This window comes from Mustela lutreola, chromosome 17 (assembly GCF_030435805.1).
Source record: "Mustela lutreola isolate mMusLut2 chromosome 17, mMusLut2.pri, whole genome shotgun sequence".
Taxonomy (NCBI): domain Eukaryota; kingdom Metazoa; phylum Chordata; class Mammalia; order Carnivora; family Mustelidae; genus Mustela; species Mustela lutreola.
Window position 1 is genome coordinate 26,254,527 of NC_081306.1, and position 72,089 is coordinate 26,326,615.

Consider the following 72,089-nt stretch of genomic DNA (forward strand, 5'->3'; position numbering starts at 1 on the left):
AGACATTTTTTAAAAACTTACAGAGATCTATTATGCTCTACTACCTTGGCCCGCATGGGCCACTGCAAAGGGATTCTGTGAACCGTGTACTCAGATGAATGGTCATTATCTTCAAAAAGGCAGGGGCAGTGATAGACACAGGAATCAAAAAAGCAAGAGTTAATGGACCATCAGAATAATGGAGTACCAACACTTTTTTGTCCTTGGCTTGAATCCTCAAGGTCCAGTGTCTCAACAGAATTTTCATTTTGGTCTCATCTGACTCACTTGTCCACCCCTGGGCCAGTTGGCAGTTATACTGAGAACTGGAAATTTTCCTTAGAAGAGAGAAAGAGTATTTGTCAGGTAAACCAAGGAAATGTCCATTATAGGAAGTTAGGCCTTTTGTCGTGGTACTCCATTAGCACCCTCCTGACTGTTAAAGAAAAAAAAAATTTGTGACACCCATTAAAGACAGTAAGGAAGATTTTATTCAAGGGATGCTACTACGATGGGATTTTATTTTATAGTATGGGAGAGAAATCTGGCTCAGCTCAGACAAATGGAGATTTACAGCTAAAGAGCATGGTGGGGGTCACTGAATGTAAAATTAAGATGGAACATCAAGGGTAAGGATGAAGGGATTCTGGCTAAACCATCTGGACAGTAATATTGTTGAAGAAAGGCTAGGGTCATAAACTATTGAGATCAGGGGATAAGGAATTTTTTAAAAGACTTATTAATATATTTTAGAGAGAGGGAGCAGGGGTAGGGGTAGAGGGAGAGGGAAAGAGAATTTTAATCAGACTCTTCACTGAGCATAGAGCCTGAGGTGAGGCTTAATCTCAGGACCGTGAGATCATGACCAGAGCAGAAACCAAGAGTCAAACGTTCAACCAGCTGCACCAACCAGGTGCCCTGGGAATAAGGGATTTGATCAGATATTAAGCATTATAGATACTGAAGCACCTGGGTGGCTTAGTTGGTTAAATCTCTGGCTTTGGCTTAGGTCATGATCTGATCCCAGAATCAAGCCTGGCATTGGGCTTGCTGCTCAGTGGGGAGTCTGGTTCTCTCTCTCCCTCTGCTATTCCCCCTGCTCAGGCTCTCTCTCTGTCAAAATAAATAAATCTTAAAAAAAAAAAAAAAAGAGTGGTAAGATACCAGGGGTGAGAGATAAGGAATTTGATCAGATATGAAGAGTAGGATAGGAGATTGCTGAAAAATTGACTAAGCAGATTTCTTGCTAAAACTGGGCTAAGTGGGCGGAGCCTGAGGTCAAGGCTGGACAGAAAGAGGACTCAGAGGAACTTGACTCCAGTCTGGTCAAGGAGAAAATCTTCATCATCCATGACCATTGTATTTTCTGCAGTCACACATTTTACTAATTCTTTTATCAGACATTCAGTGAACGAGAAACATGAACACAGCAGCAATAATATAACAAATGTAAGTGCTCTAGCAGAGACAAAGGCAGTATAGGAATCCACTTCATCAGATTTAGAATATGCATGACTCCATGACTGAATTACTATCACTGCTTGACTGTTGAGATTAAGATGTAGTACAGAGGATCAGAGGGAAGGAAGGGAAATCTGAATGGGAGTTATCAGAAAGGGAGACAAACCATGAGGCACCTTTAACTATAGGAAACAAACTGAGAGTTGCTGGGGCGGGAGGGGAGTGGGAGACATGGAGTAACTGGGTGATAGGCATTAAGGAGGACACGTGATGTGATGAGCACCAAGGGTTATCCACAACTGATGAGTTACTAAATTCTCTGAAACCAATGATGTACTATCTAATGGCTAATTGAATTTAAATATCTAAAAAAGACACTTAAAAAAAAGATGTAGCATAACTCACAATATCCTTTGAGTGGAAGAATGTGCGGAATTTCCACACCTCTGCTGTCCAAGTCCCATGGCTAGTAGCCACATGTGGCTAATGACCACTTAAAAGGTGGCCAGTTCAAATGGAGAAATGCTGTAAAAGCAGGATAAACACTGGCTTTCAAAGACATATTGTAACCAAAGGTCAGAGAGTATTGCCACCCTCACATCACAAACATCGCATGACTTCTACAGCTAATGAGAGTGGGACCCAAGATGGGAGAGGTCAACCTGAAAGTCCAGGATGTCAGAAAGAATATGGGGAAGAAAGAGTCACAATCCTGGAGTGGATGGGCTGAGGACTGTCAGATTGCCTTTCTTTTTTTTTTTTTTTTTTTTTTTTTTTGGTGATTCTGTCTGTATACGGACAAGGATAATTCACTGGAGATGACATCTGTATGCCTCACCTTTTCAAGGGAAAATTATGAAAACGCATATACACCCACAGCCATAGTTTAATTATATTTGAAATGTATTCAGAACTACTCCAGTCAGTAAATTGCATATTTTCACATTTAGCTTCTCAATTTTCTCTTCGGCACCTCCCATTCTTGAAATGCCAACACAAATCCCATCTCTTGACTAAGGACCATAAACTACCTCACTATCAGAGTCTACACAGTTCATTCATTCATTTGATTCATTCAAAGCAACCTAATCTTGAGTGATGTCTTAGGCGCTCTTCTAGGGACTGGTGACACGGTGAACAAAATAGGTAAAGATCTCACTTTCATGGAGCCTATCTGGTATTTAGGGGAAAATCTTTCCTTATGAACATAAAAAGACTTATTATGGATGTTGCTTAGAATTTCAGTTTTTTTTTTTTTCTTGACAGTATCTCAGGTGATCATCTTTGAGGGGGTTCTCCTGAAAAATACCTTTGGGGGGTGCTGACTCGACTTTCTGAGTCAGACACTTTCCTAAAGACAGGGGTCACAGAAAAAGTGACAACTGTCACTCTTGCAGTAAGAACAGGGATCACAGTACTTGAAACAGAGATATGCTGCTCAGCTGTCAGAAAGTCCACAAGGCTCCAAATGTGTGTGGCCAACTAATGGAACCTGTAACTCAGAGGTTGTCATCCTGAGAGCAATGGGAAATCCCTCTATTTAAGGAATCTCCTTGACGGAAGCTTGACAATGGCCTTGATTTACTTACTATGATGTTTAGGTGATTATACACATTAAGAAAAGTGCACAAGGCACTTACATTTCCATGATACCATCAAAGATATTGTTGTTTTATTAAAATGTTACATCTAGAGCTGTAACGTATAGAGTAGTTAAGTCAATCAGTATGTGGTACAGGTGAGACTATTGTAACAGCCATACTTCCATAAAAAAGAAAAATTTTTTGTGGTTTCTGATCTAGGAATCAGCCAGTGAATAATTCTATATCAGTGTCCAGTTACCGGGCTAAACATGTAATCTATTTATATTTCTGAGGGTAAGCTGAATTGTGATCACTGAGCCAGCTGTGTTCTAGTAACTACTCATTTACCCAACATAACAGATATAAGAAGGTAAAAGGCTTCTAAGGAGACTGGTTACTTATATTTTGAACCACATTTTGGCAGGTATAACTTGCAACTTGTGCTTAGTGCTAAGATTTCTGATATTTACTTTCTCCTTCCTTTGGCAAGTCAAGTTAGTTAAAAAGTAATTAGAGTTGAGTCCATTGTTTTTCTTAAATGTTTACAGAGATATAGAACTCTCAAGTTTCTTTACTAGACAGGATTAGATCACATTAGTGATAAAGATCAGAATGATTTACATTGCTAAAACGAGAACTTCCTGTCAGTTTGGAGAAAGCTCATTTTTATAACCAACATATTGGCTGGGCTAGAGATTAATGAGTGCTATGGGTGGGGTGATGAAAGTGATATATTCAATGACCTGTGGAATTTGTTCTGTAATTTCCCCACTCCTCTGGTCAGCAGAGCGTCTTCTTCAGTACCCAGCACTGCCCATAACTGCATTCAGAAAATCACTCTCCAAAAATGGTTATTTGTTTTGCCTTTTTGATAATTTTTTAAAACATTTGATTTATTTACTTGTCAGAGAGAGAGAATGAGAGCATAAGCAGGGGGAGCAGCAGAGGGACGGGGAGAAGCAAGCTTCCTGCTTGGTGGGATTGCACAAGGGCTGAAGAAGACAGAATGGGAAGGGGACAAGGAGAATAGTGGGTTTCAGATTCTTGGGAACAAAGCCCACATTTATTTCTATGTTTATCTCACTGCTCTAAACCCAGGTCACAGCACAGTGCCTGCAGCAGAGTCATGGAAGTGCTCCAGAACTGATAACTATTGCTATTTATGCTACTCAAATTCCTCCACAAAGGGCCAAGTGTCATAGCTTCTCCCAGTTCCCCACACTGAACGCAATGAAGAATCAAACTATCGGGTTAAGGATGGCGAGGGGCATTTAACAGGACCCAGATCACAGGAGCCATATTGTATTGCAGGACCAGGGGTCTTACCAGTGACTAGGTATTCACTCCTCTTGAGAGGCTAGCTCCTTGGATCTCCCTCTTCAATCCTCTGAACCCATGTCTGGCATCAGAAACAAAAGTAAACATAACGTATCGCCCTCGTTTATTTTTTACTATTATTTGTTACAGAGGAAGAGAGAGATCACAAGCAAGGGGAGCAGCAGGCAGAGGGAAGGCAGGCCCCCTACTAGAGCCTGGTATGGGATCCAATCCCAGGACCCTGGGATCATGACCTGAACCAAAGGTAGATGCTTAACTGAGTAAGCTACCCAGGCATCCCTTATTGTCCTTCTTTAAAATTTAATGTATTCTCTCTCCCTCTCTCTTTGTCCCCACTCTGTCACTCATACTCACACAATCACAGAGTCACAGACAATAGCAAGGTATTTCCCATTCTAATTCGCTAAGGCACTATGAACTTAAGCTCAACAGAATCACTTTGCCAGCTGCTGCTCTACCGTGCCCTGATCCCTGCTCTATCCCCAAGCTCGATCTGTAACTCAAGTGTCATGGTGGTGGCTCTTTCTGCCCTCCCTCCACAAGGCTGTCATCAGCACACTCTTCCCCGTGGCTCCACTCCCCGGCACTGGCTGCCTTTGGTCTACTGGTATGCCCTCTCCTAGAGCTTTTCCACTCTCCCTGAGGGGAAGACAACCCTTACTTCTCCCCTGTGGCTGTCACGTGTCCGCTATATATTGTGACGATCAGCCCAATTAAGAGATTGGGAACTAAAAGACCGGCTTCTGCTTATGGATAAAACTAACTCTGGGGTTTGGGACACATGACAGCAGCACATGGTGGTAGAACTGAGATGGTTAGGGAGTTAATCTGCATTTTCACATCTGGTCAGCAGCAGAACAAAGAGGACACCCCAGATCTCCTATCTCCCAGAACAGTACTCTTCAGGTAACTTACAGCACCATCCTTCTCCAGCTTTGGAAGTGGCACTTTTCCAACCCCAAAGTCTTGATTCTAGGCAGCACTCCGAGAGATACTCCCTCCAGAATCACCCCTGGCTGGAAGTAGTGGTTGGCCAAGGCCTCTCAAATATCTTCCCTTCAGAGTTGCGCTTGCATCAAACTCAAAACTGTGGCACGTACGGGACTTTCCTGTCGGCCTCTAGCTCTAATGACCTATTGGACTTCAGAGGTGCTCTTTTATACCCACTTACCTTATAACATCAACGTGTGACTCCTCTAGAATTCTCTCCATGGTTTTTCTCCTGTACTAATTGTTATGGACTGAATTGTGTCCCCACAAAAGTCATATGAAGAATTCCTAATCTCCAGTGTGACTGCATCTGGAGATAGGGCCTACCCAGAAGGGGGTACTGAAGGCTTGGTGAGGTCACAGGAGTCCTAATCTGCTAGGACTGGTGTCCTCATAAGGGCCCTCATAAGGGCCCCCTCTCTGGGGGCCCACAGAGAAGAGGTCATCTGAGGGCACAGTTGAAAAGATAGTGATCTATAGACCAACAAGAAAATGCTCACTGGAGACCAACCTTGCTGGCACCTTGATCTGGAACTTCTGGCCTCCAGATCTGTGAGAAAATACATTTCTGCCATTTAAGCCCTCCAGCCTGTGTTTGGTATAGCATCCTGAGTAGACAAAAATATACTGATAAAGCCTTCTGTCAAGCTTGGGAGAAACTTTCTATACACTGTGCTCCATGCTTTTGGGTCTAACCCTTCTCTCCATAGCCATTGCTAATATTTGAGCCAGAGAAGTCATAAGTACTAGCAATGTTGGAATTGGATAGGGGATCAATAACCATCTAACACAGTATCCCCAGCTATGAAGAATTAACACACAGACACACAGACACACACACACACACACACACACACTACAAACATGGTTATCTCACTTAATTACATTGGTGATTTCTTGATACCCAAGCCCACATGCCAGCTCCCCTTCGGAGTACTAACCTCACTATCTCCCTGTGACCTACCCACCTCCATGCAGACCTAGGACCTTATAACTCAACTCCTGCTGAGCTAATGACAAAAGTTTATGATTCAGTTCCTATCTCTCCTGCTTTATTCATGACCTCTTAAAGTCTAGTGACCCATCCTCCTCTTCTTTCTAAAAAACAAAACAAAACAAAACCCACTGCTTCCTGGGAACCTTTCAGATTTTTAAAAAATTTTTAAAATTTTTTATTTCTTTTCAGCATAACAGTATCCAGTGTTTTTGCACCACACCCAGTGCTCCATGCAATACGTGCCCTCCCCAGTTCCCACCACCTCATTCCCCCTACCCCCCCACCCCTTTTAAATCCTCAGATTGTTTTTCAGAGTCCATAGTCTCATGTTTCACCTCCCCTTCCAATTTCCCTCAACTCCCTTCTCCTCTCCATCTCCCCTTGTCCTCCATGCTATTTGTTATGCTCCACAAATAAGGGAAACCCTATGACCATTGACTCTCTCTGCTTGACTTATTTCACTCAGCATAATCTCTTCCAGTCCCGTCCATGTTGCTACAAAAGTTGGGTATTCATCCTTCTTTCAGATGTTTTTTACCTCTATAATCTACTGGAGGATAACAATGTACCAGAACCCTTGAGTGACCATTAATGCCTATTGGTCACATCGTGTATGCTACGTAGGACCCTATTCTGTGTTCTTAACAATCATGGCTTCGACTCGTTCTGAAGGTGGACTTTAACTGGAGTCTATTGTGCAAATACCTGAAGCAGGAAGTCCCCTGCCCAGTGAATGAGGCATGCAGACTTCCAGAGGTCTTGAGGTCCTCTCTTCAAATATACACATTCACTTTGAGAAATCAGGATTCCCACCCAAACGAGAGACAAATGAAAAGAAAAAAAGTAAAAAAAGAAAAGAGGAAAAAAGAGAGAGAGAGAGAGAGAGAGAGAGAGAGGGGAAAGAAAGGGAAGATGAAAAATAAGGTTCAGCCCAGATGGGCCCCAAAATAAGATTAATGAAGTAGACAAACAAAAAGAGATAAAAAGACTGATACAAGTATATGACAAGAGAAATATATATATATATATATATATATATACACACACACATATATGTATATATATACATGTGCAAATAAAGAAAGAACCTCGTCAAAAAGAACCACAAGTGTAAAATTTATATGCTATCAGGACAAACACAAAAAACACAGAAACACTGGTGGAAGAACATGGGAAAGTTCTTATAAATTCTCAGTGTGTGCGAGGAAGGTTGTTTTGATTCTTCCTGGATGTATCTTGATATCTTTGTTAAAGGACTCAACTTTCCTAAGATAATGGGGATTAAAAATTGGTTTACCTATAGGGGTAGTATTGATTGGGGAAAGGGGATTACTTTAGAGTTTAACTCTATATGAATATTAGAGGATAAAACTAAAAAGGAATAAACTAGACTAAACTAAAATTTTAAAAAGGGAATTCAAAAAATAAAAATGCAAAAGAAAAACATAGGTGTATGTATCGAAAAGTTAGGTTAGAAAGGTATTTGGAATTTGATGTACTGTACAACTCGCTGTGATGGTAAATAGGTTAAAAAAATTACCTATGTGTAAAAAAAAAAAAAAAAAATGAACCGGAATAGTGGGAACAAGTGAACAATACAAGTTTTCCTATGAAGTAGTGGTTGTTCTCTTGTAGTCGTTTTTTTTTCTTTCTTGGTTTGTTTTCTCGGGGAGGGGCCTGCCACGTGGGTTGTCAGTCAATTATGAGTGGCTGCCTTCGGCTCAGGTCATGATCCCAGGATCCTGGGATCGAGTCCATCTTCAGTCTCTCTGCTCAGCAGAGAGCCTGCTTGTAACTCTCCCTTTGCCTGAAGCTCTGCCTACTTGTGCTCTCTCTGTCAAATAAATAAATAAATAAAATCTTTTTAAAAAACTGGAAGGGCTTCTCAGTCACTCTTTCCTACTATCCCCATTTGTACATAAGGAAAGGCAGTGCAAACCTGGAGGGAGGATCCAAGAATAAAAATGAAAGAAAGAAAGAGAGAAAGAAAGAAAGAAAGAAAATGAAAAAGAAAGAAAATGAAAGGAGAACTGGATGAGAGACTAGAACCAGAGCTTCACCAAAGTATAGCCTTCCAGGAAGTAGAAAATGGGATGTTTGCTTCCAGCTTGGAGAGTATTGGAGCTTGGGTAAAAGAAACAAGCAAAATCCCAATGATTACGAGGCTCTGGAGGAATGGGGTGGGGTACCCAGGTGACCAGTAGGTTACAAACACTGATTCTACCCATTTTCATTAGAAAGAAAAAAAAATACCCTGCAGTTCATCCTCTTCATGCCCCTCCCTCCTGAAAAGAGAGTACAAAGCAGTGACTCTCGAGGTACATAAAAATGAGTGAGACATAAACCAACAATCACAAATGTTTCAGAAAAATCAAGCCACGGAATAAAAGAACAGCTTTAATATGTTTTATCCTTTCTTTCAAGAGAGAATATGCACCTAAGGGGGGGAAAAAGTGTTAGACATTAACATCAATGTAATTAAATTAATCATATGGATAAGCCAGAATATCTTATCATGAAATGAGAGCAGGCAGTTATAAAAATAATTAACCGATATCTTGGAAATACAAATAGCAACAGAAGTAAAAAGAAACCTTTCAAAGAGATGGGTTGAATAGCAGAATGAGCACTGCTTAAAACCAAACCAGAGAGATGGAATATCAAGCTAAGGAATTCTCTAAGAAGGCAACCCAAGGAAGTAAAAGAAAAAACCTCTGAGTGACAGGTAAGGAATTACAGAAGACAGACCTAAAAGTTCCAGTAGAAGTCTACAGACATCCCATCGGTTTGTTATCCTTCCTGCTTATCTTCTCAGCCAAAAGTAAAGCACCTTAGCGCCGTTGGACATTTTCCCAGTTATTGTTGGCTTCTGGCTCAGAGGCTCAAGTGCTGGTTTGGGCCCCAGTTTTCCCCCAGGATTCCCCTACCAGCACCTGTGACTTTTTCAGACAGCCTCCTCAGGAAGCCCAGGACAACCAGCAGCTTCAGCGCTACCCAGTCCCTAGCACTGTGCCTCCTAAGCTAACACTTCGTTACACTCTACCCGTCGAGAGCCGGTCCGAGGCGACGCCCCAGGACTCCAATGAGTCCAGCTGCCAGATGCCAATCCAGCGATGAGAAAGCTCCTGAGCTCCAGAAAGCCACATGGGGACGCTGAGCCCCAAGACCCCTGCATCATGGTCCCGCCCCTCCACGCAGACCCCGCCCCTTTATCAGCCAGGCTCTGTTGGAGTGCGGGGCCTTGTGGGAGTTGTGGTCCCCGCAGGGCCTCCAGCCTCCTGCGGGAAGGTGGGGCTGGCAGCTGGAAGAACCCGGGAACCACAGCTGCGAAGGACGAAGGACGCCTCTGCCTCCCTGGGAACTCAGGCTCTATGGCGGCCAATTAGGCAGGACCACGTGAGTCTCCAAAACAAAGAGCAGGAGCAGGCTGGGCGCCTTCCCCTAGGCCCGCCGCCCTCCTGTCCTCCCACCCTCTCGCACTCCCTCACTCCCATGAGCCCCCTCTCAGGTTTGGGACTTGATGAGGGAGCAGGAGGCTGACTGAGGAAAAAGCAAAAGCTGGCACCTTGCACCCCCTCTCCACCCGCTCCCCTCTGTAATATGTGTAACATTCCTCAGGCACCCCTGACCGCCATAAACGAGAAACAAAGAGTTAACTTGCAGAGCTCACAATCCTGCAAGACAGGCATCTCCCAACTATCTTGATGTTAATGGCTTGGTAAAAGACAACTCCTCTTTAGCATATGAAAACTCCCTTGAAACCTCCCTTACCCTCACCTTCCCCCAACCACAGATTTCTTAACCTGCAGCTCTTCCTGCCCACAGGTGCTGTCCCCATGCCTCAATAAACCACCCTTTTGCAGCAAATATGTCTCAAGAATTCTTTCTTGGTCATCAGCGCCGGACCTCAGCCCACTGAACCTCGACATTAAAGAAATACAAATTAAAATCATAATGAGACATGCTTACATATTTATTAGAATGGCTAAAATTATAAAGGCTAATTGTACTTGGTCTGAGCTAGATTGAGAAGCAACAAAAAATCTAAACTGTTGTTGGCATATATCATGATACAACCACTTTGGAAAATAGTTTGAAATTTTTTTTAAATGACTACTAATATCACCTACATTATTTTAAAGCCTGTTTAAGGCTTCTGAAATACATAGGTTTTGTAAACACTTATTAAGCATCTTGTATATATCAAACACTTTAAAAATCTCTGCTTTAAAAACAAAACAAAACAAAAAAACTCTACCTCAATGGAACTTTGAGTCTGAAAAAGACACAGGCAATATACAAGGCAACAGATAGAATAATTACATATTTGATTATATACTCCGAGGATGTCACATTAAATTGATATGAAAATGATGAGAAGGATCTGGATTTCTTGTCAAAATTTTTTGCCTTAAAAAGAAATTGATATTTAGGGAAAGTTGTTACTGAAAGAGGTCCTGTGTCAACCAAAAATGTTAAACCATGATCTGACTAAATTTTCCAGTTGTGATCATTGCTTTGTTTAGCTGTCTTATATTAAGACTGAATTTAGTAATTCAGTCTCAAATTTCAGTAAGTCTTTTTTTAATGATTTTATTTATTTATTAGAGAGCGAGAGGGAGGGGCAGAGGGAGAGGAAGAACCAGACTCCTTGCTGAGCAGGCAGCTGATGCAGGACTGGATCCTAGTACCCTGGCATCATGGCCTAAGCTGAAGGAAGACACTTAACCAACTGAGCCACCCAGGCACTCTAGACTGTAAACTTCTTAAAGGTAAAAACGTTTATTCTTCTAGTAGTTCCACAGACATTTCTAACATCCATAAGAAAGCATGTACTGATGTAAAATGCCAGCAAATCCAATTATTTAGAAAAGAAAGAAAGAAAGAAAAGATATATCTGGATAAAGAGAAAAACAGAAAATCTAATAATACATTGAATTATTAGAGCAAAGAGTGGAGGAAGAGAAAATAAATATGAAATAGAGATTTCCACTAAAAGAAAAAAATTGAATAAGGCAGGAGATTTAGAAAATTATTATGACAGACTTGAGAAAAAAATAAAATGGGAATTTTTAGAAAATAGCAATGAATGAAAAGGTAAATTGCTCCTACCTCTATAATATTAGCTGTTTGTTGTTGTTGTTGTTGCTAATTTACCTATTTAAGCTAATAAACAAAGAAAGGTTTCATTTAGGGATAAGGTTTCTATATATATATATATATATATATATATATATATATATATATATTGCATTTAGGGATAAGATATATATATATATATATATATATACATATATTAATTTTCATTGTTATAAAATGTGTCACAGGGCGCCTGGGTGGCTCAGTGGGTTAGGCCGCTGCCTTTGGCTCGGGTCATGATCTCAGGGTCCTGGGATCGAGTCCCGCGTCGGGCTCTCTGCTCGGCGGGGAGCCTGCTTCCTCCTCTCTCTCTCACTGCCTGCCTCTCTGCCTGCTTGTGATCTCTCTCTGTCAAATGAATAAATAAAATCTTTTAAAAAAAATATGTGTCACAGAAAGTGTTTAAACTTTAAGATACAGATGCAACATGTAACGAACTACGTTGTTTGAACGTCCAATTTGTAAATGCTATTAGAGGAAACTTGGTGGAAATGTCCTTATGTGGTTGTGTTTCTGGAACTAAGTATATTTATTAATAAGGAATAGTTTAAAATTATGAAATGACCAGGAGTGGACAATTTTCCTAATCCTATCAGCTCTTTGCAGCTCTTTTATTAGCCCCCTTCAGGAATATCAGTTTTATTTATCTAATTAAATTTTATATTAATGTGCTTTTGACTTTTGGCCTTTCTCTTCCTTCTGTTCTTTTTTTCCCCCTAAATTACATGTTTCTGTTTAACAGCTACTATCAATTTTTTGATATGAATTCTCAGCATCAATTTACTAACTCCAGAGATGAAGCAGCATCAATATTTAGAAGCGAAGAATACAAAGCCTTGGGCATCTGGATGGCTCAGTCAGTTAAGCATCTGCCTTTGACTCAGGTGGTGATCCCAGGGTCGTGGGATGGAACCCCAGGTTGAACTTTCTGCTCAGCTGGGAGCCTACTTCTCCCTCTCCCTCTGCCTGCAGCTCCCTTTGCTTGCGTTCTCCCTCTTTTTGTCAACTAAATAAAATAAAATAAAATAATGTAAATAATACAATTATTTATTTATTAAAATGCATTTATTACACAATACATAATGTACTGCATAATTATAATAATGATTAAATAATTTATTAAATATTTATATTAAATATATCGATTTAATTAAATAAATATTTTTTAGAATTTAAAATATTTCAAATTTAGATTGTTAAATATTAAATCATTAAATTAATAAATATCTAAACATAATTAAATAAAATAATTTATTTATTAAAATGAATAAAATAATGTTGTCATTATCTGAGCATGTATTTTTAAATAGTCTAAAAAAACCATCTAATACAGTCTAAATACATTGAGTTCAGATATTTATACAAGTTAACCCAGACACTCAACCCACAGACAGTTTCAAAACATTTGTTTTTATCTACTACTCAAAATACGATTGTAATGTATTTATTTATAACTTTGACATAGCAAGGAAACTTGGAGGAAAAGGAGACATTTGCTTTTAATATTTGAAAATTATTTTGTTGATTTAAAAACAATAAAAACCTTAACACATGAGCATTTCTTCTTAAAAAACACTGTGAAGTTTCTGAGTCACATTCTATTAAAAGTGCTGATAAAATGGCCTCAGTTACTCATTTAAATTATCAGCTGAATGGGTAACAAATGAAGTAGAGAGCTTTTTAATTATTTATGAATGTATTGCTTGTGGATGGAGTGCCACATAGAGTTACCTCTCTTTTTGGCTTTGTTTTGTGAGCAGCAGTGGAATCTATGAATGAGATTAAACATAAGGACATTCACAGAAATTCTTAATGAACTTCTGGGGAAGGGCAATAAGTGCAAGGAAAAACTGCAGCAAGACTAATTACAAATTTCAAGTGGTCATCGCTTAATTATAGAAGCTTTTAAGTTCAAGTAATATATCTTTTTTATGAGCCTATCATATTGTATTAATTACCACAAACTGCACTCTTGAACACTTATCTTTTCACATATTTCTTATTCTTAGTACTTAAAATTACCCTTATGATTGATCAGTAAATGGATTTTACTGACAATGCATTTATTTACATAAATAAATAATGCTGTTTATATATATAAAAACAATTGAATATGTGTATGTGTTCAATGAAATTTTTTTTCAAATTAACATCTTAATTCTACCACATAGGTTACAAATAGATATAGACTTTATAGATTCATCAAATATTTTATTCTCAAATTTATATCTCCTTTGTGAAGTAAATGAAACTGTATATTTTAAATATAATCCTATCACATGTAACAGTTACTAGTGCATCCCAGGACATACATAGGTCAGGTCCTACTCAAGGCATCACGGATAACTGGATTTAACTTTCTATCCTGGGAGTCTTCTGTATATTTCTGTGGCTTTTATACTACAATCAGGAGGAAGAATTCTTTTGCTAAAAGCTTCCAAATCACTATGTGAGTAGATTATTTGTAGACTAGTGATATAATATTATAGTTTAATATGTAAAGCATGATAAAATAAAATGCTATTGCCATATTTAATTTGTTCAGTAAAGCATTCATTTAGTTATCAAGCATTCATTTGCTTTTTTTAAGATTTTATTTATTTATTTGACAGACAGAGAGCACAAGTAGACAGAGAGGCAGGCAGAGAGAAAGGAAGGGAAGCAGGGTCCCTGCTGAGCAGAGAGCCTGATGTGGGGCTCTATCCCAGGACTCTGGGATCATGACCTGAGCAGAAGGCAGAGGCTTTAACGCACTGAGCCACCCAAGAGCCCCAAGCATTCATTTTCTTTATACAGAAGAGATAGAACAATATTATATAGTAGAAAATACAGTAAATAATCTAGAAACCTTGATCATTTTGTTTTGGCAATTTTAGAACATAAAATTAGCTAAAGCTCAAGTGCAAGTTATATTTGTATCATAGGAGGAAAAGTTAATTAAAAGTTTGTTTATTACCATAGTTTAACACTTCAACAAAATGATAACGAGTCAAAAATTAATGAATATATGAAGTATACAATAAAAACAATAATCTTGAGTGTACGTGACTCACTGTAGGTATTGATAGGCTAGAAATCAAAGGGAAAGTATCTATAGGGTTTGTTCAGTTCCATGCTCATCAGATTAATAGGCTTTCTCATATTGCTTCCTTCACCACATTAATTTGTCTAATGAAGTTTTCAAGAGTAAAAGACAGTGATAGGTTCATGGCTGGAGAGAAGGTACAGAATCTAAGATAGTTCAGCAGTGCTTATTATTTAAGAGAAAGACAGCATGGGAGGTGAGGGGTGGAAGTAAAGGGATAAGAAGAGAGAATCTTAAGCAACCTCCTTGCCCAGCACAGAGCCTATAGGGGCTTCGTCTCATCGCCCTGAGATAACAACCTGAGCTGAAATCAAGAGTCAGATGCTTATCTAATTGAGTCACCCAAGTGCACCATTTTTTTTTCCTGTATCTTTATTTTCATCTCTTTCTGTAACTGAGTTTCCCTTCAAAATCAGGACTTGCATACACAATCTAAATAATTATTTTGGGATTTGATCACGTGGAAGAGGAGAGAATGAGAAGAGCTAAGTGGTCCAGGAGAAACATATATGAGTTCAGACTGAGTGGATTATGATTGTGGACAACTGAGCATCAATCCTAATGCACAGAATACATCTCAGAATTATTTTCCTGAAACAAGAAAGAATCTGTTTAACCCACTGGCTTCTGCATCCTATCCACAGTGGTTAAAATTCATCCCAGAAGTAATTAATGTCCCTGACTTTTCTATTACTGGGCATGAGAGAGGAGCTGAGTGGGCTTGGTCAGTGTCCCACCTAATGAAAGGCAGAGCAGATTCAGGCAAAAAAAAAAAAATTATTAGTTCTTTCCAAATTAGATTTAATGGGATTCTATTTTTCATTCATGAATTCATTTTACATTTTATATTTTATCGATTTTTCTAAGCTTTGGCCAATATTCACTGCATTTTTGAATAGCTTTTATCTATTATTGTAAATCATTTTTCTGCTACATTTGTTTAGTCATGGTTATCCATTTCTTCTTCCAAGTTTTTCAGATATGTGATATCAATTTCCAAATAAATTATTTAAAATGTTTATTTTTTATACTAAACTTCTATGAAAAACATTGATATATGTATTATGGCATATTGTTCCCCTTTCAACTTATTTTTTAAAATGTGAATGTGCCTTGGCAAATATATATTGTTTCTTTTTATGTTTATGTAGATTCTTCATAATTTTCCCAAGTTCATTGGCTTATGGTTTCTATTTTTTAAATAATTTTCCTACTGCCAATTAATAGATTTTTTTCCATTACCTTGTCTAAGTTGCTATTGCCATTATAAGTAAAAATCATCTGGAAATCTATATCCCTGTCCAGTTTCCTCAAATCACTCATTATTTTCAGGATCTAGTTGGATTTTCTTACAGGTTCCAGGTGGACAAGCTTTTGAACTGGTGCTAATTATTATTTCTGTTTCTGGCTTCCTGCATTTACCAGCTTAGGGATCATTTTTAACAATTATGATGAAATGAGGCATCCTATTCTTATTCTCAACTTCATTAATAATGATATTAGTGTAACATGTCCTACAAGATAATAATAGATACATGTAAAATAATTTCATTGACCAAAAAAGTGGTGGAAAATGTAAATAAAACACAGTGGCAACCAACTAGTCATTTCAAGTTGAGCTATTTTTTTCCCCCTTTATCTCCCTGTCTCTTTAATTTCCTGTAGCACATTCCTACAAAGTATTTTAAGGTGTTTTATATGCACATACATAGAGATCATCATGGAGTCTAAATCTAATAATTCCTTGTCAGTTTTAAATATTTTAAGTATTGTTCATTCCTATGTCAGTTGTCTATTAACTTTTTCTCCACACTGCACTTAATTGCAAGGAAATATTTAATTTTAATATAAATTAATTAATCACTTTAATAAATATTTTTACCTTATGGATTAATCTTTGATGCTTATTTCTTAATTTTTTTTAACTTTTAAAATTTTATTTATTGAGAGAGAGAGAGAGTGAGAGAGAGAGAGAGAACAAGCGCAAGCAGGGGAAGCTGCAGAGGGAGAGGGAAAAGAAGAAGCAGGTTCCCCACCAAGCAGGGAGTCAAGCTCAGTCTCAGGGCCTTGGGATCATGATCTGAGGTGAAGGCAGAGGCTTAGCTGACTGAGCCACTGAGTCTAATTGTTATCTTTGATATTTAAGGAAATACTTTATCATCTCTAATTGATCCCCTATGTCACAAATACAGTTTTCTCTATGGTGCTATTAATTTTATTGTCTTCAGATTAGACTCTTTTTCTAGAAGCATTTTTAATCAGTCTCTTAGGTCTATAATTTAGTTTTTATACATTTCATTTAGTATTTTATTTTATCTTCATCATTTCTGAGTATTCCTGACCAGTACTCATTGGTCAAATCTTTCTTATTAATCTATTCCAAAAATTTGTTTGTTTCTATAAGATTTTGTTATTACTGCTGTCGTTCTTAGGTTTTGCCTTTATATTCTTTTTGTTTTGTTTTGTTGTTTTATGCTTTGGTGTTTTTGTTGTATTGTTTTCTCTTTCTTTTGAATTAATACAATCAAAGTTTTAGATTTCCTTCATACCTTTAATTATTGTCACTTATTTTCACAAATGATATTACCATAGTACAGTGATTCTAAATATTTCTGAATTAGCTGTATTATTTCTTTTTAGGTATAAAGTTAACTTCCAGTTACATGGACTTAATATTTTGGTCATTCTATTCTAGTTTTATTGCCTTATCATTGGAAAATATAGCCTGATACTGAACTCTAGGTAATGATGTGGGAGAGCTAGGTTCTTGTCTCTTGGAGTCAAAGAAGGAATCTCGTGGGCAATGGAGAGTGAGTAAGTGACAGAAGTTTATCAAGTGAATATTCTTTTTGCACCACACCCAGTGCTCCATGCAAGCAGTTCCCTCTATAATACCCACCACCTGGTACCCCAACCTCCCAACCCCCCGCCCCTTCAAAACCCTCAGATTGTTTTTCTGAGTCCATAGTCTCTCATGGTTCAGCTCCCCTTCTAATTTCCCCCACCTCCCTTCTCTTCTCTAACTCCCCATGTCCATGAAAAATTAACTTAAAAGCATTCATCCACCAGAGTACCCAAAGGGCTCCCATATAAACTATCTGTCGTTACATTATGTCCCAATGTGGAGCTCGATCCCAGGATCCTGAGATCCTGAAGGCAGAGGCTTTATCCCACTGAGCCACCAGCCCCAATGTATTCTCTTCAGTACCAGAATCTGTAACCAATTGACAGATGAAAAAGGAGGCAGTCAAGTGAAAAACAATAGGTCTTAGACCTGCAAGAAATTCGAATTAGATGAATTCAGCTACTCAGGCACTGTTTTACATTTTCAGATCTCTGCAGAATAGGGGTTAACCTTTTCACAGCATGTAAAAGAGAAGACTATAACACATAATATGTGTAAGCATGTAAATATCAAAATATATCCCATTAGCTGCTAAGACACACAGGGCCTATTTTTTCTCTCAAATTCATGAATATGTAGGAGCAATAAGTGAGAAGTGAATGTATACTCTTCTCTTCGAAGTCTTTTAGAAATCTAAAATATGACTTTCTATGGTTTGTGTCTCCATATTCCTTTATTGCCAGTTTGAACAAATCCACATGCTTTGATTCAAAGGTAATAAATTCCTCTTATTTGGAAAAATGATGTTTATTTTTGTTCTCTCACCCTTCGCAGGTGGTTTCATTTTAGCACACTTCAGAGTTATAATTTAATGCTTATTAAAACATTTATTATGATCTACATAGATGAATGAAACTTTTGTTTTATTAAATTATTTGACAAAAAATCTGTTATTTTTAAAAATGTATTTCCTTTGAAGGGTTATTTTAGAGCATTCAGAGAGGATCTAGGAGTGTGGTATTATGCAGTTTTTAAGTAGGTATGAAATGGTTATTTATATGATTGTTTCTTTAAGGCTTATGTATATTGTCCATTATATGCTATAAAATATTTTGAAAGTAAATTTAAGGTATGTTTTACATAGTTTATTTTTTGGAAAAAATTATTGAAATGACTTATGAAATTCAGTATACTCTCAACATTTATTTATTCTGAAATTTACCAATTGTCTATTGAACCTATTATATGGCAGATATTACTTCAGACTACCCTGATAAATGAAATGCTTGGCTTTGTAGAACTTTTATTTTAATGGGTGAGATGATTAAAAGCTATAAACCTTAATAAAAATTGCATAGTGCATTCAAAACTAATGAGTACAAGGGGGAAAAAGAAAAATTCGATCAGGGTGAGAAAAATCAAGGTTGCTAGGCAGGGGATGGGGAGTTAAAATTTTTAATAGGAAGATCAGGGTAGTTACAATGAAGCTGACAATTGAACAAAGGTATGGAAAGGTGATGAATTTGCCCAGAGCTATCAGCAATAAGGTCACTCCAGACAAAGAAATTGGCTATCTTGAAGGCCATAAGGTTGGATCGTGCCTGGCATCTGAGGAATAGCAAGGAGGCCACTGTGAGTAACTGAAGAGTAGCAGAGAAAGAGGTCACAGAGGTTAAATGAGTGGCTAGATCATGTAAAAGCTTAGAAGTCATTGTAAAACTCTGGCTTTTATATTTGGAAACTTACTGTGTGATAGAATTTCTGCTAATAACGGAGAGTTCAAATGTCCATAAAATTTCAAGGATTCTTATTCTAGTAATACAGAATAAAGAAAAAGAGTTCATATTTTCACATGGTGTAACAAATGCTCGGAGATCCAAGTGGAGGAAGCTATGGGAGCACAGAAGAAGGCACTAAAATCACACCAATATATTTGATGACTGTGACTATATATAAATTTGTATTTTCTAGATTTTTTATAGTCATGGAATCACGCAGCATATACTATTCATTGCCTGGCTTTTCTTTGAGAAAAGCATCATTACATTGAGAATCTCCAATTGTAAATAGTTCATTTTGATGTTGAATAGTAATCTCTTTAATGAGTAGATCATAATTTGTCTTTGCTCTATTGATGGACATTGATGAACATTTCCACTGTTTTCAATTCTTAAAAATAAAGCTGCTATGAAATTCATATACAAGTCCTTGTATGAACATAGGGTTTGTTTCTCTTGGTTAAATGCCTAGAAGTAAAATGGCTATTTGTGTAACTCCAACATATTTTGCATTTCAAAAAATTTTCAAACTATTTTCCAAAGTGGTGGTATCATGATATATGCCAACAACAGTTTAGATTTTTTGTTGCTTCTCAATCTAACTCAGACCAAGCACAATTAGCCTTTATAATTTTAGCCATTCTAATAGATATGTAAGCATGTCTCATTATGATTTTAATTTGTATTTCTTTAATGTCTAAATGTTGAGAAATTTGTCATGTGCTTATAAGCCATCTATATCCTTTTGGTGACATGTCTCTTCAATAATGTTCTTCACATGTAAAATTGGATACTCTGTTTGGTTATTAGTAAGGTTTTTTATTTTTATTCATTTTTTAATAATCATAGTAGATGTCCATTATCAGATATATAATTTGCAAATCCCTTCTCCATCTTTACGGTTTCTCAATGGAGCTTTGATAGCTGTGTCTTTCAAGAAATATGCTACTTCTTTCCTGGTACACAGAGGTATGACTAGAACATTATCAATGTTGACCTTTGCAAAGAAAATCATGGCTTAAGATATATGTAGTCTGCAGTTCTTGGGAGTGTTCACCATCCTTGCCTCTAACTCATCTCTCACTGCCCACACATTCAGATATAGGGGAATATTGATTGACAAAATATTAATTGCCAAATAACACTAGTTGGAGAATAAGAAAAATGCAGGCACCTAATTATATAATATTACTTAAATAAAATATGTTTTTATAAGTGCTATTGGAAGTAAATTCCTCAATACTTTAATCACACAGAATGATGGAATCCTAGATTTTTTTTTCTTGTATTTACTAAGAAAATGATCATGCCTCAAGTATATTAAAATGGAATAGGGAAAATTAAAATTTGTTTTAAGTTGATTTGCATGTGTTGTGCATATGTGAGAGAGAAAGTGAGAGAGAAAGAGAAAGAGAGAAAAAGAGAAAGGGAAAGACAGAGAGGTGGCTGCAGTGAATTGATGAGTTGCAGGATAGATTTTAAAGATTTGTCTTTTGCTTTCTACATTTCCTTTTCCTTAGGTTCAAGAGAACAATCAGTAATATCTCAGATGACTGCTGGTAACATCAGCAGAAAGAGTGAGAGGTTCCCAGAAAATTAAAGATGAGATATAGTTTTCCTGACATAAGAAAAGTCATTTTTTGTCCCCAGCTATTTTCAATGATCTATACCCCACCTGTGTACTTGCCCAAGCACACTTCTTCCAAAACTCCCTGGGAGGTTCTTACAAAGAAATGCAAAAACCTCACTAGTTAAGGATTTTGAGGGAACAAGGCAATGGGAAAACTCACAGTCACCACCAGACCAGGAAATAGCCTAAGCTATTGAGACAATAAATCAGTGGTAAAACTCCTAGTGCTATTTCAAAAGTAATCAAGGCCTTGCATTCCTTGTCCCAGAAAATGAGCCCAAGACCCCATCTAGTTTATAGCTGCTCTTGAAGCCTGCAGAGTCCCTTTCCCTTGTCCAACAGTTACCTCTGCTTTATTCTAACGTTGAAGTTTCTGCCCTCGGTGGAATACAAGCTTCATTCAGGTGAACATGCAATACATATTGCACAAATACATATGTGGATGTGCATGCATCCACAACCTTATGACCAACCATACATGGGATAATAAAACTCTCCCTTCTGAGTATTCATCTTAAATACTAAATAAAAATGTCTCTCCTGTTCAAACAGTCAAGGCTTTGGAACTTATTCCCTGTGATCTCCTTGTATGTTGTAAACAAAGATTCCTTTGTTTGACAACTCCACCTGTTTCTGTGATTCACCAAAGACTGACCTCAGTTAGTTCCGTTACTGTAATGGCTTTCACTACTCTGATTCTACCTCTGCAAGTCTCCAAATTTAACTATTTTTTTCTCCCAATTCCGCATGTTCTTGGCTTTAAACTGCAACTCTGAAGAGATGATTTGCTTGTTTAAAAAAAAAATCAAGAAAAGGGAGTAGTAGTCAACATTGTTACTTTGAACTTCCTGCCCTAAGGGGCTCTCCTGTTGTTTCTCTTTGACTTCCTGGACTGAAACGACAGAAATTTGGCAATGCATCACTCCCCAATCCAGATTACTGACAGAACAGTTTAGACTCTTAGAAAAATATTAGTTTAAAAGATCACATAGTTAAATACTTAAGCATGTAGTGTAATATAGTGGTTTACAAGAAATATATTTTGGTCATCTGAATATTTGGTTTTCAACCATGGCTACTGACTCACAGCTCCTAAAACTCTTGGGATTTCCTGTGATAAGGGTGAGACAGGTGTGTTTTGTTATGTTAATGAAGTGACCTTCAGACCTCACTCAAGGCAAGGGCTGTTTGCCTGAAGGACCAACCACTTGGTGAAAGCCTTCATAACTTTTTGCCCAACATGCCTCCCCTTCCTCCCAATTCAGGATTATCTGGGGAGGGAAGAGGAGCTGGAGATTAGATCAGCAAATGACAATGATTTAGTCAGTCATGACTATGTCATGAAGCCTCCACAGAAAACCTGAAAGGACTGGGTTCAGAAAGCTTTTAGTTTGTTAAATGTATGAAAAGGCAGGAAGAGTGGCAGTCTTACAGAAGGTAATAGAAACTCTGTGCCCATTCTCCATACCTTGCCCTGTGCACTTCTTTATCTATCTATTGATTTAAATCTTCTATTATATCTTTTAATAAGCTGGCAAACATAAAGTAAGTATTTTTCTGAGTTTTTTGAGTCCCTGTAGCAAATTAAAAGAACGTAAGAAGTAGGCCACTGGGACTTCCAACCTGTAGTTGCTCCGTCACAAGCACAGGTAATAACCTGGGGCCTACAGTGAGACTGGCATCTGAGATGGGGTTGGAGATAGTCTTGGAGGACTGATCCCTTAACTGATGAAATCTTAGGCTATGTTCAGGTAGATAGTGTCAGAATTTAGTCGAATTCTTGGAGATCCTGCTGTTGTCTGAAAATTATTTGGCATTGTTGGTATGATGTCCTAAAACCCAAAAAGATATAGCTACCTCAAAATAAGAATAAGGTTGACAGCTTATATATACTAAGTGAGTATATCAGGGATTTAAAATATACCCAATAAATAATGTAAGGAAATAAGGAAAGATTTTGAAATAAAAACAAGAATAAGAACCTAGTGGTACTACTAGATTAAATATATGTAATCTAGTTGAATTAAGAATACAATGGGTAGAATACGTAATGGATTCAATAGAGATAAGAAGTCACTTAAGGATATAGTCATCTGGATACCAGCAAAGCATTAAAATTATCAATATAAAAGAGGTGTAAGATGTAGGTGATGTGTGTGGAACAAAAGCTAGAGAAAAAATTAGATTTCCTTACTACTCATAGCCTGTTGACAAGTCCTTGAAGTTCCTCTGGGGACTCAGCTGCTTCCATGTGGACACATCCACTCAGGGCAAAAAGCATTCTTAGTCCACCCCCCCAGGATACTGAAAATCTACTTTCACATGTAAAAATTACTTTGGAAACTTCTTTATCTCTACTCCCCACCCCTGCCCTCAAGATATACATTGGCAATCATCTCCCAAGCATATACCCACTGATACACATCAGAAGAGTCTCTTCCCTGAGTTTTTACTAAATAGTAATAAATGACCTTTCCCTAACAATAGCTAGCCCCCTCAAGGTCCTGGAAACCTTGTTTATAAACTACCTTGGAGGCTTGTGCTATCCCTAACCTCCTCCCAAATTGAAAGTATATAATCAGCCACTCTTCATGACCCTCTCTCTCTACTCCAAATAAATAAATAAATATTTTTTAAATAAAATAAAATAAATGACTTTTTTTAAATGAAAGAAGAAAACGGAAAGAAATATTTGAATATTAATGAACATCTATTTCTCAATCATAAAATAGTCAAGACACTGGATTAAAACTTACATACAAGAAAAGAAAGAAAATATTCATAACTATAGTTGAATCTATGAATCCGAAACTAGGGCATACATACCAAAGACAAAAAAAAATAAAAATCATAAGTGTTAGAGAGAAAAAAAAAATAATTCATTAATAAAGAAACAAGAATCAGACTGACAGAAATTTTTTAAATAACATCAGATATAAAAAAGAATGAAGTAATAGCTTTATTATCTTGAAAAAAATAATCACAAATGTAAACATTTAGATCCTTATAAAATGTCATTGGATTAGGAAGGCATAATAAAAAAAAATATTTTCAGGAATACAGACCACAGATAATTTGCCTTAATTTGTGTAGGCAGCACTTAAATACTAATATTATTTTAACAGTTAAAATGTACTCTATGACCTATGGGGTGGGGGAAAAGAGGATGACCAAGTCATCTTGAAATAATTCAGTTTTATGAAAAAAGTAAAAAGATCGAAAAAAGACTTGAAGAAAAGAGAGATAAAACATATGCATAATAAAAATAAATAAATAAATAAACAACTGGAGTGCCTGGGTGACATAGTCGGTTCAAGTGTCTGTCTTCAGCTCAGGTGATGATCCCAGGGTCCTGGTATTGAGCCCTGCATCAGGCTCCCTGCTCAGTGGAGAGTCTGCTTCTCCCTCCCATTGAGAAAAAAATTTGACTTATTTATTTGAGAGAGATAATCTTTAAATTTTACTTATTTATTTGAGAGAGAGTGAGAAAAGGAAAACATGCACACAGCAGGGGGATTAAGAGAGGGAGAGGAAGAAGCACCCCACTGAGCAGGGAACCCCCTGCGGGGCTCTATCCCAGGACCCGGGTATTATGACCTGAGCTATAGTTAGACACTTAACTGACTGAGCCACTCAGGTACCCCAATAAATACAATCTTTAAAAATAATAATAATAATAATAATAAATAATATTTCAGATAGTATGATTTTTTTAAATGTAAACTTGGTATAAAAATAGGATGACATACTTGTCTAATTATAGCAAAAGACTTTGATAAGTTTAGATACAGTAGTACATAAAAAATTTAACTTCTTTCATTAACTGATAATTTAATTAGATTAAATTAAGAGACATTAAAATTTACAGAATCTAATAGTCCTGATTTATTAATAAATGTAGCAATCCTGACCCCAAAACTATAGTCTTCAGTAACTATATAAGCATAAGTTGAACATTTACACTAACAGGCCATTATTTAGGCCAGAAGTATATGCCAATAAATTCCTAGAGTTAAATATCAGGCTATATTTTCCAAGAATAAGGCAATATAATTAGAAAACAATGACCAAAATATTAAATTCATATAATTGGAAGTTAACTTCATACCTAAAAAGAAATAATACAGCTAATTCAGAAAATTTTAGAATTACAGTACTTGGTAATATCAACTCTCAAAATGAGTAATGGACATGTGGGGCTAAGGAAGAAGAGATCCACAGGGAACTTTGTGAACAGGCTCTCAGAAATCCCCAAAATGTGGTGTGGCAAAACCAGAGTAAAGAGATAAATTGGACCACCCTACCCCAGGGAAGAGCACCCTGATCTAGGCATGTGGGATGGAGGACCACCCTGCTCTAGGTGTATGGGGTGGGTCATGTGGGGTGGGTGTCTCTATGATAAACACCTGTAACCAAAAAAGAATAATCAGACCCTAAAAAGGAGGTAAGCCATTGCAGCAGTTATTGATAGAGATGTTAAAAGGATTAAAGTTGCCTGGTTACCTTTTTGTAAAAAATAAACCCTGAAGGCACTCATTGTTAACTGTGTGGGGATCCCTCTTAGTTGTGAGAGCTTTTTCTATATATTCACTTGGTAAACTTCTGTCACTTACTCACTCTCCATTGCCCACGAGATTCCTTCTTTGACTCCAAGAGACAAGAACCTAGCTCTCCCACATCATTACCTAGAGTTCAGTATCAGGCTATATTTTCCAATGATAAGGCAATAAAACTAGAATAGAATGACCAAAATATTAAGTCCATGTAACTGGAAGTTAACTTTATACCTAAAAAGAAATAATACAGCTAATTCAGAAATATTTAGAATCACTGTACTATGGTAATATCATTTGTGAAAATAAGTGACAATAATTAAAGGTATGAAGGAAATCTAAAGCTTTGATTGTATTAATTCAAAAGAAAGAGAAAACAATACAACAAAAACACCAAAGCATAAAACAACAAAACAAAACAAAAAGAATATAAAGGCAAAACCTAAGAACGACAGCAGTAATAACAAAATCTTATAGAAACAAACAAATTTTTGGAATAGATTAATAAGAAAGATTTGACCAATGAGTACTGGTCAGGAATACTCAGAAATGATGAAGATAAAATAAAATACTAAATGAAATGTATAAAAACTAAATTATAGACCTAAGAGACTGATTAAAAATGCTTCTAGAAAAAGAGTCTAATTTGAAGACAATAAAATTAATAGCACCATAGAGAAAACTGTATTTGTGACATAGGGGATCAATTAGAGATGATAAAGTATTTCCTTAAATATCAAAGATAACAATTAGACTCAGTGGCTCAGTCAGCTAAGCCTCTGCCTTCACCTCAGATCATGATCCCAAGGCCCTGAGACTGAGCTTGACTCCCTGCTTGGTGGGGAACCTGCTTCTTCTTTTCCCTCTCCCTCTGCAGCTTCCCCTGCTTGCGCTTGTTCTCTCTCTCTCTCTCACTCTCTCTCTCTCAATAAATAAAATTTTAAAAGTTAAAAAAAATTAAGAAATAAGCATCAAAGATTAATCCATAAGGTAAAAATATTTATTAAAGTGATTAATTAATTTATATTAAAATTAAATATTTCCTTGCAATTAAGTGCAGTGTGGAGAAAAAGTTAATAGACAACTGACATAGGAATGAACAATACTTAAAATATTTAAAACTGACAAGGAATTATTAGATTTAGACTCCATGATGATCTCTATGTATGTGCATATAAAACACCTTAAAATACTTTGTAGGAATGTGCTACAGGAAATTAAAGAGACAGGGAGATAAAGGGGGAAAAAAATAGCTCAACTTGAAATGACTAGTTGGTTGCCACTGTGTTTTATTTACATTTTCCACCACTTTTTTGGTCAATGAAATTATTTTACATGTATCTATTATTATCTTGTAGGACATGTTACACTAATATCATTATTAATGAAGTTGAGAATAAGAATAGGATGCCTCATTTCATCATAATTGTTAAAAATGATCCCTAAGCTGGTAAATGCAGGAAGCCAGAAACAGAAATAATAATTAGCACCAGTTCAAAAGCTTGTCCACCTGGAACCTGTAAGAAAATCCAACTAGATCCTGAAAATAATGAGTGATTTGAGGAAACTGGACAGGGATATAGATTTCCAGATGCTTTTTTACTTATAATGGCAATAGCAACTTAGACAAGGTAATGGAAAAAAATCTATTAATTGGCAGTAGGAAAATTATTTAAAAAATAGAAACCATAAGCCAATGAACTTGGGAAAATTATGAAGAATCTACATAAACATAAAAAGAAACAATATATATTTGCCAAGGCACATTCACATTTTAAAAAATAAGTTGAAAGGGGAACAATATGCCATAATACATATATCAATGTTTTTCATAGAAGTTTAGTATAAAAAATAAACATTTTAAATAATTTATTTGGAAATTGATATCACATATCTGAAAAACTTGGAAGAAGAAATGGATAACCATGACTAAACAAATGTAGCAGAAAAATGATTTACAATAATAGATAAAAGCTATTCAAAAATGCAGTGAATATTGGCCAAAGCTTAGAAAAATCGATAAAATATAAAATGTAAAATGAATTCATGAATGAAAAATAGAATCCCATTAAATCTAATTTGGAAAGAACTAATAATTTTTTTTTTTTTGCCTGAATCTGCTCTGCCTTTCATTAGGTGGGACACTGACCAAGCCCACTCAGCTCCTCTCTCATGCCCAGTAATAGAAAAGTCAGGGACATTAATTACTTCTGGGATGAATTTTAACCACTGTGGATAGGATGCAGAAGCCAGTGGGTTAAACAGATTCTTTCTTGTTTCAGGAAAATAATTCTGAGATGTATTCTGTGCATTAGGATTGATGCTCAGTTGTCCACAATCATAATCCACTCAGTCTGAACTCATATATGTTTCTCCTGGACCACTTAGCTCTTCTCATTCTCTCCTCTTCCACGTGATCAAATCCCAAAATAATTATTTAGATTGTGTATGCAAGTCCTGATTTTGAAGGGAAACTCAGTTACAGAAAGAGATGAAAATAAAGATACAGGAAAAAAAAATGGTGCACTTGGGTGACTCAATTCTTTCTTGTTTCAGGAAAATAATTCTGAGATGTATTCTGTGCATTAGGATTGATGCTCAGTTGTCCACAATCATAATCCACTCAGTCTGAACTCATATATGTTTCTCCTGGACCACTTAGCTCTTCTCATTCTCTCCTCTTCCACGTGATCAAATCCCAAAATAATTATTTAGATTGTGTATGCAAGTCCTGATTTTGAAGGGAAACTCAGTTACAGAAAGAGATGAAAATAAAGATACAGGAAAAAAAAATGGTGCACTGACTCTTGATTTCAGCTCAGGTTGTTATCTCAGGGCGATGAGACGAAGCCCCTATAGGCTCTGTGCTGGGCAAGGAGGTTGCTTAAGATTCTCTCTTCTTATCCCTTTACTTCCACCCCTCACCTCCCATGCTGTCTTTCTCTTAAATAATAAGCACTGCTGAACTATCTTAGATTCTGTACCTTCTCTCCAGCCATGAACCTATCACTGTCTTTTACTCTTGAAAACTTCATTAGACAAATTAATGTGGTGAAGGAAGCAATATGAGAAAGCCTATTAATCTGATGAGCATGGAACTGAACAAACCCTATAGATACTTTCCCTTTGATTTCTAGCCTATCAATACCTACAGTGAGTCACGTACACTCAAGATTATTGTTTTTATTGTATACTTCATATATTCATTAATTTTTGACTCGTTATCATTTTGTTGAAGTGTTAAACTATGGTAATAAACAAACTTTTAATTAACTTTTCCTCCTATGATACAAATATAACTTGCACTTGAGCTTTAGCTAATTTTATGTTCTAAAATTGCCAAAACAAAATGATCAAGGTTTCTAGATTATTTACTGTATTTTCTACTATATAATATTGTTCTATCTCTTCTGTATAAAGAAAATGAATGCTTGGGGCTCTTGGGTGGCTCAGTGCGTTAAAGCCTCTGCCTTCTGCTCAGGTCATGATCCCAGAGTCCTGGGATAGAGCCCCACATCAGGCGCTCTGCTCAGCAGGGACCCTGCTTCCCTTCCTTTCTCTCTGCCTGCCTCTCTGTCTACTTGTGCTCTCTGTCTGTCAAATAAATAAATAAAATCTTAAAAAAAAGCAAATGAATGCTTGATAACTAAATGAATGCTTTACTGAACAAATTAAATATGGCAATAGCATTTTATTTTATCATGCTTTACATATTAAACTATAATATTATATCACTAGTCTACAAATAATCTACTCACATAGTGATTTGGAAGCTTTTAGCAAAAGAATTCTTCCTCCTGATTGTAGTATAAAAGCCACAGAAATATACAGAAGACTCCCAGGATAGAAAGTTAAATCCAGTTATCCGTGATGCCTTGAGTAGGACCTGACCTATGTATGTCCTGGGATGCACTAGTAACTGTTACATGTGATAGGATTATATTTAAAATATACAGTTTCATTTACTTCACAAAGGAGATATAAATTTGAGAATAAAATATTTGATGAATCTATAAAGTCTATATCTATTTGTAACCTATGTGGTAGAATTAAGATGTTAATTTGAAAAAAAATTTCATTGAACACATACACATATTCAATTGTTTTTATATATATAAACAGCATTATTTATTTATGTAAATAAATGCATTGTCAGTAAAATCCATTTACTGATCAATCATAAGGGTAATTTTAAGTACTAAGAATAAGAAATATGTGAAAAGATAAGTGTTCAAGAGTGCAGTTTGTGGTAATTAATACAATATGATAGGCTCATAAAAAAGATATATTACTTGAACTTAAAAGCTTCTATAATTAAGCGATGACCACTTGAAATTTGTAATTAGTCTTGCTGCAGTTTTTCCTTGCACTTATTGCCCTTCCCCAGAAGTTCATTAAGAATTTCTGTGAATGTCCTTATGTTTAATCTCATTCATAGATTCCACTGCTGCTCACAAAACAAAGCCAAAAAGAGAGGTAACTCTATGTGGCACTCCATCCACAAGCAATACATTCATAAATAATTAAAAAGCTCTCTACTTCATTTGTTACCCATTCAGCTGATAATTTAAATGAGTAACTGAGGCCATTTTATCAGCACTTTTAATAGAATGTGACTCAGAAACTTCACAGTGTTTTCTAAGAAGAAATGCTCATGTGTTAAGGTTTTTATTGTTTTTAAATCAACAAAATAATTTTCAAATATTAAAAGCAAATGTCTCCTTTTCCTCCAAGTTTCCTTGCTATGTCAAAGTTATAAATAAATACATTACAATCGTATTTTGAGTAGTAGATAAAAACAAATGTTTTGAAACTGTCTGTGGGTTGAGTGTCTGGGTTAACTTGTATAAATATCTGAACTCAATGTATTTAGACTGTATTAGATGGTTTTTTTAGACTATTTAAAAATACATGCTCAGATAATGACAACATTATTTTATTCATTTTAATAAATAAATTATTTTATTTAATTATGTTTAGATATTTATTAATTTAATGATTTAATATTTAACAATCTAAATTTGAAATATTTTAAATTCTAAAAAATATTTATTTAATTAAATCGATATATTTAATATAAATATTTAATAAATTATTTAATCATTATTATAATTATGCAGTACATTATGTATTGTGTAATAAATGCATTTTAATAAATAAATAATTGTATTATTTACATTATTTTATTTTATTTTATTTAGTTGACAAAAAGAGGGAGAACGCAAGCAAAGGGAGCTGCAGGCAGAGGGAGAGGGAGAAGTAGGCTCCCAGCTGAGCAGAAAGTTCAACCTGGGGTTCCATCCCACGACCCTGGGATCACCACCTGAGTCAAAGGCAGATGCTTAACTGACTGAGCCATCCAGATGCCCAAGGCTTTGTATTCTTCGCTTCTAAATATTGATGCTGCTTCATCTCTGGAGTTAGTAAATTGATGCTGAGAATTCATATCAAAAAATTGATAGTAGCTGTTAAACAGAAACATGTAATTTAGGGGGAAAAAAAGAACAGAAGGAAGAGAAAGGCCAAAAGTCAAAAGCACATTAATATAAAATTTAATTAGATAAATAAAACTGATATTCCTGAAGGGGGCTAATAAAAGAGCTGCAAAGAGCTGATAGGATTAGGAAAATTGTCCACTCCTGGTCATTTCATAATTTTAAACTATTCCTTATTAATAAATATACTTAGTTCCAGAAACACAACCACATAAGGACATTTCCACCAAGTTTCCTCTAATAGCATTTACAAATTGGACGTTCAAACAACGTAGTTCGTTACATGTTGCATCTGTATCTTAAAGTTTAAACACTTTCTGTGACACATATTTTTTTTAAAAGATTTTATTTATTCATTTGACAGAGAGAGATCACAAGCAGGCAGAGAGGCAGGCAGAGAGAGAGAGAGGAGGAAGCAGGCTCCCCGCCGAGCAGAGAGCCCGACGCGGGACTCGATCCCAGGACCCTGAGATCATGACCCGAGCCAAAGGCAGCGGCCTAACCCACTGAGCCACCCAGGCGCCCTGTGACACATTTTATAACAATGAAAATTAATATATGTATATATATATATATATATATATATCTTATCCCTAAATGCAATATATATATATATATATATATATATATATATATAGAAACCTTATCCCTAAATGAAACCTTTCTTTGTTTATTAGCTTAAATAGGTAAATTAGCAACAACAACAACAACAAACAGCTAATATTATAGAGGTAGGAGCAATTTACCTTTTCATTCATTGCTATTTTCTAAAAATTCCCATTTTATTTTTTTCTCAAGTCTGTCATAATAATTTTCTAAATCTCCTGCCTTATTCAATTTTTTTCTTTTAGTGGAAATCTCTATTTCATATTTATTTTCTCTTCCTCCACTCTTTGCTCTAATAATTCAATGTATTATTAGATTTTCTGTTTTTCTCTTTATCCAGATATATCTTTTCTTTCTTTCTTTCTTTTCTAAATAATTGGATTTGCTGGCATTTTACATCAGTACATGCTTTCTTATGGATGTTAGAAATGTCTGTGGAACTACTAGAAGAATAAACGTTTTTACCTTTAAGAAGTTTACAGTCTAGAGTGCCTGGGTGGCTCAGTTGGTTAAGTGTCTTCCTTCAGCTTAGGCCATGATGCCAGGGTACTAGGATCCAGTCCTGCATCAGCTGCCTGCTCAGCAAGGAGTCTGGTTCTTCCTCTCCCTCTGCCCCTCCCTCTCGCTCTCTAATAAATAAATAAAATCATTAAAAAAAGACTTACTGAAATTTGAGACTGAATTACTAAATTCAGTCTTAATATAAGACAGCTAAACAAAGCAATGATCACAACTGGAAAATTTAGTCAGATCATGGTTTAACATTTTTGGTTGACACAGGACCTCTTTCAGTAACAACTTTCCCTAAATATCAATTTCTTTTTAAGGCAAAAAATTTTGACAAGAAATCCAGATCCTTCTCATCATTTTCATATCAATTTAATGTGACATCCTCGGAGTATATAATCAAATATGTAATTATTCTATCTGTTGCCTTGTATATTGCCTGTGTCTTTTTCAGACTCAAAGTTCCATTGAGGTAGAGTTTTTTTGTTTTGTTTTGTTTTTAAAGCAGAGATTTTTAAAGTGTTTGATATATACAAGATGCTTAATAAGTGTTTACAAAACCTATGTATTTCAGAAGCCTTAAACAGGCTTTAAAATAATGTAGGTGATATTAGTAGTCATTTAAAAAAAATTTCAAACTATTTTCCAAAGTGGTTGTATCATGATATATGCCAACAACAGTTTAGATTTTTTGTTGCTTCTCAATCTAGCTCAGACCAAGTACAATTAGCCTTTATAATTTTAGCCATTCTAATAAATATGTAAGCATGTCTCATTATGATTTTAATTTGTATTTCTTTAATGTCGAGGTTCAGTGGGCTGAGGTCCGGCGCTGATGACCAAGAAAGAATTCTTGAGACATATTTGCTGCAAAAGGGTGGTTTATTGAGGCATGGGGACAGCACCTGTGGGCAGGAAGAGCTGCAGGTTAAGAAATCTGTGGTTGGGGGAAGGTGAGGGTAAGGGAGGTTTCAAGGGAGTTTTCATATGCTAAAGAGGAGTTGTCTTTTACCAAGCCATTAACATCAAGATAGTTGGGAGATGCCTGTCTTGCAGGATTGTGAGCTCTGCAAGTTAACTCTTTGTTTCTCGTTTATGGCGGTCAGGGGTGCCTGAGGAATGTTACACATATTACAGAGGGGAGCGGGTGGAGAGGGGGTGCAAGGTGCCAGCTTTTGCTTTTTCCTCAGTCAGCCTCCTGCTCCCTCATCAAGTCCCAAACCTGAGAGGGGGCTCATGGGAGTGAGGGAGTGCGAGAGGGTGGGAGGACAGGAGGGCGGCGGGCCTAGGGGAAGGCGCCCAGCCTGCTCCTGCTCTTTGTTTTGGAGACTCACGTGGTCCTGCCTAATTGGCCGCCATAGAGCCTGAGTTCCCAGGGAGGCAGAGGCGTCCTTCGTCCTTCGCAGCTGTGGTTCCCGGGTTCTTCCAGCTGCCAGCCCCACCTTCCCGCAGGAGGCTGGAGGCCCTGCGGGGACCACAACTCCCACAAGGCCCCGCACTCCAACAGAGCCTGGCTGATAAAGGGGCGGGGTCTGCGTGGAGGGGCGGGACCATGATGCAGGGGTCTTGGGGCTCAGCGTCCCCATGTGGCTTTCTGGAGCTCAGGAGCTTTCTCATCGCTGGATTGGCATCTGGCAGCTGGACTCATTGGAGTCCTGGGGCGTCGCCTCGGACCGGCTCTCGACGGGTAGAGTGTAACGAAGTGTTAGCTTAGGAGGCACAGTGCTAGGGACTGGGTAGCGCTGAAGCTGCTGGTTGTCCTGGGCTTCCTGAGGAGGCTGTCTGAAAAAGTCACAGGTGCTGGTAGGGGAATCCTGGGGGAAAACTGGGGCCCAAACCAGCACTTGAGCCTCTGAGCCAGAAGCCAACAATAACTGGGAAAATGTCCAACGGCGCTAAGGTGCTTTACTTTTGGCTGAGAAGATAAGCAGGAAGGATAACAAACCGATGGGATGTCTGTAGACTTCTACTGGAACTTTTAGGTCTGTCTTCTGTAATTCCTTACCTGTCACTCAGAGGTTTTTTCTTTTACTTCCTTGGGTTGCCTTCTTAGAGAATTCCTTAGCTTGATATTCCATCTCTCTGGTTTGGTTTTAAGCAGTGCTCATTCTGCTATTCAACCCATCTCTTTGAAAGGTTTCTTTTTACTTCTGTTGCTATTTGTATTTCCAAGATATCGGTTAATTATTTTTATAACTGCCTGCTCTCATTTCATGATAAGATATTCTGGCTTATCCATATGATTAATTTAATTACATTGATGTTAATGTCTAACACTTTTTCCCCCCCTTAGGTGCATATTCTCTCTTGAAAGAAAGGATAAAACATATTAAAGCTGTTCTTTTATTCCGTGGCTTGATTTTTCTGAAACATTTGTGATTGTTGGTTTATGTCTCACTCATTTTTATGTACCTCGAGAGTCACTGCTTTGTACTCTCTTTTCAGGAGGGAGGGGCATGAAGAGGATGAACTGCAGGGTATTTTTTTTTCTTTCTAATGAAAATGGGTAGAATCAGTGTTTGTAACCTACTGGTCACCTGGGTACCCCACCCCATTCCTCCAGAGCCTCGTAATCATTGGGATTTTGCTTGTTTCTTTTACCCAAGCTCCAATACTCTCCAAGCTGGAAGCAAACATCCCATTTTCTACTTCCTGGAAGGCTATACTTTGGTGAAGCTCTGGTTCTAGTCTCTCATCCAGTTCTCCTTTCATTTTCTTTCTTTTTCATTTTCTTTCTTTCTTTCTTTCTCTCTTTCTTTCTTTCATTTTTATTCTTGGATCCTCCCTCCAGGTTTGCACTGCCTTTCCTTATGTACAAATGGGGATAGTAGGAAAGAGTGACTGAGAAGCCCTTCCAGTTTTTTAAAAAGATTTTATTTATTTATTTATTTGACAGAGAGAGCACAAGTAGGCAGAGCTTCAGGCAAAGGGAGAGTTACAAGCAGGCTCTCTGCTGAGCAGAGAGACTGAAGATGGACTCGATCCCAGGATCCTGGGATCATGACCTGAGCCGAAGGCAGCCACTCATAATTGACTGACAACCCACGTGGCAGGCCCCTCCCCGAGAAAACAAACCAAGAAAGAAAAAAAAACGACTACAAGAGAACAACCACTACTTCATAGGAAAACTTGTATTGTTCACTTGTTCCCACTATTCCGGTTCATTTTTTTTTTTTTTTTTTACACATAGGTAATTTTTTTAACCTATTTACCATCACAGCGAGTTGTACAGTACATCAAATTCCAAATACCTTTCTAACCTAACTTTTCGATACATACACCTATGTTTTTCTTTTGCATTTTTATTTTTTGAATTCCCTTTTTAAAATTTTAGTTTAGTCTAGTTTATTCCTTTTTAGTTTTATCCTCTAATATTCATATAGAGTTAAACTCTAAAGTAATCCCCTTTCCCCAATCAATACTACCCCTATAGGTAAACCAATTTTTAATCCCCATTATCTTAGGAAAGTTGAGTCCTTTAACAAAGATATCAAGATACATCCAGGAAGAATCAAAACAACCTTCCTCGCACACACTGAGAATTTATAAGAACTTTCCCATGTTCTTCCACCAGTGTTTCTGTGTTTTTTGTGTTTGTCCTGATAGCATATAAATTTTACACTTGTGGTTCTTTTTGACGAGGTTCTTTCTTTATTTGCACATGTATATATATACATATATGTGTGTGTGTATATATATATATATATATATATATATATTTCTCTTGTCATATACTTGTATCAGTCTTTTTATCTCTTTTTGTTTGTCTACTTCATTAATCTTATTTTGGGGCCCATCTGGGCTGAACCTTATTTTTCATCTTCCCTTTCTTTCCCCTCTCTCTCTCTCTCTCTCTCTCTCTCTCTTTTTTCCTCTTTTCTTTTTTTACTTTTTTTCTTTTCATTTGTCTCTCGTTTGGGTGGGAATCCTGATTTCTCAAAGTGAATGTGTATATTTGAAGAGAGGACCTCAAGACCTCTGGAAGTCTGCATGCCTCATTCACTGGGCAGGGGACTTCCTGCTTCAGGTATTTGCACAATAGACTCCAGTTAAAGTCCACCTTCAGAACGAGTCGAAGCCATGATTGTTAAGAACACAGAATAGGGTCCTACGTAGCATACACGATGTGACCAATAGGCATTAATGGTCACTCAAGGGTTCTGGTACATTGTTATCCTCCAGTAGATTATAGAGGTAAAAAACATCTGAAAGAAGGATGAATACCCAACTTTTGTAGCAACATGGACGGGACTGGAAGAGATTATGCTGAGTGAAATAAGTCAAGCAGAGAGAGTCAATGGTCATAGGGTTTCCCTTATTTGTGGAGCATAACAAATAGCATGGAGGACAAGGGGAGATGGAGAGGAGAAGGGAGTTGAGGGAAATTGGAAGGGGAGGTGAAACATGAGACTATGGACTCTGAAAAACAATCTGAGGATTTAAAAGGGGTGGGGGGGTAGGGGGAATGAGGTGGTGGGAACTGGGGAGGGCACGTATTGCATGGAGCACTGGGTGTGGTGCAAAAACACTGGATACTGTTATGCTGAAAAGAAATAAAAAATTTTAAAAATTTTTTAAAAATCTGAAAGGTTCCCAGGAAGCAGTGGGTTTTGTTTTGTTTTGTTTTTTAGAAAGAAGAGGAGGATGGGTCACTAGACTTTAAGAGGTCATGAATAAAGCAGGAGAGATAGGAACTGAATCATAAACTTTTGTCATTAGCTCAGCAGGAGTTGAGTTATAAGGTCCTAGGTCTGCATGGAGGTGGGTAGGTCACAGGGAGATAGTGAGGTTAGTACTCCGAAGGGGAGCTGGCATGTGGGCTTGGGTATCAAGAAATCACCAATGTAATTAAGTGAGATAACCATGTTTGTAGTGTGTGTGTGTGTGTGTGTGTGTGTCTGTGTGTCTGTGTGTTAATTCTTCATAGCTGGGGATACTGTGTTAGATGGTTATTGATCCCCTATCCAATTCCAACATTGCTAGTACTTATGACTTCTCTGGCTCAAATATTAGCAATGGCTATGGAGAGAAGGGTTAGACCCAAAAGCATGGAGCACAGTGTATAGAAAGTTTCTCCCAAGCTTGACAGAAGGCTTTATCAGTATATTTTTGTCTACTCAGGATGCTATACCAAACACAGGCTGGAGGGCTTAAATGGCAGAAATGTATTTTCTCACAGATCTGGAGGCCAGAAGTTCCAGATCAAGGTGCCAGCAAGGTTGGTCTCCAGTGAGCATTTTCTTGTTGGTCTATAGATCACTATCTTTTCAACTGTGCCCTCAGATGACCTCTTCTCTGTGGGCCCCCAGAGAGGGGGCCCTTATGAGGGCCCTTATGAGGACACCAGTCCTAGCAGATTAGGACTCCTGTGACCTCACCAAGCCTTCAGTACCCCCTTCTGGGTAGGCCCTATCTCCAGATGCAGTCACACTGGAGATTAGGAATTCTTCATATGACTTTTGTGGGGACACAATTCAGTCCATAACAATTAGTACAGGAGAAAAACCATGGAGAGAATTCTAGAGGAGTCACACGTTGATGTTATAAGGTAAGTGGGTATAAAAGAGCACCTCTGAAGTCCAATAGGTCATTAGAGCTAGAGGCCGACAGGAAAGTCCCGTACGTGCCACAGTTTTGAGTTTGATGCAAGCGCAACTCTGAAGGGAAGATATTTGAGAGGCCTTGGCCAACCACTACTTCCAGCCAGGGGTGATTCTGGAGGGAGTATCTCTCGGAGTGCTGCCTAGAATCAAGACTTTGGGGTTGGAAAAGTGCCACTTCCAAAGCTGGAGAAGGATGGTGCTGTAAGTTACCTGAAGAGTACTGTTCTGGGAGATAGGAGATCTGGGGTGTCCTCTTTGTTCTGCTGCTGACCAGATGTGAAAATGCAGATTAACTCCCTAACCATCTCAGTTCTACCACCATGTGCTGCTGTCATGTGTCCCAAACCCCAGAGTTAGTTTTATCCATAAGCAGAAGCCGGTCTTTTAGTTCCCAATCTCTTAATTGGGCTGATCGTCACAATATATAGCGGACACGTGACAGCCACAGGGGAGAAGTAAGGGTTGTCTTCCCCTCAGGGAGAGTGGAAAAGCTCTAGGAGAGGGCATACCAGTAGACCAAAGGCAGCCAGTGCCGGGGAGTGGAGCCACGGGGAAGAGTGTGCTGATGACAGCCTTGTGGAGGGAGGGCAGAAAGAGCCACCACCATGACACTTGAGTTACAGATCGAGCTTGGGGATAGAGCAGGGATCAGGGCACGGTAGAGCAGCAGCTGGCAAAGTGATTCTGTTGAGCTTAAGCTCATAGTGCCTTAGCGAATTAGAATGGGAAATACCTTGCTATTGTCTGTGACTCTGTGATTGTGTGAGTATGAGTGACAGAGTGGGGACAAAGAGAGAGGGAGAGAGAATACATTAAATTTTAAAGAAGGACAATAAGGGATGCCTGGGTAGCTTACTCAGTTAAGCATCTACCTTTGGTTCAGGTCATGATCCCAGGGTCCTGGGATTGGATCCCATACCAGGCTCTAGTAGGGGGCCTGCCTTCCCTCTGCCTGCTGCTCCCCTTGCTTGTGATCTCTCTCTTCCTCTGTAACAAATAATAGTAAAAAATAAACGAGGGCGATACGTTATGTTTACTTTTGTTTCTGATGCCAGACATGGGTTCAGAGGATTGAAGAGGGAGATCCAAGGAGCTAGCCTCTCAAGAGGAGTGAATACCTAGTCACTGGTAAGACCCCTGGTCCTGCAATACAATATGGCTCCTGTGATCTGGGTCCTGTTAAATGCCCCTCGCCATCCTTAACCCGATAGTTTGATTCTTCATTGCGTTCAGTGTGGGGAACTGGGAGAAGCTATGACACTTGGCCCTTTGTGGAGGAATTTGAGTAGCATAAATAGCAATAGTTATCAGTTCTGGAGCACTTCCATGACTCTGCTGCAGGCACTGTGCTGTGACCTGGGTTTAGAGCAGTGAGATAAACATAGAAATAAATGTGGGCTTTGTTCCCAAGAATCTGAAACCCACTATTCTCCTTGTCCCCTTCCCATTCTGTCTTCTTCAGCCCTTGTGCAATCCCACCAAGCAGGAAGCTTGCTTCTCCCCGTCCCTCTGCTGCTCCCCCTGCTTATGCTCTCATTCTCTCTCTCTGACAAGTAAATAAATCAAATGTTTTAAAAAATTATCAAAAAGGCAAAACAAATAACCATTTTTGGAGAGTGATTTTCTGAATGCAGTTATGGGCAGTGCTGGGTACTGAAGAAGACGCTCTGCTGACCAGAGGAGTGGGGAAATTACAGAACAAATTCCACAGGTCATTGAATATATCACTTTCATCACCCCACCCATAGCACTCATTAATCTCTAGCCCAGCCAATATGTTGGTTATAAAAATGAGCTTTCTCCAAACTGACAGGAAGTTCTCGTTTTAGCAATGTAAATCATTCTGATCTTTATCACTAATGTGATCTAATCCTGTCTAGTAAAGAAACTTGAGAGTTCTATATCTCTGTAAACATTTAAGAAAAACAATGGACTCAACTCTAATTACTTTTTAACTAACTTGACTTGCCAAAGGAAGGAGAAAGTAAATATCAGAAATCTTAGCACTAAGCACAAGTTGCAAGTTATACCTGCCAAAATGTGGTTCAAAATATAAGTAACCAGTCTCCTTAGAAGCCTTTTACCTTCTTATATCTGTTATGTTGGGTAAATGAGTAGTTACTAGAACACAGCTGGCTCAGTGATCACAATTCAGCTTACCCTCAGAAATATAAATAGATTACATGTTTAGCCCGGTAACTGGACACTGATATAGAATTATTCACTGGCTGATTCCTAGATCAGAAACCACAAAAAATTTTTCTTTTTTATGGAAGTATGGCTGTTACAATAGTCTCACCTGTACCACATACTGATTGACTTAACTACTCTATACGTTACAGCTCTAGATGTAACATTTTAATAAAACAACAATATCTTTGATGGTATCATGGAAATGTAAGTGCCTTGTGCACTTTTCTTAATGTGTATAATCACCTAAACATCATAGTAAGTAAATCAAGGCCATTGTCAAGCTTCCGTCAAGGAGATTCCTTAAATAGAGGGATTTCCCATTGCTCTCAGGATGACAACCTCTGAGTTACAGGTTCCATTAGTTGGCCACACACATTTGGAGCCTTGTGGACTTTCTGACAGCTGAGCAGCATATCTCTGTTTCAAGTACTGTGATCCCTGTTCTTACTGCAAGAGTGACAGTTGTCACTTTTTCTGTGACCCCTGTCTTTAGGAAAGTGTCTGACTCAGAAAGTCGAGTCAGCACCCCCCAAAGGTATTTTTCAGGAGAACCCCCTCAAAGATGATCACCTGAGATACTGTCAAGAAAAAAAAAAACTGAAATTCTAAGCAACATCCATAATAAGTCTTTTTATGTTCATAAGGAAAGATTTTCCCCTAAATACCAGATAGGCTCCATGAAAGTGAGATCTTTACCTATTTTGTTCACCGTGTCACCAGTCCCTAGAAGAGCGCCTAAGACATCACTCAAGATTAGGTTGCTTTGAATGAATCAAATGAATGAATGAACTGTGTAGACTCTGATAGTGAGGTAGTTTATGGTCCTTAGTCAAGAGATGGGATTTGTGTTGGCATTTCAAGAATGGGAGGTGCCGAAGAGAAAATTGAGAAGCTAAATGTGAAAATATGCAATTTACTGACTGGAGTAGTTTTGAATACATTTCAAATATAATTAAACTATGGCTGTGGGTGTATATGCGTTTTCATAATTTTCCCTTGAAAAGGTGAGGCATACAGATGTCATCTCCAGTGAATTATCCTTGTCCGTATACAGACAGAATCACCAAAAAAAAAAAAAAAAAAAAAAAAAGAAAGGCAATCTGAAAGTCCTCAGCCCATCCACTCCAGGATTGTGACTCTTTCTTCCCCATATTCTTTCTGACATCCTGGACTTTCAGGTTGACCTCTCCCATCTTGGGTCCCACTCTCATTAGCTGTAGAAGTCATGCGATGTTTGTGATGTGAGGGTGGCAATACTCTCTGACCTTTGGTTACAATATGTCTTTGAAAGCCAGTGTTTATCCTGCTTTTACAGCATTTCTCCATTTGAACTGGCCACCTTTTAAGTGGTCATTAGCCACATGTGGCTACTAGCCATGGGACTTGGACAGCAGAGGTGTGGAAAGTCCGCACATTCTTCCACTCAAAGGATATTGTGAGTTATGCTACATCTTTTTTTTAAGTGTCTTTTTTAGATATTTAAATTCAATTAGCCATTAGATAGTACATCATTGGTTTCAGAGAATTTAGTAACTCATCAGTTGTGGATAACCCTTGGTGCTCATCACATCACGTGTCCTCCTTAATGCCTATCACCCAGTTACTCCATGTCTCCCACTCCCCTCCCGCCCCAGCAACTCTCAGTTTGTTTCCTATAGTTAAAGGTGCCTCATGGTTTGTCTCCCTTTCTGATAACTCCCATTCAGATTTCCCTTCCTTCCCTCTGATCCTCTGTACTACATCTTAATCTCAACAGTCAAGCAGTGATAGTAATTCAGTCATGGAGTCATGCATATTCTAAATCTGATGAAGTGGATTCCTATACTGCCTTTGTCTCTGCTAGAGCACTTACATTTGTTATATTATTGCTGCTGTGTTCATGTTTCTCGTTCACTGAATGTCTGATAAAAGAATTAGTAAAATGTGTGACTGCAGAAAATACAATGGTCATGGATGATGAAGATTTTCTCCTTGACCAGACTGGAGTCAAGTTCCTCTGAGTCCTCTTTCTGTCCAGCCTTGACCTCAGGCTCCGCCCACTTAGCCCAGTTTTAGCAAGAAATCTGCTTAGTCAATTTTTCAGCAATCTCCTATCCTACTCTTCATATCTGATCAAATTCCTTATCTCTCACCCCTGGTATCTTACCACTCTTTTTTTTTTTTTTTAAGATTTATTTATTTTGACAGAGAGAGAGCCTGAGCAGGGGGAATAGCAGAGGGAGAGAGAGAACCAGACTCCCCACTGAGCAGCAAGCCCAATGCCAGGCTTGATTCTGGGATCAGATCATGACCTAAGCCAAAGCCAGAGATTTAACCAACTAAGCCACCCAGGTGCTTCAGTATCTATAATGCTTAATATCTGATCAAATCCCTTATTCCCAGGGCACCTGGTTGGTGCAGCTGGTTGAACGTTTGACTCTTGGTTTCTGCTCTGGTCATGATCTCACGGTCCTGAGATTAAGCCTCACCTCAGGCTCTATGCTCAGTGAAGAGTCTGATTAAAATTCTCTTTCCCTCTCCCTCTACCCCTACCCCTGCTCCCTCTCTCTAAAATATATTAATAAGTCTTTTAAAAAATTCCTTATCCCCTGATCTCAATAGTTTATGACCCTAGCCTTTCTTCAACAATATTACTGTCCAGATGGTTTAGCCAGAATCCCTTCATCCTTACCCTTGATGTTCCATCTTAATTTTACATTCAGTGACCCCCACCATGCTCTTTAGCTGTAAATCTCCATTTGTCTGAGCTGAGCCAGATTTCTCTCCCATACTATAAAATAAAATCCCATCGTAGTAGCATCCCTTGAATAAAATCTTCCTTACTGTCTTTAATGGGTGTCACAAATTTTTTTTTTCTTTAACAGTCAGGAGGGTGCTAATGGAGTACCACGACAAAAGGCCTAACTTCCTATAATGGACATTTCCTTGGTTTACCTGACAAATACTCTTTCTCTCTTCTAAGGAAAATTTCCAGTTCTCAGTATAACTGCCAACTGGCCCAGGGGTGGACAAGTGAGTCAGATGAGACCAAAATGAAAATTCTGTTGAGACACTGGACCTTGAGGATTCAAGCCAAGGACAAAAAAGTGTTGGTACTCCATTATTCTGATGGTCCATTAACTCTTGCTTTTTTGATTCCTGTGTCTATCACTGCCCCTGCCTTTTTGAAGATAATGACCATTCATCTGAGTACACGGTTCACAGAATCCCTTTGCAGTGGCCCATGCGGGCCAAGGTAGTAGAGCATAATAGATCTCTGTAAGTTTTTAAAAAATGTCTTTGTCCCTGTTGCCCATGGCCATTAAAGACAAAAGGTCGGGGGTAGGGGGATACTGGAAAAGGTGAAGTTCTAGTTACTCACTGATTTTTTGATTGGTAGAGAGAAAGCAACACCTACATACAGGGCCAGTGGGTGAGTGGAGGAAACATCTTTGGCTCTAGGAGGAATGGGGGAAGGAGAAATATTAATATTCTTTGTCTTTGGAACTGCCCCTGAAGACTTCCCCACACAGGAAAATGACCTAGCGTGACTCTCCTAAACTTCGGCAAGCCCCTTAAATTTAACTGACATCTAGATCTGATACTCCCTGCTGGATAACTCTGATCATTATTTGATTGTTATTTATTTTATTTTAAAATTATTTTTAAAGAAAATTTTAATCTAAATACAATTAATTAACATATAATACTAGTTTCAGACATACAGGTTAGTGATTCATCAGTCTTTTATAACACCCAGTGCTCACTGTATCACATGCCTTCCTTAATGTCCATCACCCAGTTACCCCATCCACCCATCCCCCTCCCCTCCAAGAACCCTCAGTTTGTTTACTGTGATTAAGAGTCTCTTCTGAGGGGTACCTGGCTGGCTCAGTGGGATAAAGCCTCTGCCTTCAACTCAGGTTATGATCTCAGGGTCCTGGGATCGAGCCCCACATCAGGCTCTCTGCTCCCTGGGGAGTCTGCATCCTCCTCTCTCTCTCTTCCTGCCTCTCTGCCTACTTGTGATCTCTGTTTGTCAAATAAGTAAATAAAAATCTTTTTTTTTTTTAAAGTCTCTTCTGGTTTGTCTCCCTCTTTGACTTCATCTTGTTTTATTTTTTTCCTTTACTCCCCTATGATTCTGTTTTGTTTCTTAAACTCCACATATGAGTGAGATCATATGATAATTGTCTTTCTCTGACTGACTTATTTCGCTTGGCATAATACCCTCTACTTTCATCCCTGTCGTTGCAAATTATTGCCATTTATTTTAACTCGACAGAGAAGGCCACTAGAAACAGCAGGTGATGGCCCCAGCTCCTGTCCCTCCATGCAGAACATCTGTCAACACCTGTGGACATCTTTTCCTCCCCCCATTCCTATGAACGTTGCTCAGTTGTTACATGGCATGGACAAATGTTGTTGGCTGGTGGCATGGACACACTGGACAAGCTTGGCCTTCGGTAAAACAAAGACTTGATTCAATTACTCAAACTGAAACAGGAATGCTTGGATGAACAAGCCTGCCAGGAAGTCCCACCGGAGGTACTCAACCTGTGCCCCTTCCCTCTTTGGACCAAGAACCTGAACTTGAGAGATGAATGGCTTATCCAAGGTTATGGCAAGGTTACACAGAGCTGAAAGTAGACACAGGTGTACATGCCTATTGATCAAGGCTGGCTGTGAAATCGAACTGCCTCAAATCTTGATTCTTTTTGCCACTTCTTATTCTCTGACCCTGATTTTCATAGTTTAGGATGTAGGAATAATAAAAATATCAGCTAATGGGGTATCCTGACATTTTGATGTTTTAGTTCTTGTCAGACATTTACCATAATGCTTAGCACATGGATATGTGTGTGCACACACATGCACATGCTTGATACTCAAAAAATTGTTCCCTGACATTAACTTTATCAGTGCACTTTGCATCCACCACCAATTGGTTGTTTTGTCACAAACTGATTAAAGCAGAACTGTCAAGTGAGGAACTTCAAAGCCAAAGCATTAAGTGCTTTGAAAAACCAGCACCTGGGAGGATTTGTCTCAGCATCTGTGATTAGACTTTGGGGACACAGTTCACCCCTTCATGAAGCAGACATTCAGAACTTTCTCCGAAGGGCTAATGCCTAATCTTCCAAAGACCAGCAAGAACAAGCTTATGGTCCGTTAAAATCAGATTTTTAAAAGATTTTTATTTATTTATTTGAGAGAGAGAGAGAGAGTGAGAGAGAGAGCATGAGAGGGGAGAAGGTCAGAGGGAGAAGCGGACTCCCCATGAAGCTGGGAGCCTGATGCAGTCCTTGATCCTGGGACTCCAGAATCAAAATCAGATTGATTGACTCAATATAGTCAGGGAGGACATTCCTCAGGAGTCACAGAATGCTGGTTGCCATGAGGGAAGAGTCTTTTACAAAGTCTGGGCTCTCACAGAAGGAGTCTGAAGCACGTGAATGGAAAGCAGAGGTCAGTTCTGGATTAGAAGCTCTTTCTGAGGGGAAATGAGTAGAAGCAGGGATTAACCAGGACTTGGGCTCTGCCTTATTCAGTTCAAGTTGCTGCAACAAATGATGACAGACTGGGTGGCTGAAACAGCAAAACATGTACTATTCCTTGCAGTTCTAGAGACTGAGAAGTCCAAAAGCAAGATCCTGGGAGATCTGATATCTAGCAAGAGACTGCTTCATTATCTATAGATGCCCATATTTCTGTTGTAGCCTTGCATGGATGACAGCTGGCAGAACAATCTCTCAGGTCTTTTCTCAGAAGTGCTTTTATCTCATTCACAAGTGTTCCAATCTCATGACCTCATCACCTCTCAAAGCCCATACCTCCTGATGGCACTCCTTGAGGGTCAGGGCTTCAACATCTGAATTGGGACAAGACACACACATTCAGTCCATTAGCAAGTGTTGTCATGAGGACAGCGTAGCTTATCAACTGGGTATCCCCAGGAATCCATGGGACTAGCAAAGCAGAATCTGGGGGCGTCACTGGTAGGAAAGCAGGAGTTCCCCAAGAGACAGTCCTCATAGCATTTTACAGAGACAGCATGACCCTTGAGAAACAATAGTTTCCGTGACCCATACACCAGCCTTTATCTATGCCTGTCCTCCCTGCTGGATTCACAGCAAGCCTACTTCTTTCTTTTCCAGTACAAATGGATTTCCACTCTCTGAATCCTGATGAATTTTTGCTCTTTTGTGGTTAGTATGTTGCCCCTCAGGATTCTGAATGTCTGGATTTGCAATCATGGAAACTGCCAAAGGTCTAGGGACCTGCGTGGCAGAACCCGGCCTCTACCACTATTGCCCAAGGTAGGAACTCTGGTCCCTTGAGCGTCCTGTGCTGCTGTCAAAGGTCTGTGTGCATTGGCTTATTGTTTTTTTTTTTTTAATGTAATTGCTTATACGTGGGTTTGATCATGCTCAAGTGGCCTTTCTGTGGAAATAGTGGCCAAGCTACACCTAGAAGTCACTGAAGAAAGTTCTAAGAACTCCCGGCTGGTATGAGGCTAGAGAGAGAGAGAGAGAAAGAGAGAAAGGAAATCTGCCTCTCTGCATTTTGCAAGTCCCTGCGCAAAATCTGTTGGCTGTGCACTCCTCACACGGAGATTCCAGGCAGGGAGGCCCTCCTGAGCCTCATCTCCCTGAGTTCCTCCTCCAGGAGCAATCCCTAGTTTGAGACCAGGGTTAGGGAAGGAAGAGCAGCAAAGCAGGGTCCAGAAGGAAGGACTGCCACAGACCATGGAGCACCAGAGGGCCAGGCTGGTACCTTCTCCATGTTGGGGTACAAATGGGCTCAGCTCAGCAGGTACAGGGGTGCCCTTGGCCCCTCTGGTGGGCTTTGCAGTGCCCCAAACTCAGGAAGAAAAAAGGCTGGCTCAGGTGACTTATTTTTGACTGGGGAGGAGCTGACAGCAATGGAAATAAACAAGTAGGGAATGATGTTGGAAAGTTGGAGGGTTTGTCCTTTATATCTCAGCTTTCTCTCCTATCTTCCCTTGCTCTGTAGTGTGTTCTCAAAGAAGATTTTGGCATGATATTCCTGTTCACTGATTTACTCCTGAGCTGTGTCTTTTCTGCTGTTCAGCTCATCTGGTGAATTCTTTTACTGTAAAAAGTATCTTGCCCTTGACCTGAGAAATCCCAGAGATTTCAGCTTGCCACCGGCTATTTGGAATGCTGGAAAGGATTCAGAGTAGGGGAAATCGTCTTGAACATCTGAGACCACCCCCACATTCAGCGGTCCCCTGGACACAAACCCAGACCTTGATACTGATCCTGAACCATGCTCTCAACTCAGACCCCTGTGATCCTCGCCACAGTGCTTTCAGATCAGTGCAGCCATGCCCATAGGCACAAACTCTTAAGCCTAGATTCTGTCCTGAGAGGTCTGTCCCCGACGGCCTGGCTCCAAAGCCTCAGAGATTGAAGACAGTAGGAACACCATAGGACTCACCCTGCCACCCTGAAAGGAACCATGCCATTTGGAACCCCAGAAAGGATTCAGAGGAACTGAAATCTGCATTCCTACCTCTGGACACCCCCATATTCAGCAGGCCCCTGGATGCAAACCTGGAGCTTGACACTCACCCTGAACAAATCCCTCGACTGCCCCCTCCCCCAGAAAGATGGACAGAGTGCTGGCAGATCGGGCCTGCCATGTGGTGGGCCCTAACCATAACCTTTGGTTTGGTTCTCAGGATTCTGACCCCTAAGGCCTTGCAGTAGGTGCCCTACAATTTGGGGACACCTGGGCAATCCCAGAGGACTCAGCCTGCCGCCCAGAAGGAAACTGTGCCATTTGGAACTCCGGAAAGGATTCAGAGGAGCAGAAATCTGCATGCCCAGCTGAGGACACACCCACACAGAGCTGACTCCTGGACACAAAGCCAGAGCCAGACACCCTCACGTACACTGTCAACTCAGCCACCCAGACAGCTCTCCATGGGGTCTTCAGGTTAGTCCTGCCATGTCCCTGGTCCCTAACACTAACCCTTGGATGGGTTCTGTAATGATCTCCTCATTTCAGGTTATGTGGTGGTTCTGCAGGACATTGTCCTGGTGTGGGATCAAACACACTGAAGCATCCCGTGTGAAGTGGCAAACGTGGTAAAGAAATGACGGCTGGGGAATCTGAGTGTGGAGACAGCACGTATTTGTGCTGCTATAACAAGCTGACTGCACTTTGAAATCACCGCAGAGGAAATGACTCTTCCAAACATCCATGTTAGCACGACGACACGGAAGCAGGGAGAACATCAGACTTTGGGATGGAGGCCAAGCCCTCCCAGATCCAGGTCACCCAACATGGAGAGGACACATGTTAGCAAGAGACTCATGGGAGGATTAAATAATGGACCCCTGTATCTCAGGTGCAGTAGAAGCAGTGGACTTGGAATTTCAGTTTTCCACAACCTTCCACCACAAGCTGGTTAGAACTGTGCAAAAGCAGGAAGGGAAGCCCCAGTAAAGTGGACGGGGGATGCCAGAAGGGGAGGCTGGAAGGGGGCGCCTGGTGCTCAGTGCCCATTACAGACCCCACATTGCAATCCCCCACAGGAGAGACTCACCAATTCCAGGCCCCACAGGGGAAGCCGGAGGTTCATCTCCTGACTTTTTGTAGGAGCTTTGCAGCTCAGCTGGTGAGAATTCTCCATCACTCTGCCTTTCTCCAGGGGACTTTCCTTCAAGCACCCTTCCCAACTTCTTCCTCCTCCATGAAATAATGTTCCTCTCCTTTGTTTCTCGCACTTGCCTGTGATGGGACCGTAGCTTGCTCAGCCCAGACTGCCATTCTCTGCTCTTCCCAAATAAACCCATGCTGCTGGTCAAATAACTGGCAGATGGAGTTTAAGGCAAATCGAACTAATACATTCAAGAACTTGCAAGGAAAAAAATCAATATGCACAAATTAGTGGCACTCCTACGTGCTCAGAAGGAACCATCAGAAAGAGACTACGGAGAACGATCTCATTTACACCTGCATCCAAGGCAGCAAGATACCCGGGAGGCCCCTGAACCAAGAAGGTGACAGACCTGTCCTCTGACAGCCCTGCAACAATGACGACAGACAGGGAGGGGGACACACGGAGATGGGGAGGCACTGTGCTCAGGGAAGAACCCACACTGGGAAAATACCTACTCTCCCCAAAACCGTCTACAGAGTCCTCACTCTGGCTCCTGAATTTCGGGACTCGGCACAAGCCTGGAGTGGGTGTGGACACGGGAAGGACCCCGCAGGGCTGAGGTGGGGGGAGCACAAGCACCGAAGCAGGCGGACGCTCCCTGACTGCAGACCATCTGAGGAGCCCCAGGAACCGAATCCGCGAGCACACAAACACAGACAAGGACCGAGGAGCACCCGAGCCCAGAAAGGGGGGACCCCACAGCCCCGCGCACAGCACAGCAGGAGGCCACGTCTCCTCACACAAAACGACGGAAGCCCCAGTGTCTACACAGGGCGCCCTTCCTCTGTGGGGTCCTGAGACCACGAACCCCTTGACAGTCCACTCAGGCGGCTTCTCCTCACCTCCTCCAGAGTCCTTAGGAGGTCGGACTGCTGCCAGTGTGGGCGCGTCCTCCACAACGGGTCCGGTCAGTGTGGCTGCAGAGCCACACCCTCCTCAGCTTGTCCTGTCAGGGTGGGAGGCGCCCCACATTCTCCAGAAGTCTCCACAGTGGGTCCTGAAGAGGCGGGGCTCCGGGGCTCCGAACCCAGCTGTGGCTGCGCAGCCTGGGCTCAGGGCGGGAGCTGCGGTCTGGCGCCCTCTGCAGGCGGTGGAAGGCAGTGCAGGACTGTGGGAGCTCACCCTTCAGTGGAAGGTCCTGCTCCCTCCCGGGGTCCAGCTGACGCCATTTCATTCCGGAAATTCAAGCTGCATGGAGCCCAATACCCCCCAACTTCCCCCCAAATAGCTAAGGAACAATGAATTGGAAACAATGTGGAATTACAACAGTCCTTGACCCAAAGAGTGGCACTGAACATGGCCCTGATGCAGACCCACACTCTGACCTCAACTTGGTCTCAAGCCTGGACCCTACCCTAATCCAAGACCCTAACCCTAGCCCCCAACCCAAACAATGTTCACAAGAATCAAAAGGTAGAAACTGCAAATATCCATCAATGGCAAGTGCATAAGCAAAGTGTGGTGAAGGGTTTGAATTTGGGTTCAGGTTCAGGTTTTAGTCAGAGTTCTAGATCAGGCTTTGGGTTTAGTGTTAGGGTGAGGATTTAGAGTGAAGGACAAGGGAACAGAGTTATAGTTTAGGGCTTTAAGTTTATGATTTAGGCTTTAAGACTCAGGGCTTAGGGGATAAAGTTCAAGGTCAAATTTGGGGTTTGGCTTCATGCTGAGATTTGGGTTCAGGGTTCATGACTTGGAGGTCTGGTTTAGGGTTTGGGTTCGTGGTTCAGGGCTTGGATCCAGGGCTCAGGTACAGGCTTTGGGTTCCATTTCAGGTTTGGGATTCAGGGTTCTAGTTTGGGCTTTAAGGTCAGCTTAGGTTTCAGCGTTGTTAGGGGTTAAGGTTAGGTTTAGGGATGACACATTTTCTTCAGTTGTCATCATGGACAAAAAAAATTCTATATGGAGTTTCTAAGTCAGAAATGTATTTCATCTGGGGGCGCCTGGGTGGCTCCGCGTGTTAAGCCTCTGCCTTGGGCTCAGGTCATGATCTCAGGGTCCTGGGATCCAGCCCTTCATCAGGCTCTCTGCTTGGCGGGAAGCCTGCTTCCCCATCTTTCTCTCTGCCTGCCTCTCTGCCTACTTGTGATCTCTGTCTGTCAAATAAATAGAATTAGTAAAAGCTATTATATGATCTTTTACAAACCATTTCCTATCTTTGCATTCTCATGTGCCAAGACAGACACGGATTATTTAAAACCCTGAAGAGAGTGCTCTTGCATTTCAATTGCCTGTAACCTTCGTGTAATAGATTTATGATTGATGATAGATTTATAGTTAAAATATAACTATTTTACATATTTACTCTCAGTAAACGATTTCAACCTATGCTCATTTAAGTAACTTGGTGCATAATCCCTTTTCTATTAAACCATAATGCAAGGACCAATGCCGCGTTTCCGAGAGAACCCCAAGCTATTTTTCTAGAATGGCCGTATGCCTATATATCACGGTGTCCTGTTTTCACTCCCTTTGTGGAGCACCTACCCTGGAGGTCATGTAATAACCCATGACCAAAAAAAACAAACAAAAAACCCAAACATCCAGGTCGAAGTGCCATCCCTGCATGGAGAAGAGGAGACTGCTCAGACAGATCCCGGGCAGGCATCTCAGCCCAGGCCTGTGCTGGGGAAGCTGGTTCCTGGCTTTGGGCGCAATCTGGAAGCCAGCAAACTGACCCAAGAGTGCAGCTGGCGTTTAGGACTGATGATCTTTTTGCAGCCAGGCCGCGCGAGGACACCTGCTCAGGGAGCCAGGCTAGGAGGCTGCCCAGAGTGGGCGCTGGCAATGCTCGCAGCCCGCCTGGGCTTTGCCCTGCACCCCAGCCAGGGCCCGGGCCTCAGGCGGGAGGGGGGCGGGGGCGGCGCAGAGAGGGGCTTTGCTAATTTCCAAAGCGGGAAGTGAGCTCGCGGAGGACTCAGGAGGGAGGGGGGCGGGGGCGGGGCGGGAGCGGCCCGGAGAAGGGGCTTTGCTAATTCCTGAGGGGGGAAGTGAGCTCGAGGAGGATGCAGAGGAGAGTCAGGGAGGAGGTGGAGGGGCTGGCGGAGGAGGGGCGCGCAGCGCCAGGGTGCTGTGCTGCGGCCCAGTCGGGACTGCAGGACCTACAGTACTCGCCGCCCTTGCGCTCCCGTGCTCCAGCCTAGCCTCCGAGGCCGCGCTGTCCTGTTCCCGCTGCCTGCTGCCCCTCCCCGCCCCATATCTTCTCCGGAGGACCCTCTGCTCACAGGTAAAGTGATACCGCACCGCGCCCTCACCTGGAGCAGAAAACCCGGGCCACGAGCACGAGCGGGGTGGGTGGGTGTCGGGGCCCAGCCTCCCGCGAACCCCAGGGCACCGGGAACACCCCGGACGCCTCCCTGCACCCCGTCCGCCAGGGGTCTGGCCGGGGACAGCGCTGCACGAAGTAACCCCCACCCCCCCGCCAGTGGGCGGGCTAGCCCCCATCGTTTGGCAGGAGCGTGTCAGAGCCTCCTGCCATTCCCAGGGCACCCAGAACCCAGAGAGTGAGGCCTTGGGTGCTTTCTGGCGACAGATTCAAGGCAATTCTTCGACTTTGGGACTTCAGAGTTTACATAGTTTTCATTTGTGATTATTATTTTTGTGTGGGGGCCATAGCTTTTCTTTTGACCTATGGTTGTTTTCACTCCCGGTTCTGAAGAAGCCCCTAAATCCTAACCCTGTTGAGGACTCTGAAAGCTCTCAGAGCAGCAGTGCTGGGGGACAGTGTGGACACATGGTTTGGTTCTCCTCTGGCCTGATTCTGTGGCAGCCCCGCCTCTGTCCTCCTCAGACTTCAGAGCAATATCTGAACAAGTGGAGAAGGGACCAGGGGGTCAGGAAGGTGGCCACCAAGGAGTGATTCTCTGGAGGGTGGCTGAGCTAGCAAGTGAGCATGTTAGTCCAGCTCTGCCTGCAGTCGGGATGGAGGGGAACAGGGGCCAGGGAAGGGGAGGAGGAGCAGAGAGCAGGGACAAAGGGACCAAAGAGGAGATTCAGATGAAGGGAAGTAATGGGGAGGAAAGAGAAGAAACTCTAGAAGACAGGCATGTAGAAAGGAAAAGGGATGAAGTGGGCATTGGGAAAGGGCACCACCAGGGAAGGAGAGAGGGGAAGGGAAGAGGGAGGAAGAGAGGAAAGGGGAAAGGGAGAAGGGAGGAGTCAGCATGCCAGGGCTCCCCCTGCATCTGGAGAAGAGGTGGCTGGTCCAGCTTGTCAAACAGGGTGCTCACTCTTTGGTCCCAGTTTCTGCTCCCAGTGCTACTGGGCTTTGCAAGGAAGGCAGGCTGTCCCCTGGGACCTACTGGAGCCCACTGGAGCCCACAGGAGGGTGGGAGAGGTAAGATGCCACCGGGTCCTGTCCTGAGCTGCTCCCAGCCACCAGCCTCACCACATGGTGCAAGAGGGACCCCAGAACAAAGGAAGGACACAGGCCCGCATGTCCTCCGGTGGCCCTGGGCACTTAGCTCATCGCAGTGAACCACACCGCCTCCTCAACCCAGGCTTTCAAAGCCTCCTTCTTCATTCCTGGATTTCATGTCTGTAGGAACATGAGCAAGATCTAACTCATCTCCGACAGACAATTCTGACTCACCCCGTGTCAGATTTTTATGAGTGGCTGTGATAGAGTAAGATAGCAATGCTCCAACAAACGGACTGTTTCCTCCCACTTGACCTCAACAGTCTTATACATTTTCTTAGCGAAAACATCTTGTCTCCTTCCATTAAGCTCATAACGTGGTCTAATAGTATACATGTGCCTTCGTTAGATGCGAAGCGATACAGAGGTCCTTTTTTTTTTTTTAATTTTACAAGGTAAAGTCAGTGAACATATCCAACTTGACGAATACGTCTCTAAAATGTCAATCCAGGCAAAGATTTTTCTGCCTACAGTTTGGAGCCTACGTGGTGACGTTTTTAAAATGCTTTCAGTCCCTCAGTGAGGCTCTTAGAAGCTAGCCAGGGCTTACTACGTGCCAGGCACTGTGTCAGGTGTTGGAGCTAAAGGGAAGGAGAGCTTGGAGGCTGGCTGGGGAGGGACATCCATGACACAACCACAGCTAGAAACGGAGGCCAGTGCTAGAAAAGAGAGAGCAGGCTGCATGGAGAGTGTGTACCATGGGGCTTGTGAGCTCAGGAATAACTGGGAGTAACTGGAGTGGGGAGATAGGGGAGAGGAAGAGGGTCTTCCCATCAATGGGAATCACCTGTGCTTGGAGGCAGGCGCCATGAGGGGTCTCCACAGGAAGAGGGAGGCAGTGTGGTTGAAGGGCAGAGAGATGGGGCAGAACAGGCATCAGTCAGTTGGAGGGCTATGAAGAAACTGATGCGAGGATTATGGGTGCCTTTGGAGGACTGGGAATTTGTTAGAAGATCAGTGCAGATTTCTATGGAGACAAATGCCAGGAACTGATAGGTCTTTGAAAGGTCACTCTGGCTGCCTTTTGGCAAAGGGGTTGGTAAAAGGCACTTGCAGGTGTGAACACACCAGGTGGGAGGTGAGTGCAGGAAATCAGGTGAGGGAGCATGGGAACTTGGTCCGGGGGGTATATAAGGGAGAATAGCCTTTAAGGAGTTCCACAAATTGGCACCAGCTGTGGCTTCATTACAGAGCTGGAAGGTGGAGGTGGGTGTGCCCTGGAGGTTACAGAAATTACATGAGAAAGGGACGTCTTTTTAGATCTTTTTTGCAACTAGAGGAACTCTCACCTTATTGATAGAATTCCAGAGTGGGAACCGATGGACATGAGGACATCTTTGAAATGTCTGAATATGTTCTTCAACATCTTTGCAAGTGACGAGGAGACCTTGACCTTAGGAGGCCTCGGCCCTCTTTGTAGCCAAAAAGATTTCACCTACAGATGTGGGTTCTCCCTTTTAAAGTCAAGGAGACAGCCCTTCCAAAGGACACCTCCTATCATTTTACCTTCTCATCATAACTCACGTGCTGGGATCTCCAAGACCCTCTGTTCCAGGTTGTGAGTATCCACTTTGGCCGGGCTGGTCTTGCCACCACAGGAAATCTAGAGCCTGTAGTGCTATTAATAACATCATCTAAGACTGTATTTGCTGCCCTCATGGCCTCTTCCCACCATGACTCACTGAAGCTTTTTACACATTGTATCCATTAACCTATAGTTCCCAAAACTCATCTTCTCTAGTGCCATTAATTTTTAGGGGGCCAGGCAAACCTTAAACTTGTCCCCCTTAATTGGATCCCTGTGCCCCCACAATCTCTGAATGCCTTTCACCATGATCCTTGAATGAGATCTGAGACCACTGCTGGTACCTAACACTTCTTGGCACCTTGTTTGTTCGGTTCTTGGAAGAGGAGGTGGCTATGGAGGTGAGTGGGGATGGGAGTGGGAGGATTTCTCCCTTCACTTCTCTTTTTGTTTTTTCAAATAATGGGTTTTGAGGGGGAGGGAAAGGTTAACCAGACCATTTATTTTCCATCTCCCATCCATAAAATGTTTACCACTCCCCACTGGAAGAATTTAGATCTTTCGTTTGAATCTCCAGGAAAATCTCCCAAACCCAGACCACCACCATGTGGATTCAGCCATCTTCTGATTCACCTCCAGATTGTCTCCTCCTAACTGCTCAAGCCACAGGTTAAGGGCGAAATGTTCAATGCCCAAGCAATATAGTGGGGATCACGTTTATCTAAGCAATTGCATGCTGCTCTGTATCTGCATACAGGGGGTCTCTCCCAAGCCTTTCCAACCTCAGCAAAACAAGACAAAGCCCCAGCGATCTGTGGTATATATCATTCATTCATTCCTGGGTTCAACACTCATGGCGGATCCCCACCAAGACAGTGGGAGAGCAAGGACTGGAGAAATCCTGGAAGCTGAAGTCTGAGGAGGATTTCAAATTCAAGTCAGAGATGAAAGAAACATCTGGACTAGGTCCTCAGGTACATGCAGTATTCTGAACTGAGGCTAGAACCAGAGACCATTCTAAAGAAAGGCCTCTACAGGTGGGCTCTCACAGGTGGGCTCCGACTCAGTTTCGTGTATATTCTTTCATGAAATAGCTCTTCGGGTCAACATGCAGAAGAAAACCATTTAATAAAACTGACAATGAGGAGAGGAAAGGGAAGCCAGAAGGCTTGTGAATGGGGAGAGAGGAAGAGCCAGGGCAGAAGACCAAGAATCCCTCCCTGCCCTCCTTGCTGCCAGGGAGGTCTGAGGGTCTAGTTTCCACCTGGGATCCCAAGTCCAGAACAAAAGCAGCGGGGCCAAGGCTGGGGAGGGAAGGTGGTCCTCAGCACGCGGGAGTGGGGGTGCCCAACGATGGGGGCTAGTGCGCCCGCTGGTGGGGGGCACCTCGCAAGGCACTGTCCCCAGCCCGACCCCATGCGGACCCGGGTTCGGCCCAGCGTCCGGGGTGGTCCCGGTGCCCTGGGGTTCCTGGGAGGCTGGGCCTAGACAACCCCCCTCCCCGCCCCCAGGTCGCGTCCCCAGCTTTCTGCTCCTGGTGAGGGCGCGGCGCGGTGTAACTTTACCTGTGCGCAGAGGGTGGTTCGGAGAAGCCTTGGGGCGGGAAGGGGCAGCAGGCAGCAGGAGCGGGACTGCAGGGCCTCACGCAGGAGCCCACGGACGGCGAGTCCGGTGGGTCCTGCAGTCCCGACTGGGCCGCAGCACAGCACCGCGGCGCTGCGTGCCTTTCCTCCGCCAGCCGCTCCACCTCCTCCCAGACTCTCCGCCACATCCTCCGAGAGCTTACTTCCCGCTTTGGCAATTAGCAAAGTCCCTTCTCCCGCCGCCCTCGACCCGCCCCCGCCCCCATCCCTCCTGAGTCCTCCCCGAGCTCACTACCCGCTTTGGCAATTAGCAAAGCCCCTTCTCTGCGCCGCCCCCGCCCCCCTCCCTCCTGAGGCCGGCCCGGGCTGGGGCGCGGGACCGAAGCCCTGGGGGGCTGCAAGCGTGGCCAGCGCCGGCTCTGGGCAGACTCCTAGCCTGGCTCCCTGAGCGGGTGTCCGCCCATGGCCTGGCTGCGAAAAGGTCATCAGTCCTGTTAACCCTGGCTGCACTCTCCAGTCAGTTTGCTGGCTTCCTGATTGCGCCCAAAGCCAGCAACCAGCTTCCCCAGCACAGGCCTGGGCTGAGATGCCTGCCCGGGATCTGTTGAGCAGTCTACTCATCTCCAGGCAGGGATGGCACTTCGACCTGGATGTTTGGGCTTTTTGATTGTTTTTTGGTCATTGGTTATTACATGACCTCCAGGGTAGGTGCTCCACAAAGGGAGTGAAAACAGGACGCCTGATATATAGGCATACGGCCATTCTAGAAAAATAGCTTGGGGTTCTCTCAAAAACGCGGCATTGGTCCTTGCACTATGGTTTAATAGAAAAGGGATTATGCACCAAGTTACTTACGTGAGCATAGGTTAAAATATTGTTCATCTCCTACAACAAATGGGGGTATGCTCTTTAGTAAACTAATTCAAGTCAATTAGAGACATTGTCTTCAAGGGATAACATCATAGAGACTAGAATCAGAATCATACTTTTGGGATCAGAATCATACTTTTGGGAAAATTGGGCCCAGGTTTTTTGTTTTGTTTTATGATTTTATTTATTTATTTGACAGACAGAGACCACAAGTAGGCAGAGAGGCAGAGAGAGAGGGGGAAGCAGGCTCCCTGCTGAACACAGAGCCTGATGCAGAGCTCGATCCCAGGACCCTGAGATCATGGCCTGAGCCGAAGGCAGAGGCTTAACCCACTGAGCTACCCAGGCGCCCCTGGGCCCAGGTTTTGATGGCTTCTTTCCTCAATCTTATAAAACCTATTTGAACTCTACTGGATGCCAGAACTGCTTAAAAATATTTGGTCCCTTGTAATTTTAACCTTCCAGTATTCAATGCACCTGATCCATGTAATATCCTATAGTATTTTTGTCAAATGAAGACTCTCAAAGTGTGTTTCTTGGGAGACACTTTTCAATTGGTTGCTTACATTTCTGCATTTATTATTTGTTCTAGACCATCCTTTGAAGATGGTTGTATTGAATAGACTTGGAAGACAGAAATAGTATCTTTTTTTTTTTAACTTAACCTGTTGTGTTTGCAAATATTATCTGCCTCTGTTTTGATTCTTTTTGTGGGAACTGAGGCTCAGAACTGATATATAACTCCCACCCCTACACACACACACACACACACACACACAAATACTGTTAATATTCTGGCTACCTCTATTGCTGTGAATAATAAACTATATTATTTCTGAACCATGAGTCTGCGTCTTCTATCAACACCCAAGAAACCACGGCAGACTCATACACCAGCTTTCAAATAAGGGAAAATAATCTCAGATGCTTTATATTTTTTGATAGTGTTACCTACTTCTGAACATATGACTGAACACATATAAAGCTGGAGCCATGACCATTTAGAGCTTCTTCTGTGGAAGAACTATGCATTCACTAGTAAACACATGTAGTTTCATCTTTTTTTTTTTTTCCTCCTTGACACCATTTCCTCTCTCACAGTGTTGCTCAAATTGGATGGAGTCTAAGGTCTTTTGAGGAAATTTTTGTTTAATGACTCAAAATAAAATAAGAAGAGTCTAATGTGCTAAAAATAATTCTAGATAAAAGGTATAAGATCATGCCAGAAAGGATAGTAATTTTATCTAACAACTGCCTGTTCACCCCTTATTTGTTCATTAACTAATTTCCAAATTCCTGACTAAATCCCTTTTGTAAGCCAGAATGTGAGCTAAAAACTGGGATTTTAAAAAAGTTTTCATTTGAAATCCAGTTAGTTAACATATATGGTTGTATTAGTTTCATGTGTACAATATAACATATAGCACTCAGTGCTCATCATGACAAGTGCTCTAATTAACCCCCATCACTTATTTAATCCATCACTCCTTTCCGATCCCCTCAAGTAACCATCAGTTTGCTCTCCGTAATGAAATGTCTGTTTCTTGCTTTGTTTCTCTTTCTATGTCTTATTATTTTCCCCTTTGCTTGTTTGTTTCCTTTTCTTTTATTCCATATATGAGTAAAGGTATTTGTCTTTCTCTGACTGACTTATTTCACTTTTAGTATTATGCTGTCTAGTTCCATCCATGTTATTGCAAATGGCAAGATTTCAGTCTTTTTTATGGCAGATTAAAATTCCATTGTATATACATACCACTTATTCTTTATTTGTTCATAAATTGATGGATACTTGGGCTCTTTCCATATCTTAGCTTTACAAATAATGCTGCTATAAACATAGGGGTGCTAGCATCCCTTTGAATAAGTTTTCTTATATTCATTGGGTAAATACACACCAACAGGATTGTTGGATCACAAAGGACTTCTATTTTTAAATTTTATGGAAATTCCATACTGTTTTCAAATATGGCTGTATCAGTTTGCATCACCACCAACAGTTCACAATTGTTACTTTTTCTTTTTTTTTTTTAAGATTTTATTCATTTGACAGAGAGAGATCACAAGTAGAGAGAGAGAGAGGAGGGAGCAGGCTCCATGCCTGGCAGAGAGCCCGATGTGGGACTTGATTCCAGGACCCTGAGATCATGACCTGACCTGAAAGCAGAGGCTTAACCCACTGAGCCACCCAGGCAGCCCCCACAAGTGTTACTTTTTCACATTCTCTCCAACACTTTTTGTTTCTTGTAGTGTTGATTTTAGCCATTCTGACAGGTGTGAGGTGGTATGTCTTTCTAGTATTGCTTTGCAATTTCCTGATGATACATGATGATGGACATCTTTTCATGTATCTACTGAACATTTGAATGTGTTCTTTGGGGAAACACTTGTTCATGTCTTCTATCCATGTTTTTATTGGATTATTTGTTTTTGGATGTTGACTAAAAACTGGATATTAAGTAACACACAAGACAGGTTTCCTTGAGCTTCAATTTTATTTGCATGAGTATCATTAACAGGGAAAATTGTGCATATGTGTATGTACAAGTGTGTTTACGTATACATCTATCTATCTATCCTCTATCCCCTGTCTTCTAATTGTGGTAAATCCTGTAAGGTGGGGAATGGGATAGTCTGAAGAAATGTGCTGCTGGATATGTTGGGTAAGCAAATTTAATTGCACTCAGATGCATTGGATATAAGTGAATCACTCAAATGAGTTATTTAATATTATATAGAAACAAATTAAAATTTTATGTAGTTGAAAATAATAGGTAGTTAAAATAATTTTTGTTGTTTGTTGTTCTTGTGTCTTTTTTTGTTTATATATACTATGGTGTGAATGTTTGTGTCTCCCAAAATCATATTATGAAATCTAACTCTGGAAGTGATAGTATTAAAACATAGGGGCCTTTGGGAGGTGATTAGGTCATAAGTGGGATGACAGTCCTTTTAAAGGAGACCCCAGAGAGTTCTCTTGATTCATTCATCATGTACGTTTACAGTGAGAAGATAGCCATCTATGAGGAAGTGGGCTCTCCCTGGATCTGCCCCTTCCTTAGTCTTGAACTTCTCAGTTCTAGAACTGTGAGAAATAAATTCCTGTTCTTTATAAGCTATTCAGTCTATATCATGTCCGTTATAGCAGCCTGCATGCAGAAGGACACTATGACCTAAAACGAGAGCAATAAATATAAAGTTTCAGTAAAGTCAGTTGGTACAATGTGTTTTTACTTAGAGAAGACATGCTGCTTCATGTTAAACCTTGATATTGTATATGTTTCTTGAAGGGCCACTTCTTACTCCTTTGTGTGTTCTCCACAAAGTCCAGGATGATGCCTTACATAAAGGTAATATTTTATAAATACTGTTGGAAATATATACTTCTCTAAAATCTTATTTTGCCTACAGATTACTTGGATCCACTTTGCCTTGTGTAGAATATTTGAAATATATTAAGAACAGAATGTCTCTCTAAATAACATTTAGAATCATCATTAGTTTATGACTCCTGACTCATTTGTTTATGCAGTGATACTTACTGCAAGAACACTGAAGTTTGTAATATAATTTTTGAATGAATCACCAAGCTAGTTTATTATAACTTATGAAAAAATAATTTCTCATGTTGGTTTAATTCTGCTTTTATGTTATGGTCATGACATTTTCATTAAAATAAAGTAGAAAATAGAAGTAAATAATAAATGAAAAATAAAAAATAATAAATAAAAAAATAAAAGTAAAACTCTTGTGAAATGTTAAACTTTTCTTACTTATTTTGTTTTGCTTTTCCTCTACCATACTGGCAAAGCTGTATTTTGCAGATCGATACAATTTTCTAGTTGCTAGGTTTGTTACTTTTGCTAAAATTTACAAAATATAAGAAGTTGAATAGTCATGGATTGTTTATTAAACTCCTTATCTACACATATAAAAATAAAACAATGATGGTGACCTGGGTATTTCTAAAATTGTATTCTGTTTTTCCATATTATGTTTTACAATGTAATTAATAAAGATTCTGCATATATTAACACCCATCCCCTTCTATCTCATCTGTATGTCCATTACAGAGCATGTATGATTTCTATTCATTGCTATGTTGTGGTGAAGAGATTGTCTGAAGTAGTCCTATATTTATGCAGGTAGATCTTAAGCTACAGTGCTCTTGTTTATTTGCTTGTTCCTGATCAGTATGTCTGAAAGATGGTAACTATTGCATCAGGTATGACGATTAAAAAATATTATTGGTGCCTGATACACTGTGATGAAATAGGTAAGTCGATTCACAATTTGTTAATTAAATTAGAAAAAAATTCCTTTGCATTTGTCCTTTATTAAGAGTTCTTTTTTTTTTAACAAATTCCTTGGGATGTTTTTTGTGTAATATATATCACATGCCTCAACCTTTAAATTTGAATGTAGAAAAGAGTTATCAGAATGAGCCTAGAAAATATTGTTATGAAATATTTTTGTTCTGTTATATTATGTAAACTTAGGAAATAATGGTAGTTATTTTTATTAGCATTTCCTACTTTCCACATGCCCTTACAGATGAGATATCATGGTTTTCCTATTCTTTTTATCGTGGTTGTTATATTCTTCATGATCAATAACAATCAATGAAAATTCGATTAATTTTCTTTGGGAAAGTGATATTTTAGCAAGAATCCATGACCAAAAATTTTAGCTGTTGTTCTTCCAGGAGATGAGACTATCAATGCTCCCGAAATTTCAAGAAATAGAACTTATTAATTGTGTTGGTTGATGTTTATTGTCTCTGAACTTAGAGGTGCATAATTCACTTTAAAATTTATTTTGGGGGCGCCTGGGTGGCTCAGTGGGTTAAAGCCTCTGCCTTTGGCTCAGGTCATGATCCCAGGGTCCTGGGATCGAGCCCCGCATCGGGCTCTCTGCCTAGCAGGGAGCCTGCTTCCTCTTCCCTCTCTCTCTGCCTGCCTCTCTGCCTACTTGTGATCTCTATAAGTCAAATAAAATAAATAAAATCTTAAAAAAAATGGAGTGGACCTAATGGGGGGTACTTATCTGAAATTGAGGGACATTATAAAAAAAATAAAAAATAAAATTTATTTTGAATTGAAAACAAGATTTTACTGAAGTTTAGGCATCCCACTTTATATCAGGCCTCCAGTACATTCTAATTTATTTATAGAAAATATCATAAACATGAATGTCACTTTTCCTATTGCATTTATACTGAAACTGCAATGACTCAAAGATGTCAGATCTGAAAAGCACTACCTTTCTATAATTTCTGTTTCCTAGGAGGAATGGATATACCATTTTAGCACAATTATCCAACAGTATTCAAAACCACCATGAATTTTTTTTTAAATATTTTATTTATTTATTTGTTAGAGAGAGAGAGAGAGCAGGAGCACAGGCAGATAGAGTGGCAGGCAGAGGCAGAGGGAGAAGCAGTCTCCCCGCCGAGCAAGGAGCCCGATGTGGGACTCGATCCCAGGACGCTGGGATCATGACCTGAGCGGAAGGCAGCTGCTTAACCAACTGAGCCACCCAGGCGTCCCACCACCATGAATTTTAAAACATAGTTATTACACCCTAAAAATCAAGTATGAAAATGTATAAACAACCAAGTCTCTATCTGTAAATGAAATACTCCCACACAGACGGGTTTAAAACTTTCTAACTTAAGGAATTTGATAGCACAGACTCAGGGTAGTAGTTTCAGTGCCTACAGTATACTTTCAGGTAGAGAGTAATGTAGGCTCTGAGTCACTTTCTGCCTAGAGATGACATAATAGTGGTTCTGCCATTGTTTGTTTGTTTTTGAAAATACGTTCCTGGGCGTCATTCAGAAAATGCAGAGTTTGGCAATCTATATAAATTAAGGATGATCTTTTTGAATGTTTGTCTTTCACTACACCAAATTAACATAATTGGACAGAAATTCCACTAAATTAAGCATTGTTAGGAAACGTGTAAATTGGAGCTGCTCCAATTAGTTGCTCTTTGAACTATGTGCTGTTGGTTCAGGATTAGATAAGGAGTTTGAAGGAAAACCTAAATCATTGCTTCCTTTTTTGAGAGAGTCTTAGCATACTTTCTTAAAATTAGCTGAAATAAACAATGTGTTTAGTCGCAAAGTGATTTGCATTTTTGCACAAACTCCCTATCTCCTTGAGAATTATAACAAATATTTCATGAAACATCATTGATCTTTACTTTGTGACACTGCTGTAAAGTACATTCAGAGTTGCCAGTTAAAAGTGTTAGTGTTGAGATGAAATGTCATGCATTTTTCTTCACTTCCATGCAAATGAACAGAGTAATTTATTAAGACACAATGAAGAAAAAAAAATTGACAATGAGTTCCAGATTTTAAAAATCACTTGCCATTCAATCCAAATTGTGAGTTTGATCGGTTACCGAACACTTATTAATGCACCCCCGGTAATTTTACAGAGATTATTTTTTTCTTACCAATTCTTGATTATTCTGTCTTGCAATGCAGAGAAAGCTAACTAATTTTAAATAAACTTCCGTTAATTTTGATTGTTATAAACTTAAGATTGATTAATTTCCATATACAGAGTTTAAAATGTTCACAATTTACATTAAATATATATTCTGTGTATACCTTGGAAAAATTATACTGAAAATTGAAATTAAAATGATGTTGTATATAGCTGCAAGAAGCCACCTGTCCCATTTCATCTTACTATATAAGTTGTGTCAGGTAATTTATAAAATCCCTACTGCATAACAAGTCTATTTTTTGTTGGAATGGGTAGTAATGTTTCTTCTTATTTCTAAATAAGAGTTGGTCTATGAGTGCATCTGCAACTGTATTTTTCCCAAGTGGCTTCATGGTCTTGAACTGAGAAAGCTCAGAACATTAAACATCAAAATAATATATTTTGACATAATTAGACATCAAGGAAATGCAATTAAAATGACACTGAGATATCACTACACACTTACCAGAATGGCTAAAATAAAATATAATGACAAGACCAAAAGAAAAAAATATACCATTTGATGATACACAATGGCAAGTTGTACCATCACTTAACCATCGCAGACTAGTGTAGTGTTAAATTTGTTTTTCTAAGCAATGTTTTGGGTCACTTACCACTTTTCAAGGATATAAAATGCTACCATTTTACTTAAAACTGTGAAATTTGGTCAGATTTAAATTTCAATTTATGTTAAAACATTCTGTAAACTGTGTTAAACTTTGACATTTGTTCCCTCTGTTCAGTGAATAACACTATATCATATTCCGAAGAATATGCTAATTTTCATTTTGAAAAATATCCCTTTTTCCTCTTATGGTAATTATTAATATGAATTAATAGTAGAATTTGATATGGTTCCATATGCCCATAAATACTTTATTGTATATTATCAAATTTAATAATGAATATAATGTACTTCTTTGGACAATATTTAAAGACCAGTCTACTCTTAAAACAAAAAAATGGAGACGCACTTCTTTAGTTCACACAAATTTCATTTTATTATATATAACCTCAGATAAATTTCAACAAATCATAATTTATTAAAATTATGTCTACTTAAAAATCTCATAGAAGAGTAAAACCATCAAAAATAAAAATAAACACACACAACACACACACATCACCCATGTATTGGCAAATCACAATTGCTGTAACAATACATTAGGCAATTTCCATCAGTGGCAAAAAGATTTGTATCCCAATGGACTGATTTTCCAGAATCCAAGAAAAAGTCTCCTAGGGTTTATTTAAAGATAAATATTTAAACAAATACTTCTTAAATTTAGGAAATTCAGAACATACGATTAAAGAATATTTGCAGTGCAGACTATATTCAATCCTTCCTTCAAAATGTGCCTTTGAGTACATAATTCTGTTTTCTCTATCTAAATTGAGCTGTCCTCCAAGGAAGTTTTCTAAAATGTGTGTCGCTGTGTGATAAATGTTCTAAGACCTAACATGCTTCATTGTATTTTTACTGTGCTCTCAAATTTAATCAATAATTTGGGTTGATGGGGGCGCCTGGGTGGCTCAGTGGGTTAAGCCGCTGCCTTCGGATCAGGTCATGATCTCAGGGTCCTGGGATCGAGTCCCGCATCGGGCTCTCTGCTTGGCGGGGAGCCTGCTTCCTTCTCTCTCTCTCTGCCTGCCTCTGTGCCTCTATGCCTACTTGTGATCTCTGTCAAATAAATAAATAAAATCTTTAAAAAAAATAATTTGGGTTGATGTATAATATCTAGTTTCAAATATCTTTTCCATCTATACAAACACCCAGCTGTCTCCTTTATATGCTATTACTATTGAGAATTCTGTTGTCAGTATTATTCTTGTACATTTTAGGTGATCTGTTCTTCTCTTGGGCATCATTTATGCTCTTCTCTGTTTTTGATATTCTTAAAACTCACCATAATGTATATGAGTGGGTTTTTTTTGTGTGTGGTTTTTGTTTTGTTTTGTTTCTGATTTCTCATGTTTGGCATCATTTTAAGTCTGGTGTCTTTTATCTTTCTTTAATTCTCCAAAATTTATCTCAGTACTTATTTAAATATTTTCTTTATTTTTTTTTCTCTTCTGCTGCATTTGGGCAGAAGTCATTAATTTGTTTGTTTGTTTGTTTTTCCCAACTCATTTATTCATTTTACAGCTATATTCATCTTAGTCTCCATTTATTGTATTCTTTATTTCAACAATTTTCACTTAATTTATATTCACAGTATAGTATCTTTTCTTTGTATATGTATATCATTATTTTATCATATACTTTTAAGCTATTTTTAAAAATATTTTATTTATTTATTTGACAGTGAGAGATCACAAGTAGGCAGAGAGGCGAGCAGAGAGAGAGGAAGGGAAGCAGGCTACCTGTTGAGCAGAAAGCCCGATGTGGGGCTTGATCCCAGGACCCTGAGATCATGACCTGAACCGAAGGCAGCGGCTTAACCCACTGAGCCACCCAGGCGCCCCTTTTAAGCTATTTTTTAAAAGTACAGTCATTCTTTTTTTTTTTTTTAAGATTTTCTTTCTTTCTTTATTTGACAGAGAGAGATCACAAGTAGAAGGAGGGCAGGCAGAGAGAGAGAGAGAAAGAGAGGGAAGCAGATTCCCTGCTGAGCAGAGAGCCTGATGCAGGACTTGATCCCAGGACCCTGAGATCATGACCTGAGCTGAAGGCAGTGGCTTAATCCACTGCGCCACCTAGGCGCCCCTAAGCTTTTTTTTATATTCCTGTTCCAATAACACTTGGATTGCCATATAAAGTTAACCACATCATCTTTTTTAGGTAAGTAATTGTACTTTTTATGTGCATAGTTATTTTGGTCCATGAGTTCAGCTCCTCTTCGGATCATCAAATCTCTGTAAAGTCTGGGTATGCTAGGATTTTCTAAGCAACAATAAAATACATTGAAACCTGGTAGCTTAATTATAATAATGTTTTCTTTCTCAATCATTCACAATAGTATTACATTCTGAGTAGCTTCCTTCTATTTTGCAGCTATAGTGCTTGGAAAAACTTGAATTGTGATATCACTGTGATAATGTGAATTAGGTTTTTCAGAGAATCGGGAAGAGAAAAAAAGGAAGATATTCTCCAGGGCCAACTCTAGAAGTGACTATTAAAACATCTGTCCAAATTCAATTGAACAAAACTCAGAAATGCCATCTCCAGTGAAATACAAAGAAGATTATATATAGTTCTGGGCTCACACATCTCATTTGACCCAATGATGTACATCAATGAAAGACTGAAGGCCAATCACCACTCCATGGGAGAATTTAAAAATAAATTTACTAATGAGGCCAAGAGTTCAGAATCACAAATACTTAAGAACTAATAATAACTGCCTTCACTTGATGTTATTCTATAAGATAAATCCTATGATCAAGTTTCAATTTTAAATTCTTAAAATTTTAAATTCTTAAATCCTTATGAAGAAGCATCATTTGGAGGGAGCAGTTTTCATAATTTATCATCCATCAGCCTTTATTTTTTAAGATTTTATTTATTTATTGGACACAGAGAGAGAGAAAGAGAGAGAGAGAGAGAGAGATCACAAGTAAGCAGAGAGGCAGGCAAGCAGGGAGGGAAGCAGGCTTCCTTTTGAGTAGAGCCCGATGTGGGGCTGGATCCCAGGACCCAGAGACCATGACTTGAGATGAAGGCAGAGGTTTAACCCACCACCCACGTGATGAGAGAGCCACTCAGGTGCCCCTCATCCATCAGTCTTAATTGATTGGAGGAAAATGTGTGGAGGAATAATGCCTTAGGGATCTAATCTCTCTAAAGGATTTTCAAGTCCTTACCCCTTTAAGGTTTTTGTACAGTTCTGATAGCCTCTAAACATCCAGCTGATTTCTACAGTGACAGGCCTGTTAAAACCTGTCTTCAAACCAGGAATAGAGCTTGAAACATACCAGTCAAGAGCAACTTTGAGTCTTTTAAGGAATTTATCATCATTTCTTTGTTTTTGGTTAATATCTGAAATAGTTCCATATTACACTTGCATAATTTCTCCAGAGCGGACTTTGAAGGAGGCATTCAGTTCCAGCTAGTTCCATATTTTGGCAAGAACTATAATTCTATATAAAAAAAAACATATTTTAGGGCGCCTAGGTGGCTCAGTGGGTTAAAATCTCTGCCTTCAGCTCAGGTCATGATTCCAGGTTCCTGGGATTGAGTCCCACAGTGGGCTCTCTTCTCAGCAGGGAGCCTGCTTCCATTCCTCTCTCTCTGGCTGCCTCTCTGCCTTCCTGTGATCTCTGTCAAGTAAATAAATAAAATTTTTAAAAAAACATATTTTATACCAGTTATTCATGTTTATTAACTAAGATATCACAATACAAATAATACAAACAGTTACTCTTTATTAATACCTTCAACCAAGATAAAAAAATATGTCATATTTTCTCTAAGAATTTTATATCATCTGATAGGTCAGATATATATAAAATTACATTTAAAGTTTTAAAAATATCAGCAAATATTTTCATTTAAATGCAAATTTGAAAAAAAATCTACTTTTCCAAACACGACTTTTTATCCTATTTTATTTGAATTTTGTCGACAACTGATAAAATGTTTAGCGAGACTATAAATGTTAGATCGGAAAAAATGATTAATACATGTAGGTTCAAATTATTATGTTCCATTAGAAATGATTTAGTCTTTGATGAACATCTGTTTGGTAATATGTTGTATCCAGATATAGTAAATTAATGATATATATAAAATTATAGGGAAATGACACCTTCCGTTCCATTATGAGTAGAGCTTTTAAAATGCTATTTGTCACAACCTGTCATCTTGTCATTATGTAGCATTATGTAGCATTTAAAAAATGTATACTCTTCACTTCGAAGTCTTTTAGAAATCTAAAATCTGACTTTCTATGGTTTGTGTTTCCATAATCCTTTATTGCCAGTTTGAACAAATCCACATGCTTTGATTCAAAGGCAATAAATTCCTCTTATTTGGAAAAATGATGTTTATTTTTGTTCTCTCACCCTTCGCAGGTGGTTTCATTTTAGCACACTTCAGAGTTATAATTTCATGCTTATTAAAAACATTTATTATGATCTACATAGATGAATGAAACTTTAATTTTATTAAATTATTTGCCAAAAACTCTGTTATTTTTAAAAATGTATTTCCTTTGATGGGTTATTTTAGAGCGTTCAGAGAGGATCTAGGAGTGTGGTATTATGCAATTTTTAAGCAGGTATGAAATGGTTATTTATATGATTGTTTCTTTAAGGCTTATGTATATTGTCCATTATATGCTATAAAATATTTTGAAAGTAAATATAAAGTATGTTTTACATAGTTTATTTTTTGGAAAAAATATTGAAATGACTTATGAAATTCAGTATACTCTCAACATTAATTTATTTTGAAATTTACCAGTTGTCTACTGAACCTATTATATGGCAGATATTACTTCAGACTACACTGGTAAATGAAATACTTGGCTTTGTAGAACTTTTATTTTAATGGGTGAGACAATCAAAAGCTATACACCTTAATAAAAATTGCATAGTGCATTCAAAAATGATGAGTACAATGGGGAAAAAGAAAAATTCGATCAGGGTGAGAAAAATCAAGATTGCTAGGCAGGGGATGGGGAGTTAAAATTTTTAATAGGAAGATCAGGGTAGTTACAATGAAGCTGACAATTGAACAAAGGTATGGAAAGGTGATGAATTTGCCCAGAACTATCAGCAATAAGGTCACTCCAGACAAAGGAATTGGCTATCTTGAAGGCCATAAGGTTGGATCATGCCTGGCATATCTGAGGAATAGCAAGGAGGCCACTGTGAGTGACTGAAGAGTAGCAGGGAAAGAGGTCACAGAGGTTAAATGAGTGGCTAGATCATGTAAAAGCTTAGAAGTCATTGTAAAACTCTGGCTTTTATATTTGGAAACTTACTGTGTGATAGAATTTCTGCTAATAACGGAGAGTTCAAATGTCCATAAAATTTCAAGGATTCTTATTCTAGTAATACAGAATAAAGAAAAAGAGTTCATATTTTCACATGGTGTAACAAATGCTCGGAGATCCAAGTGGAGGAAGCTATGGGAGCACAGAAGAAGGCACTAAAATCACACCAATATATTTGATGACTGTGACTATATATAAATTTGTATTTTCTTGATTTTTTATAGTCATGGAATCACACAGTATATACTATTCATTGTCTGGCTTTTCTTTTCTCAGCATCATTACTTTGAGAATCTCCAATTGTAAATAGTTCATTTTGATGTTGAACAGTAATCTCTTTAATGAAAAGATCATAATTTGTCTTTGCTCTATTGATGGACATTGATGAACATTTCCACTGTTTTCAATTCTTAAAAATAAAGCTGCTATGAAATTCATATACAAGTCCTTGTATGAACATAGGGTTTGTTTCTCTTGGTTGAATGCCTAGAAGTAAAATGGCTATTTGTGTAACTGCAACATATTTTGCATTTAAAAAAATTTTCAAACTATTTTCCAAAGTGGTGGTATCATGATATATGCCAACAACAGTTTAGATTTTTTGTTGCTTCCCAATCGAGCTCAGACGAAGTACAATTAGCCTTCATAATTTTAGCCATTCTAATAGATATGTAAGCATGTCTCATTATGATTTTAATTTGTATTTCTTCAATGTCTAAATGTTGAGAAATTTGTCATGTGCTTATAAGCCATCCATATACTTTTGGTGACATGTCTCTTCAATAATGTTCTTCACATGTAAAATTGGATACTCTGTTTGGTTATTAGTAAGGTTTTTTATTTTTATTCATTTTTTAATAATCAGAGTAGATGTCCATTATCAGATATATAATTTGCAAATCCCTTCTCCATCTTTACGGTTTCTCAATGGAGCTTTGATAGCTGTGTTTTTCAAGAAATATGCTACTTCTTTCCTGGTACACGGCGGTATGACTAGAACATTATCAATGTTGATTTTGCAAAGAAAATCATGGATTAAGATATATGTAGTCTGCAGTTGTTGGGAGTGTTCTGTAATATCAAGCATATCTAGTTAGTTGATAATTTAGTTCAAGTCTTACATATCTTACCAATTTGATGACCATTTGTCTATATAATCTTATATAATCTTAAAATAAGGGTGTTGAAATTTTTTTCCATTTCTCTTCTAAGGTAGAAGTTATGATTTTTGTTCTTAGTTTTTCCCTATATATCCCCAAATCAGTTATTAAGTATTTTTTTTAAAGATTTTATTTGTTTATTTGACAGACAGAGGTCACAAGTAGACAGAGAGGCAGGCAGAGAGAGAGAGAGAGAAGCAGGCTCCCTGCTGAGCAGAGAGCCCGATGTGGGACTCGATCCCAGGACCCCGAGATCATGACCTGAGCCGAAGGCAGCGGCTTAACCCACGGAGCCACCCAGGTGCCCTGTTATTAAGTATTAAAAGTCAAGAATTATTATACTCCCTGATGAATTCATCCTTTTACTCTTCTGTAATTTTGAATTGATCTTTATGTCTGATAATGAAATTTGATTTAAAATCACTTTTCATTATCTTGATATAACCACCAAAGTTATAGTGTGATTAGTGTTAATATAGCATATATTTTCTTTTACTTTTTAAAGCACTTATATATTTAATCCTGACAAAGAAACAAAACAGCTTTTTAACTCTGGAAGCATCTTTCTAAATTATCTTTTTTTTTTTTTTTAAATAAAGCAGTACCAATTTTTGTTAAGGGACCTAGAGTGAAAGTAGATTTATTTATTTATTTATTTGTTTGTTTGTTTATTTATTTATTTAGTAAAAGATTTTATTTTGTTTATTGACAGCAGGAGAGAGAGAGAGAGAGAGAGAGAGAGAAGAAGAAGCACACAAGCAGGGGGAATCACGTGCAAAGGGAGAGGAAGAAGCAAGCTCCTTGGGGTGCAAGTAGTCCCATGCAGGGCTGGATCCCTGTACACTGGAATCATGACCTCAGCCAAAGGCAAACATCTGCTTAAACAACTGAGTCTTCCAGGCACCCCTAGAAAATTAAAAAAAAAAAAGACCTTTTAAAAACATTTTTTTCTTTCTTGTATTTTTTTAAATATTTTATTTATTTGACAGACAGAGAGACAGGAAGAGGAACTATAAGCAGGGCAGAGGGAAAAGGAGAAGCAGGTTTCCCACTGAGCATAGGGCCTGATGTGGGGCTCCATCCCAGGACCCTGGGATCATGACCTGAAAAGAAGGGACACTTATGGAGGAAGCCACCCAGACACCTCTTTTCTTTGTTTTTAATATATGGCAACTGATGCTTCCCAGCCACGAGAAGCATATTACCCATTGATTAAATCTTTGATAACAACCTATTTAAAAAGGTGTGTAAATATATACTTACTCAGATTTATACACTTTGTGTTTTCTTCATAGTTTGGGGCTGGACCCAATGGTCACAACACTGCTTCCAGTCTTTGCCTTCCCATCTTTTGATACCAGGTATTTGGTCAGAAAAGCAAATTAGTATCAAAATTAATAAGCCCTTGGCACCATATCTCTGGAGCAGGGGTTGCTCTTAGCCAAGGCCCAGAGCAGTTGACCTCCCCTCGCTAGTGCTATAGCCCCAAGGACTAGGTCCCTGCCACCAGAACTCAGTCTTACATGTTATGCTAAGCAGACAAAACCAAAACAGGAAAGCTCCGACAGCTTTCACTGGCATGCCTCATCTCCAACTCCCTCGACGTCCAGGCAGTACCAGATGACAGGGAGGGGTCTTG